Here is a 72089-nt window from a genome sequence, read left to right on the forward strand (position 1 = left end):
AATTTCTTCCAGACTACCTATTCTACATTCTCTGAGATTAGCTGGGACCATGTAGATCCGTTCTAAGACAACGTGGGCAGAAGAAAAGTGCTCTTTTAGTCCTGTCCCAAAAATGATACTGAGGACACTGAGGTCCTAGGAGTTGATGGAAGGAGCCTAGATCTCTGAATGACGATATGAAGTAAAGTCTCCCACTGACCCACACTGGAGTATGATACAAGCAGGAAGAAAGTGTTTATTTGTGAAGCCACTGAAATTATGGAGGTAATTGGTTAAGAGTAGATAGCCTAATATGATTCAATAGGTTAGTCTAGTCTGTTTAATCTCCAACATGTCCCCAGTTTCTATAGAATAGAAACTGGATATTTTAGAATGATTCTCTAAGACATCCTTCCAACAAACTGTTCCCTTTCACAGACCTCATGCTTAAGATTAGGTTCAGAATTAACTGAGTTAAACAATTTACATGATCAGAATAACCTGAGACTATGTCCATCATTTTTCTCCAGTTAGAATTTCTTTTCTCAAACATCTGCCATGTGAAATCCCCCATATATATCCATTAAGCTGATGAAAGTGTCAGGAGTACTGTATTTTTTGTGAATGTGTGAGTGTGTGTGTGTGTGTGTGTGAGCACACACAAGTATGTGCATTTTAAAGGTTGTCATGACCATAAAATTAGGTCTGCCGGGTAAAGATAAAGGCATTATGTCACATAAAAATAGAAGCTCTCATCTGTGAACTATGGTGTGCAGCATTCTGATTTTTAAGTGATCTGTAGATGAGTTTCTTTTAAAGAAATGATTTTCAGGTTTCAGTTGAAAAGCCAAGCCTCACGTTATATTCCAGGCTCAGTACCACAGTATACTACACAAAATATTGGGCAAAACATTGAATGTCAATCTTATTTTTTTGAAAATGTCTGATTTTTCTTACCAACGCAGGTAACGTATTTTGGGAATGACATTTGTTTTGCAGTCTTGTCTTACCTCAAAAGAAGTAAGAACCATAAACAAAATAAAAGACAACCACTCTGAAACATTATTCTTTATTGTTTTTGTTTAGGCTCCTATGGCAAATCTATATGAATTCTCTTACACTGCTTGAGACAAGGTTAAACACGTAATCATTGCAAGATATTCTAAAATGTATGCATTTACCGATCAGTCAGCATTCTGAAGTGTGAAAGGCATCTCCTTTATAAGAGTTGGCTTCATACATGGGAAAGCATGGAGCCTGAAGGCTTAATTGACATTTGTAAGAAACAATCTGTCTGCACAGAGCACCATCTGTTTACAGTTATTGCCTATCAAAAGAATGTAAGAATCTTTGTCCTGTGAACAATCATTCTAGAAACCATTGTATCATTCTCACCTAGTAGCCGAGTAGCAGAAAAATATTTTGTTGGCAGGTAGGCTAATTTCCATTTAGGAAAAACTATGGAATACTGATTGTCCCTCCTTCAGAATTAATGTAATTTCTTGTCAATGCTTAAATTGTATATGGTAACCAAGAAGCCATGTTTATTTCCTTTTTTCTTGAGCAACTAGAAATATTCGAGATGACTAAAAATGGCTGGGGGGTAGGGTTGTGTCTTTATACCCCAGACAGTGTCTTTCAGAGTTTTTTTATACATAATAAGAAGGTAAACACTTGTTGAATTTAATTGAAGAAACTGATGTGGCATCTAAACACAAAAATTGAGTTTAAAAAAAAAACATAAATATATTTAGACTGAATGAACTACTTGCTTCCTATCTTGTTTTGGCATAAACACAGCACAATAAAAGTTAGCAAAGATGAAAATCTAGTACCTATTATTTTGGATAAGGACAAAAGCAATATAAGCCCTGCTGTTTGTGAACATAAAAGAAAATTGCTTATCTGATTCAGAAAGGAGTTGGACCAATTCTAAAAACATCATTCCTTTTATACTTTTTTTTTTTCTTTTCACCAGTCCCGATGTTTTTCTAATTCATTAAGCTGAGATCATCTATGTGCAGGCTTGACAATATGGTTAAGTAGGAACAAGGCTCAATAAATCTAATGAATTTTTACTTACAATTTGAATGTCAATGATGCACAGTTTTTCAGAGACAATGGCTATAATTAAGTCCATTCCCCATTTTTTTATCTGAAGTGATAGCATGGCAAAACTATAATTATGCAAAATGACACATTTCCCAAATTATGCATTATGAAGACATTAAAGATATTTAAAAAGTAATCACATGTATCTAAAAAAAGGCACAAGACTGTTATTTAAACCTTCAAGTAAAATTATTGACTATCAAACTTACACTTAAGAAAACTTAAATAGATGTTCATGGGTTATTTGCTCTATGGTTTTGATTTGCTTACATTCCTAAATTACTCCTTTCCTGTATCTACAAGATAGTAAGCACTCAGATAACTTTTAAATATGTACTTCACCAACAAGAAAAGAAAATCAAGAAAAGACAGAGTCAGAGACATTAACATAATAAACTAAGGAGAACATAGAAATTGATTAAAATGTTGATAAATGTAATTTATATTTAATAATTAATGTTATGTGTTAAAAATAAAAATTTGTGGCACCCAGCTAAAGCAAGGCTAAGAGAGAATTTTATATCACTGTGCATTTGCATTAGAAATAGTAAATTTTCAAATCAATAATCTACACTCTCACCTTACCTTTTATGAAGTTAGTGTTATCCTGATACCAAACCCAGACAAAAACAACACACATGCACACACGCATGCACACACACATGCACGTACACATGTAAAAACAGAATTTTACAGTATATAAAAAGAATTATGCACCATAATCAAATGGACAAGGTACAAGACTGGCTCAATATTTGGAAATCAAATAATGTAATTCACTGCATTAACAAACTGAAGAAGAAACTCACATGATCATATCAACTGATGCAGAAAACAGAGTTTACAAATTGAAATATCCATTCGTGACTTAAAAAAAAAAAAAAGAAGTCTCAGAAACCCGGGATGGGAGGAGAACTTCAAGTAAAAAGAACAGGTACAAATTAATTCGCTGCTAGAATCATACATAATAATGAAGACTTAATACTTACTCCCTCATATCAGAAAAAAGGCATGATAGCTACTCTCACCATTGCCACTAAACATAGTATGAGAAATTCAAGCCAGTGACAAAGTAAGAAAAAAATACAAGGCAAATAGATGGGAGAGGAAGAAATGAAACTGCCTCTATTCGCAGAAAACATGGTGGTGTATGTACAAGATTATGTTGAGTGACAAAAATTAATCTCAAAAAGTCTCATATTGTAGGTTGTTATTTTTATAACTTTCTCAACATATGAAAATTATACGGATGATTAATAGATTAGTAGTTGTCAGGGTTATGGGATGATGGAGAAGAAGAGGGAGGTGTGACTATAAAGAGATGGCATGATGGAGATGTTTGTGTGAACAGACTAGTTCTGCTTCTTGTTTGTGACAGTGGTTACACAAATCTACATGGCTCATAAATGGTATCAAACCACACATAACATTGTACCATTGTCACTTCCCAGGTTTTGATATTGTATTACAGTTATGTCAGGAAATTAAGTAAAGGGTACATGAGACGTCTCTATATTATTTTTGCAACTTCCTGTGAAACTACAATTATTTCAAAATAAATTTTAAAAAAATGAAAGAAAATCACAGACTAGGAGAATATATTTGCTATTACTATGAGTGACAAAGAATTGTTACATGAAATCTATGAAAAATCTGAAAATCAGTAATAAAAAGTAAATAAGCAATTATAAGAATGTGCAAAGGCTGGAAGGAAATTCTTAGAGAAAGAAAAGGCACTAGCAGACATCATTAATTCACCCTGTTCATTTTGCTATACTCTGTCTCCTTTATATTTGGAATATTCCATTAATAAAGACATGAATTTCCCCCTAGTTATAAATGGAAAACTGGACACATAGATTTGTCCATACAGTTACCTTTTTGAGTTTCTCATTTCTTATATTTTACAAAAGATTCAGGCTTAAGAATAAAAGCTACTTCCATCAGAAATTCTTTGAAGTAGTGAATGTTAATGTACAACACCATTCCTAAACTCTTTGTTTAGAAGTCAAGATCTCCCAATTTCTAACTAGTTAAAAATACTGCAAAATGAATAAGACCACTTTATTTAATTGTTGCATAAATTGTTTGTGTAGACAATGGAGTATGAATTAAGAGAAACAGGGACATGGGAATGCTTGTGGGTGGTAGGGAGAAGTGTAGTTTACAAAGCTAAACAAAACTGTAATCTAGCCGGGACATATAGAGTTTAGAAACTCAGACTGAGAGGGATTTTTTTTTTTTTTTATTGATTTCAGGTAGTCATTTTTGAACAACAATGCCATGATTTCTGCCTCAGTTCAACTAAATTACCATGTTCATCTAGTTCTATCCTGAAGAAAGTAAACCTTCTACTAAAGTGTCAAAGTTAGTTTCTACTATAACCAAATATCTCTGAGCTCAAGATTAATGAGAAAATAATCTCAGATAAAACCAAAAGGAAAAAAATACCATACAATAAACTAAATAAGTTTGATTTTTAGTCTATTTTTGTAACACAGCTGAAATAAATACATATTTGCTGTAGGAGTATACATTTCTAGGAAGAGAACATACTCAGAAAATAAAGATTTGAGGTGTTCCGGGGGAAAATTATCCTCAGGAACCTATGTCAGCAAAATCATTCTTTTTTAAATTTTTTTTAATATTTATTTTTGAGAGAGTGCAAATGGAGAAGGGCAGAGAGAAGGGGACAGAAGACCTGAAACGGACTGTATGCTGACAGTAGCAAGTCCAAAGTGGGGCTTGAACTCACGAACTGAACCCTGATATCATGACCTGAGCTGAAGTCGGATGGTCAACCAACTGAGCCACCCAGGTGCCCCAGCAAAATGATTCTTGAACTGCCCAGTCCCTAAGCAATTTCCTGAGTAGGAATAAGGGTGGAGATGGGGTTGGAGACCAATTCAACATGGTACTAGAGTCACGGCGTTTGCAGTAACAACAAATTTTTCAGTGTGGTAGTTCAGGTTTAAGTATTATTCATTAAAGAGATAATCTGAAAAAATGAAGTCATTAGAAGAAAAAATGTAATAAATCGCATCATTTGGAAAACAATAGCATTTGTCTTTTATGTTTTTATAAAATTTAAATTTGGGTTATACAAGTGTTTTATCAATAATAGGAAAGCTGGACATTTTGAAATAGGAATAGAAATAGACGTTTTGAAATTTACACATGTTGAATAAAGTAACTTTAGCTGAATACAGATTTATTGACGGTAGGAAATAAATGAATTTCTAGCACATTTTTAAAAATTAGATTTCCCAATATATTTTTAGATTTCCAGGGAAATTCTTCATTCCAGACTATATCTATCATAAATAAAATATTGTCCAGAAATAGTATAGCATTTGAATTTCACCACAATGAACTCCAAAGTATAGATCTTTCATCATCGATTACCTTATAATTTATTTATCATTTACTCAAAAAACTAAGTTGGAAAATCTGGTTGTTGAGAATGCTTTGAAAATATAAACTGATTTCAAAGGACCAATAGCGACCCCTTTCTTTTTTGTACTTAAATATCAAAGACTTAAATTCAATAGCTTACTTTCCTTTTGTTCACAAAAGTTATTAATGTATGTTAGTGAAAGATGACACTCAAGCAGAAGAATAATTTCAGGGTAATTAAGTAGTTTCTTATATTTAAGGTTATTAAGATACTTCTTGTTTATTTGCTTTTTTTACACACTTCTTTTGTCCGCATAAAAACAGAATATTGCAAAGGAAGATATATAGCTTAATAATCCACGTGAATTAGCATTACTAGACTAGTCAGAAGATACCAATGCATATAACAGCTTTTATGACAAATGAATACTTTTCATTTTTTTTTAAGTTTTTTAATTTATTTTGAGAGAGAGAGAGAGAGAGAGGGTGCAATCAGGGAAGGAGCAGAGATAGAGGAAGAGAGAGAGAATGCCAAGCAGGCTCTATGCCACCAGTACAAAGCACAACTTGGGGTGATCTCATGAACTCTGATATCATGACCTGAGCCAAAATCAAGAGTCGGAAGCTTAACTGACTGAGCCACCCAGGCACCCCAATACTTTCCAATGTTTAATTCTCTTAATATAAGTGTATTAATGCTAGCATGCTTTTTATATGCATATATTACTTTTTCCATATATAAGTGTGATACACATTTGTTATTTAGTTTTTCACTTTAGATTTATATATTAACTGAGATTTTTTTTAAAAAAATCTGTTTGGGGCACCCAGGGGACTTAGTTGGTTAAGCCTCCAACTTCGGCTCAGGTCATGATTTCACAGTTCATGAGTTCGAGCCCCCTGTGGGACTCTGTGCTGACAGCTCAGAGCCTGGAGCCTGCTTCTAGTTTTGTGTCTCCATTTCTCTGCCCTCTCCTGCTCATGATCTCTCTTACTTTCTCTCTTTCTCTCTCTTTCTCAAAAATAAATAAATATTAAAAAAATTGTTTTTGAATCTGCTTGATTTGGATACAAGGAAACACTATTATTTACTGCAACCTCAACTATTATAACTAAAGTATTTTAAAGGCAGCTAAATAAAAAGAATGGGTGTGATATTCCCAAGCAACAGCAAAGCAATCAATGAATTTCATAGCTGTAGCAAAACTTTTCTCTTAAAATAGGAAAAAGATATTTATATAAAACTTCATCATCATAATCAAATATAGCACTACTATACTGTATATTGACTTTATACATCATACAAGACTTCACTAGGACTGAAATGCATTATTAAAAGTAGAGTGACAGGTGTGACAAAATCTACTGCTTGTGTGCCTTCAGCTACATTAAGTCTCATCACAAACTGAAAGAAAAATGTATCACATGGGATAAAGAATGAAAAGAACAACTCCAAGGGTTATTATCTTGTCACTTCCTATATACCTAGACTTACTCTATAGCCCTTCTTTTAAGTGAATGAAGAGCTAGAATACATTACAGGCTATAACATGCTTCTTTCTAAGACCTCTCTTTCAATTTACTCTTCTGACCTTAAGTGATCACCTCTAAGCCCATGGCCTCAAATCAACTCTAAATTGATGATGCTCCAAATTAGTTTTACCTCAGAATTCTTCTCTGAGGTCCATATCCACTATGGGCAATGTTTACTCAATTTCTCTATTTGGGTGTCTCAAGAGTGCTTCAATTTCAATATATCCAAAACTGAACCAAAATTTGTCAGTTTCCATTTTTGCCTTCTAAGTATTGTTCTCTTATTCATTTATCTTTATCTCCATTGAGAGTATCCCAGTCCAATCTACTATTATATGTCATCAAATTCTGCTATCACTAACAGCCTTCCCACTGGTCTCCCAGAATTCATTTTTGCCCTATCCAAGTCATTCTTCACTCAATAGCCAGTAACATTATTTTTAAGACCAAAAAAAAAAAAAAAAAAAAAAAAAAAAATCTTGGGACAAAGGGAAAGATAAAATGTATCTTGTACTATTTTCTTTTTGAAAAAAAAAAAGTTTATTTTGAGAGAGAGTGTGCTCATGTGAGTGGGGGGAGGGGCAGAGAGAGAGGAAGGAGACAATCCCAAGTAAGATCCATGCTGTCAGCACAGAGCCCAATATGGGGCTCCATCTCATGTACTGCAAGATCATGACCTAAGCTGAAACCAGGAGCTGGTTGCTTAACCAACTGAGCCATTGATCTTGAACTACTTTCAAATAAAATGATAAATGACCAGAGGAAAATGAACAGAGGAATAAACAAAGTGTAGGACACTGGTGATGCTGACAAGAAAGATCAGATTCAGTGGGGTGGTAGAGATGAAGCCAGACTGGAGTGAGATGCAACACATGTGACAGGAGGAAGTAGAGAAACTGTGTGAAGACAAAGATTTGAAGGAATTTATGGACTGAAGCAGAGAAAGAGGGCAGTTGTAACATTGGAATATTGAATCAAAGGAGGAATTCCCTAGAAAGCAAGGTAATAGAAAATATTTGAATGCTGATTGATCCCTCATACCCCAATAGGACAAAACCAGGAAGAACAAGAAAGGCAGGTTTCTGTTTTTTGAGGAGAAAACATTTTTAGATAAAATCCGTAGCTCACGGAACATTTCTTCATCGAAAAACTTTGGCCCAATGGACATTTCTGCATCGAAAAACTTTGGCCCAATGGACAAGACTGTGATCAAAAAGGCAATGGAGTAACTGGAGTGGTGACCCAACCCCCACCCCTCCCTGCACCCTAAGGCTGATGAATGTGAGGTACCTAGCTGTAAGAGGTGGATCTTCACTAAGAACTCTAAATGACAGGCATTAGAGAGTGGTCATTGTAGAACTCTGCCAGATTGTGGACTCCTGCCACTTCTCATTCATGTATCAGCGGAGTGCTAATAATACCCAAGGGTATTGATCTTTACTCACTATATAAATAACATATTAAAGTGAGAGACAATTCGTGTTAGCCTAATGGAGTGTCCAGCGGCCAAATTTTCTCAGATTTCTGGGCAAAAGAATTGTATTCCTAATACCCACAAGTTTCTGACATAAAATTATACCGGAATGTGAACGTGAAAGCAGTGGAGTCCTTGAATCAGCACCAAAGGGTGGATAAAGGGATAAAGTGAAATTATTACAATAAAACAATGAAAGGAGTACTAACACTTCTCTACATAGAGAATTGCAAGTTCCATAGGTTTTTATGTAAAAGCCCAGGCTCTGGAGTTAAACTGGGTTCAAAACTCCTGCAGACTCTGCCACTTACTAGCAGGGTAATTTTAAGCAGTCAGTGATCTGGAAAGGTCAGTTTTCTTTGAACAATGGAAACTTTTTTTTTCTCAATTTCACAGTGATATTTTTATTAACACCAACTGTTTTGTAATTATTATTTTTAATGTTTATTTATTTTTGAGAGACAGAGACAGAGAGACAGAGCATGAGCGAAGGAGAGGCAGAGAGGGAAGGAGACACAGAATCCCAAGCAGGCTCCACACTGTCAGTGAAGAGCCCTATGCAGGGCTCAAATTCACAAACCATGAGACTGTGATCTGAGCAGAAGTCAGCCGCTTAACTGACTGAACCACCCAGACTTACTTTTTAAAAACTTTTTAATGTTTGTTTATTACTGAGAGAGAGAAAGAGAGCACGAGCTCTGGGATGGGGCAGAGAGAGAGGGAAATAGAGAAGCAGACTCCACACTGTCAGCACAAAGCCCGACATGGGGCTTGAAATCACAAACCATCAGATCATGACCTGATCCCAAGTCCAACCCTCAACTGAGTGAGCCACCCAGGAGCCCCTGTTGCTGTTTTTTTTGTTGTTGTTGTTTTTTATATTTTTTTTAAGAACAGTTACCACTAATATACAAGCTCTGCATCAGTTACCCTTGACTTCTCACATGTCTGAAATGACCAAGGAATAGCCAGTGTTGATACTATCATAAAAAAGTTTAATGGCCTAACAGAAAAGTGAAACCATTTTTAGCAGAATAACTTATTCAGGAAAGCCTAGCTGAAAATCTTTTCATTTCTATTTTCTCACCTACATGCATTTCAAGGTTCTTAAAAGTCTTCTTAAAAAAGAAAGAAAAAGAGCACCTGGGTGGCTCAGTTGGTTAAGTGTCCAACCTCATCTCAGGTCATGATTTTGCAGTCTGTGAGTTCGAGCCCCACGTCTGGCTTTGTGCTGACAGCTCAGAGACCAGAGCCTGCTTCAGATTCTGTATCTCCCTCTCTCTCTGCCTCTCCTGCTCTCTCTCTCTCTCTCTCTCTCTCAAGAATAAATAAACATTAAAAATAATTTTTAAAAAGAAAAAAATGATGTGTATCAGTTTCTCTTATTTAATGTGGCTATAGAAAATACTTGACCAAAAGCATTGACTAAACCCTATTCTAAATAGATTCAGAAAGAAAAAGCTAAGACTCCCATTAAACAATTTGATATTTGTTTCAACCTTACTATTTTATTCTGTAAATATAAGGCATGGGTATAGTAAGACAAATTTACTAATGTTACTCTTTATCTTATAATATTATGGATAAAAGAAATTGGATGAACTGGTGAAATACCATGTCTCCATTTGTATTAATAATATGAATGCAGGGACGCCTGGTTCACTTAGTTTATAGAGCATACAACTCTTGATCTCAGCATTGTGAGTTCAAGCCCCATGTTGGGTATAGAGATTACTTAAAAATAAAATATTAAAATAATAATAATAATATGAATGGATATAAACCTTTGATGGACAAATATAAAAGTAAAGCATTTTACCTGTGAAAATTACAATTTTAAGGATAATAATATTAAAACAAATCCATCAAAATTCAGTGTGGATTCTTATGTCAGTCTTTGAAGGTTGGCATCTTCCCTCACATTTCCTGCACTGTCAGTGGAAATAGAGTGTTTTATCAACTTCCAGAGAAAAGGCAGTATTCTAAACAGGAACAGTTGACACACTTTTTTTCTTTTAAATAATGAGCAGTTTATTGCCATTAAGACAAGAAAATGCAGACAGTCACTTGTAACTCTAATTGCAGGCATTCTAAAATGTCTGTTTGGAAAATTACCTCTGGTATACTTATGAACTACTTTGAGATATAGAAATTACAAATTTTTTTCCAGGAAACTAATCAAATTGTAGATAAATATAGCTCAATCATCAATTTAAGATACAAAGTTGCAACACTAACTTTAAAGACAGCAAGTATACTTTATTCCCTTACTTATACTTAATGTTTGTTTTAAAACAGCTCAGGCCTATGTCTGATATAAAAAAACTTTGTGCCTCATTCCAGAAATAACTGTCAAATTTAATGAATGAATGAATGATTCAATGAGTGAATTAGCAAAATAGTTAACCAACTAGTAGAGAACATTTATAGAGACAAAAATAGGTACTTTATTAAAGGATTGATTTAGAACTGTTTTTTGTATTGAAAATGTTAATCTTGATTGTGTCAAAATCTTTCCAACTAGGATCATTCCTTTCATCTCATCCATTGCCTGAGCTTGGTGTTCTTTCTTTCAGTGATACTGGAAGGATGTTATGTTTACTTTATCACTTATTGAACATTGTTATAATCATCTATATTTTGTGTCCCCTACTAGACTCTAACCTACCTTAGGGCCGAGGTCTGTATTCCTGGTAATTGAGCACTCTACCCAATATCTAGCATTGTACCAACATTACATGAGTTAAAATGTTTTGAATATATTAATAAACAAGCTCATCTGGAATGAAATGAGTGACTTGGTATAGAGACTGAGAGGACCAAGGAAGGCTCTCTCAGGATACCACAGTATTTCTTGAGGATAAGGAAACTTTCACCAAGCAGTGGATGCAAGGGACATGGTTTAGGCAACCATATGCAAAGCATGAAAATTGGTAATGTTAGCCATTTCCCTTCCTTCTTTTACGTTTATTAGTTCTGACATGTTCTGTGTACTATACCATATAAAATAGGCATTTTATTTCAAATGGCTAAACGTATTGACATTGATTAGTAAAAATGTTCCAAAACATCCTCTTCTATCTTCTGGCTGCAAAAGAATAAACTTCAGAGAAGCAGTTAAATCACCTCTCTGTTCTTCCTATGTGCCTAAAAACAGTACACATTTATAAATATAATGAAATTGATTTTTTAAATTACACAATTTGGTAATTTTTTTCTGTAGTCCATTCATATTTTAATTACTTAATCCATTTTCCCTTTAAAAACAAAAGTTACACATACTTGAGTAATGAAATGTTTGTTTTAAGTAAATAAAATAGGAGACTAAATTAGATAATAAAATTTCGTACTCTGTTCTTTTTGTTTCACTACTGAAGCACCTGTCAGCCTATCTTATTTTTAAGTACACAAAACACATTACAGATTTTGCCAATAAAACCCAAGAAGGAGCAAACAAGATTAAGCAACATCATCCTTTTTTTCTTATCAACTGAAAATCAATGAACTTAGAAACTGTAGTTTTGGTCTTCTACAGACCAACTGTTATTCAGAGAAAAACTATACACTGTTACAAAATTTTAGGTAATGCTAGCAACCTTCTATATACTCCCATTTTACTATTAGCTAGTAATTAGTAACTATCTAAAACTATTGTATCCTATTTAAGAAAAATTAACTGTTTCTTATTGTTTGATCACTTCCCCTTTCAAAATAAATTTTAGATTTAATTTATTAAATTCTTCACTATGCACCAAAGTGAAGTGAAATGGAGCATTAAGGCTTGTGCCACAGTCTGTTTCCTTGACTCAGTTATCTATATATTTCACAAGGAAAGATTTGACCTAAATACTTTATTTCATTGTTGTTACTTTTTGATATTTGAAAAATTTTCCACTATTTCCTTAAAATCATATTGAATACTATAAGCAAATCTTAATACACTACCCATTATTAAAGACATGAGATAGCATTTTCTTGAAAAATTGATTGTGAATTTTTTGCATTTGTTTTTTCTGGGCTATCCAAATTTTCCTTACATTATTTATAATTTTAATTGCCTCATTAATAAGGTCACATGCCATTAGACTACTGTATGTAACATTATGTGTACTACATGCACAAAGAGAATCACTTGTACAAAAAAAAGCTAAAATTGTAAAATTTTAGCATGGAAGCCTTAAATTACTCTGTAAAATTATATTTACACAGTAATATGTTTGAAAGGGATAAAAATAATTTATTGCCAGAAACAATAAAATTTTGTGAAAAAGTAATAAAATGTATCATGTTTTCTTGTATTTTCAATTTGACCATACCTTTCTAGCCAATATGGAAGAAGTGAAACTGTTGTTTAAAAATTATTATTGAATATGCTAATTTCACATAACTAAAAAAGATGTAATCTAAAATATAATATATAAATTTTATAGTTGCACATATGCCCAGGAAAGAAACTTTTTGTCTAGAAACTTCCATGACTTCATAAAATGTACATGGTACAGAAATCACCTGAATATTTTAAATTTTGTCCAGAACAGTCTGTCCTAATTAAACAGAACAAACACAGAGAATCTTCCTCCTTCATTTGTCGGAAATTATCTGTAAAAGCATCATTTCTTTTACTTAAACTTTGATTCTTACTACTTTGGAAAGTTTTCAGAGAACATTAGCACTCCAATATAATGCTAACTCTTATATATTAAAAAGATACTAATTTTAGATCTCATAAAAGGCTATATTTCCCAGAAAGAGTGTGTTTCTTGAGCCTTGGAAAGGAATGTGCAGAAGAGAAAAGTCACAGCATGGCATGAACTGGAGTAGAAATCAAAAACAGAAATACTAAGGATGCCATTTTTCTACTTATGGGGCGTGTTTAATGTAGGTACTGTGCTCATACACAACCAGGTGTGACCTTGAAATGAGAAGCTAGGAAATCAAGTGTAAAGTTTTTAGTTTTCTTAGAGCAATATAGAGGGAATATTTTCCTTTCATCCTTTCACTTGGACTCAGAAATAACCAGCTATTGTCTGCCCTGAGATACCCACTTAAAATGGTCAGCACTGCAACACTGAGCAGCTCTGTGTGCATGAGGAAGAGTATTCAGCCTTGTGTCTAGACCCCTCCTCTTTCTAGATATTTAAAACATTCTATGCTTTTTGTTTTCTTTCCATCCTTCTCCATTAAATGATGAGTACCTTGAAAAGAGAGACAGAGAAAAAAAAAAAAAAAAGAAGTTCAAATACAATTTTCATATTCTACATTGGGATGACCAGAGAGTGGAAATGACACCCATGAAAAGAAAATTGGGAGGAAGAGTAGATTGGTGGTACAGGCTGGAGTTTCACCAACATAACACATTTGGTTTTACACAGACTGTCTGTGGCGCTATTATGACTTCATGGGGCAGGGCAAGGGGCTGTATTAAAATCCTCCAATGATGGCAGCATTGAGAAAAGTCAGGTTAAGTATAGCAGGTTTAGGGCATTGCTTTCAAAAAGATGACCAGTTTGGTATCTAAGAGATACCAAATGGAGAACATTTTCTCCATTATCATTATTAAACCACCTTGTCAGTCCTCTTTAATCTTTATGATTTAAACTTTGGAATCCAGCATATTATTTTCCTGATATACATTAATTTGGCATCCTTAATCTTTAACTCCTGTATCTGTCATTCCTTTCCTGGAATTCCAAGTTATTTAAAGTTGCGAAGTAATCACATCGAATCTGTATATTTTCCACCAAGTTTCCATGACTCACATGAGAGAGACAGCAAGAGAGAGAGAGAAATCTTATCCTGAACAAAATTATGCAGTTATGTATATATTATCATTTTTCATCTTGCATGTTGCTCTAACCAATCTCTAATTCTTTCCTGCTTCCAGGAATCAATCCCCGCCACACACACACCTTTCCCTAGAAATGTTGTCTTCTGGAAAGGTCTTGGATTGTGAATTTAAGTCAAATTCTTACTTCTGTTCTTAATGTGTATCTAAGCCTTTGTCTCTAATTTTAGAATCAAAGACTTTGCTTTCCTTTTGAGAATGATCAGAAAGTACTGGGATTTTTTTTATTTCCCTGTAGTCGGGTTTTGTCTAACTTCCCAATATATGCACAAGACTGCTCTGAGAGGTGGATATAATTCAAATCAGTTATTTTACTTCAGATAGTAAAAACCTGTGTCCTCGGAAAATAACGTTTAATTCATCACCTGTTTTTTATTAACCATAAATTACCTCTAGCTCTACCCTCTCCTACCATTTCCTCCCTTCAGGATAGAATTTCTACAGCAGGAATGCAAAGAAAAAGCCGGGGCGGGGGGGGGGGGGGGGGGGAACCTCCAATTTCAGCTTTTGAGTTACTGAAAAGACTTTGGAAAATACAGGTGACACAACAGGTTGAGTAATTAGGGATTTGGGATCTTGCATCCCTGGATACTAAGCGTCAAAAGTCTTATTAATGCTGATGGCTGTGCTATAAGAATACCAAATTCAGACTTCTTCAGCAATGACTTGGAATATATAAATTTAAATATAATTTATATATATAATAAATGTACATATAATTTATTTATATAGATATAAAGATATATGTAAAATTTATATATAAATATATAAATTTAAATATAAACTTGGAAAAGTTTATTATAACCTATACATATGCAAATAATACAGAATATAATAATAACAACTTACACTTCTTTGATAGTCCTCACATTCAAGATTTCTTGTGTGGTTCGGGTTCTCACAATAAAATGAACAATATTCTGAGCTAATCCGGTAAGGGAGGTGTTTTGTCTCACATTTTAAGTTTATATTCTCTTCTTAACAATTAAGCTATTTATCTTTAATAAACTGTATATATATACTTTTAATGTTTATTTATTTTTGAGAGAGAGAGAATGTGAGCTGGGGAGGGGCAGAGAGAGAGGGAAACACAGAATCTGAGGCAGGCTCCAGGCTCTGAGCTGTCAGCACAGAGCCCGACGCGGGGCTCGAACCCAAGAACCAGGAGACCATGACCTGAGCCAAAGTCAGAGGCTTAGCTGATTGAGCCACCCAGGCGCCCCTGTAGAACGTGTTTTTAATCCAATCCTGTGTCTTCCTTTGTTAGTCAAAAAGTGCTCAGTACTAGTACTGAGCTCCATAGCTTTTCCAGACAAGCTCAGTAAGAAAAATAGGAGACTGTAAGAAATAGAATGTCTGGGGTTTTTCCTTCATAGGATGGTCTTTCTAGTGACATTAGTCAGAAAAGAAGTTCCTTTCCAGTCAAAAGGTGATGGAATTTCCTAAGGAACTGATTTTTTAAAATCTTGCATGAAAAGCTGAGAAATGTGTGACCAGTGACTCAAGAGGCCAGGAGGGTAGGGGTGCCGTGGTGGCCTAGGCAGCTTGAGAAGGTATCTTTGGGGCATGTGAGCACAAATTTTGTGGCCTTAATACAAAAGCTGATGATACAAGCAGAGAAAGTGCAGTAACTATGAGGAGGGTAGGATTGATCTCAGCATGAAGACAAGAGGGAAAAATAACAGCAGCACAAACAGCGGTGTGGAAGTTATAATAATAGCTGCTATGTATTGAGCATTGCTATTGCCAGATACAGCGCTAAGCACACGTGTTCACGTAATTAAAAACTAATTGTCTATTTTAAAGGTGGAACTAAGGATAGGTTCATTACCTTCTAAATGAGTGGCTACCAGAGAACACAGATTCATAAGATAGGAATAAAACAGAAGCAAGTTTTAATATCACTTCCCATCTGCCCTTGATGCATTGTGGAACAGAGGGGAGGATCAATGGAAGCTTATAAATGTTCAACACTACGCGCAGTGGATAGCAAACACTGATGATGGAAAAGGGAGCGGGCACTCTGCCAGCAGACTGCAGGACACTAAGGCAGTTGGCCCTTCCCTTGTTGAGAAGGGTGAGTCATTGCAATTCTCCAGATGGATCCCAGCAAGTGCAGAAACATTGGCTCAGACTAGGTGTATGTTCTGTTGACTCAAGTTGCTGTGAAGAGATGGAATAGGGCAGTGGTTTTCAATCCAGAACAACTGTTGTCAACAGAGAGGACATTTGGTAACATCTGGAGACAAATTTGGTTGTCATAACTTGGGTAGTGCTACTAGCATCTAGTGGGTAGATGCCCAAAATGTAGCCAAGCATTCTATAATGTTCAGGACATTACTTCAACAAAGAATTATCTAGCCCAGACTGTAAATGGTCCCCTGTTGAAAAACTTTGCAATAGAACACAATTTGGCTTTAATTAAGAATACCCAGGCATCCAAGTTTAAGGTGCTCAGAGGCAATTAACAAATCAATCCTTTTGAAAGTAATATTTTATTGCTAAAAGGAAATTATGAGTGATTGAAATATTCTATATCTTTTTTTTTTTGTTGTTCACTATATGAAGTTTATTGTCAAATTGGTTTCCATACAACACCCAGTGCTCATCCCAAAAGGTGCCCTCCTCAATACCCATCACCCACCCTGCCCTCCCTCCCACCCCCCATCAACCCTCAGTTTGTTCTCAGTTTTTAACAGTCTCTTATGCTTTGGCTCTCTCCCACTCTAACCTTTTTTTTTTTTTTCCTTCCCCTCCCCCATGGTCTTCTGTTAAGTTTCTCAGGATCCACATAAGAGTGAAAACATATGGTATTTGTCTTTCTCTGTATGGCTTATTTCACTTAGCATCACACTCTCCAGTTCCATCCACGTTGCTAAAATGCCATATTTCATTCTTTCTCATTGCCACATAGTATTCCATTGTGTATATAAACCACAATTTCTTTATCCATTCATCAGTTGATGGACATTTAGGCTCTTTCCATAATTTGGCTATTGTTGACAGTGCTGCTATAAACATTGGGGTACAAGTGCCCCTATGCATCAGTACTCCTGTATCCCTTGGGTAAATTCCTAGCAGTGCTATTGCTGGGTCATAGGGTAGGTCTATTTTTAATTTTCTGAGGAACCTCCACACTGCTTTCCAGAGCGGCTGCACCAATTTGCATTCCCACCAACAGTGCAAGAGGGTTCCCGTTTCTCCACATCCTCTCCAGCATCTAGAGTCTCCTGATTTGTTCATTTTGGCCACTCTGACTGGCGTGAGGTGATATCTGAGTGTGGTTTTGACTTGTATTTCCCTGATAAGGAGCGACGTTGAACATCTTTTCATGTGCCTGTTGGCCATCTGGATGTCTTCTTTAGAGAAGTGTCTATTCATGTTTTCTGCCCATTTCTTCACTGGGTTATTTGTTTTTCGGGTGTGGAGTTTGGTGAGCTCTTTATAGATTTTGGATACTAGCCCTTTGTCCGATATGTCATTTGCAAATCTCTTTTCCCATTCCGTTGGTTGCCTTTTAGTTTTGTCGGTTGTTTCCTTTGCTGTGCAGAAGCTTTTTATCTTCATAAGGTCCCAGTAATTCATTTTTGCTTTTAATTCCCTTGCCTTTGGGGATGTGTCGAATAAGAGATTGCTACAGCTGAGGTCAGAGAGGTCTTTTCCTGCTTTCTCCTCTAGGGTTTTGATGGTTTCCTGTCTCACATTCAGGTCCTTTATCCATTTTGAGTTTGTTTTTGTGAATGGTGTGAGAAAGTGGTCTAGTTTCAACCTTCTGCATGTTGCTGTCCAGTTCTCCCAGCACCATTTGTTAAAGAGACTGTCTTTTTTCCATTGGATGTTCTTTCCTGCTTTGTCAAAGATGAGTTGGCCATACGTTTGTGGGTCTAGTTCTGGGATTTCTATTCTATGAAATATTCTATATCTTAATTATGGCATTGGTTAACAAGTATATACAGTTGTCAAATTCATTGAACAGTACACTCTAAATAGATATGTTTTATTGCACATAATTAGTGGCTCAATAAAGTGGATTTTAAAAGCTAAATCATAATCTCACCCTCAAAATATAGTATTTGTATTTAAATTCAAAAACTGCTACATAATTTATTCATTGGTTTCAGCAAACATTTCAAGGAGTGTCTCTATGGAGACATAGACACATGGGTGATCAGAAGAAAACAAAACTTGGTGCCCTGAGAGCTTACATGCAAGTAGAGCATTAAACTTCTTTATATTTCAGAACTACTTACTTCAATGGTCAATCCACTGAGAAAGACAGAAAATTAATTAAAAAGTGACATATGGAGGGGATCCCAAAAGGGAGTTGTTATGGGGAATATAACACTTCGAAGCAGCAAATATGTCCATTAACCCTTCCAGTAACCGTATAAAGTAAGGAACATTATCGTCCCCATTTGAAAGATACGGGAAGGTCATGCAACTTGCCCAAAGCTAAATAGTTAGGGTAGATTGTGCATTTGAATCCATGTCAGTCTGATTCCAGGTTATAATACATTGCCTGGAGTGTGCAACTCTGGGGAAATGTGCAAGACCAAGAAATTATACAAGAATTATGACAATTCGGAACCACTTTAGCAAAGTTCCGAGAGTATATATAACAAGTGGAAATTGAATTCTTATAGAGGCACTGTGTAAGATTTCAGCAAGAAACTAGGTCTCTGTGGAGGAGATGCTATCTGTTCAACCAAACCGTTTCCAATTTCCTCTAGGACACACAAAAGTCTCAATTCCTCAGACTCTCTGCATCTGGATGGTAGTATATGACTGATTCAGATAATAGAATTTGGCACAAGTGGTGCACGCTTGAGCTGGTCCCTCACAACCCTGTGTGAGTCACTACTTTCTCTTTCTTAGCATGGTGGCAAGCAGGGTCAACCCAGAGGACTGAGTGGAGGCACAAGAGGATGATGACACTTGAATCACCACGTGGAAGATGGCATGCTGACCATCTGATTCTGACTGTGACATAGTGAGAAATAAATCTTCACTGTATTAAGCCATTAAAATCGGGGTATCATTTGGTATATTAGCTAGCTTTAATTACCTTACTTAGCCCAGGCTCCATAAAGCAAAAAAGAGAAAACTGATTAAGTAATACTGCAACAACTCGCTATGTGAGAAAAAATTTATGATGTTTTAGTTTATTTACATGCTAATATTGTTCCAGAAAACATCTGAGGTACAGAACAAAGACACATACCATATAACAAGATAAAATAAATTTAAAATTGGGGAGGAAAGTGAAACAAAGGTAAATAAATTTAGAAAAGTAGATGGAGCCGGGAGTGAGATACGTGAAATAGATCCATCGTCTCCACTAAAGATAGGTCACACTTTTGGCTCTAACATTCTAGGAACCAGTACAAGGAGGAAATTACAATCAAGTTTGTTATTCACAGTGCTCATAAGGCAGAAGCAAATCAGCTACCCAGGAGAGGCATGTTTATTCTAGTTTTCAGACCAGAGAAAAATTTGTCCTATGGGGCCTTAAAAATGACAATGTGAAATGTATTGAAACACATCCTACAAGGAGGGGGTGGGGAGAGAAACAACCTCCACAGTAAACCCAGCAATAAGATTCATAAGTCTGATATTTATAAAATCTCTTAGTACAAAGTGGTAAGAAGATGCTGAGCACAACTCACGTTCGATGAAGCAGTTTTAGAATGCTGTTCGGTGAGGGTCTAGTTTAATTGACAGATATGGAGAGAACTGCAAATTAAACCTAACCTACCCTATGGAATAATTTTATAATTAGTTGAAATGATTAAAATAATGTTTGGTGAGTCCAGTAATAATTTTCTCAAACTGCATAAATATTCTCAAGAAATTCCCAGTTTTCTTAATTGTTAGTTCAAAGTGAAAAGCCAAATACAGAAACTGTTATAGCATAAATAAGCACATCTTGATGGACTGTATTAACCATATAGTTGCCAATCCATGGTCCAGAGAAAAAGGGGTGCCTTTGATCTAATTTCTGGTCAAAATATAGCAGCAGCTTAACATGCATTGACCAGCAGTAATGGACCTGGTTATAAATAAAGATTTCCATAAATCTTTAAAAAAAAAAACGGTTGGGGGGCACCTAGGTGGCTCAGTTGGTTAAGTATCCAACTTCAGCTCAGGTCATGATCTCACGGTTAGTGCGTTCAAGCCCCACATAGGGCTCAGTGCTGTCAGTGGTGTGTCTGCTTTGGATTCTCTCTCTCTCCCTCTCTCTCTGCCCCTCCTCCACTCGTGCTTTCTCCCTCTCTCAAAAATAAATAAATCTGAAAAAAAAAAAAAAAGATGGGATCCTTATTGGCACAATCCTTCACAATCATCACATGTAATGCACCAAAGTTCATTCTATTCCCATTTATTTCCTGTTTTTCTTCTACTCTAACAAAAAAAAGCATTTCCTTTTAGAATGATGCATCAAATTGATTTTCAAAATTCCCTTCCTCACTTAAATTATGTGTGTCTCTAAACTAAATAAATAAACCATTTAATCACTTAGTATCCCAGTTATGGAGACAACGGGGAAACGCCATGGTAAATTTAAAGAAACCTGTTCAAAACAATGATAAATACCACTGCAAGTTAAGTCAAGATGGAGATGGGACATAAATATAGTTAGAATCAGTGACTTTCAAATTGAGAAGTGTTAGTTTCTGTATTCATCTTATAGAAATGTATCTACCTCTACCTGCCAACACTGAATGACAAATAATTATATTAGGAGTTGATCTGTCAAAAAAGTGAATCGTCCTTAAACCTACATTGAGATTAAGAAATAACATTGGAATAAGAAACATGAAATGCTTTTAAGGAAATAATGGTATTCAAAAGTAATGAAACAAGAGGAAGAGTAAAATACACAGCTTGATCAAGTAAGCATTTTTTTGGCATAACTTTTTCTTCCAGTTGGTCATCACTAAATCATTCAAAAGGCTGGCAGAATATTTTCCAACCCTGATTGCTACAGTGGAATTACATTTTGTCTTTTCCTAAAACCAGGTGTTATTTTCCCCTACAAATGTAAAATTTCAAATACAAGTTAACACAGAGTTCTGATTTTAATTCTGTAGTATGAGATATTCTAAAAATTTAAGACCAAAAGAAACATGTTAACTTGAGTTTTTCAATGTAGGATAGAAACATAATTTCTTTACTAAAGAATCCCTTTCTAAATAAACTCTAACCTAGTTCTTAAAAATCTTATATAGTAGCTGTTGAGAGAAATGACAAATATTGTACTTTAATTTTTAGAAATACTGTTCTATATAATGTAACTTCAGTCTCCAAAGACTCCTCTGGGTCTAGAAAGTACACTGCTTACTCTATGATATACACCCTACTCAGTACTTAAAATAATTGGATTTTATTTTTAAAATATAACTTTGGAGTAAACTTCATGTCCCTAAAGATGTTTTCTATTTTGTACCAATATGTGAAATGTCTCATTTCTCTTGAAATTCATTTTATAGCAAGAGTATCATACTGAATCAAAAGTTTCTCTAAGATAATTCACATTTTTCTTGCCAACTATAATGACTAAATTTAGATTGTTAGACCAATAAATAGTGCATGATACCTGTTCCAGGTTTTGTACTCCTATATAACAAACTACCCCAAACTTAGCAGCTTAAAACAATATTTTATTTTTTTCTCTTCAGTTCTGGAGGTTGATGGGCTCAGCTGGGCAGTTCTTGTTTAACATAGCTCATAAAATCATAGGCAAATCATAACTGTGGCTGGAGTCACCTGAAGGCTTCTTCACTCATATATCTGGTGCCCAGGCTAGGATATGGCAGGAACAGCTGGAAGCTGATCTGGCCTATTTTCCCCCCTCATTTCCTCCCCCTGCCCCCAGGAGGCTTCTCCAAAGGGTTCGCTTGGGTTCCCTTACAGTCCTGGTACACTCAGGGTAGCTAGACTTCTTACATGGTGGCTGTCTCCTCTCAAGAAAACATTCCAAGTTGCCTGAATGGAAACTTCAAAGCTTTTGATAAGTCAGCTTCAGAAATATCTGAATGTTACTCTATTGCATTCTATTGGTCAAGCAGGTCACTAAGGTCAAGAGGTGGGGGGAGTTAGAACCCACCTCTCAAAGGTAAGAGTTACAAAGAAATTGTGGCCATCTTTAATTTACCACAATGCCTATTCAAAAAAGAAGACTAACAAATTTCTTAAAACTTTTTCTTCCCTCCGTAGCGAATTTTAAGAGATTGAGATTAGCTTAAAACCCCGAAACTCAGAGTATCTTAGCTATTTAACTAATTTATTAATTGGTCACTAATTAGCAATGAAGAAAAATGATATGGAAACTAATAAGAAACTTTCCCTAGAGTTCAGTTTGGCTTTATGACAAAAACATTCTTTAGAAAATATTTTTAAATAACTATCAAGAATGTGTTCTGTGGGTAATATCTAGCCATTAACAAAAAGGTGAGTAATCATGCAAGGAATACGTGATCTCATCAACTTTCAATCCCATTCCATTTACCTTCTAGTTACCAAGAGCATCAAAAAGCTGCACCGTGACTTTCTGAGGGTATTTAGCACTCCCTTCAGGGGAGCCACTGCTGTATCAGTGCTGTATACACAGCTGTATTATGCCAGCTGCTATATCACCATCAAATGGAGCCACTCTGCTTCCCAGACGTTCCATGTTTTGATATGTTCAGCACAGTCATTTCCGTTACCCCTAGAGAATTATCATAGAAGCATCATCTGACAGAAAGGTATGTATTAAGCAAAGATAAATGTTTTATGTAACATAACTGATTCCTAAATATAGATTGATGATAAGAAAGTGTGTTCTTCCAATGGCAGGTGATTTCCTTAAATAAAATGGCTGTCTTACTTCTAGGTGTCTGTCCTGGTAATTCACTATTGCTTAACAAACTATTTAAATTTAAATTTAACTTAACAAATTTAAATTTTTCTAATATTTATTTATTTTGAGAGTGAGAGAGAGAGCACGCACACACGCATGAGCAGGGGAAAGGCAGAGAGAGATGGGGAGAGAGAGAGAAGCCCAAGCAGACTCTGCACTGTCAGCACAGAGCCTGACATGGGGCTCAATCCCACAAATGGTGAGATCATGACCTGAGCCAAAATCAAGAGTCAGAAGTTTAACTGACTGAGCCACCCAGGTACCTCCAAACTATCACAAATTTAATGGCTTGGAAGAACAATCATTTTATTTTATCTCACAAATTTGTAGATCAGCATTTTGGGCACAGCTCTACTGGGCAACTCTTCCTCAAATCGCATTGACTGGGGACACTCACTGATGATATTCAGCAGGCAGCTGGACTGAGCTGGAGGATCCAGGATAACTCACTCCCATGCCTGACACCTGAGCTGACCCCTTTCACCTACTTTTGGTCGACTTCTGGGGACTCTCCAGGAGGCCTCTCCATAAAAGTAGTCAAACTTCTTACACGAATGTTCAGAGTTCCCAGGGCAAGTGTTCCAAAAGACAGGAAAGGACACTGTCAATATCATAAGACCTGGGCAGGACACTGGTACAGTATCACTTATAACAAATTCTCTTGGTCAAAATAGTCAGAGTCCACCCAGATTTGGGATGAGAAGGCAGGCTCTATATCTTGATGAAAGGATTTGCAGCTATCTTTATTTTGGCACAGGACCCATGAGGAGGCTGACAGTTCTGAGGCCATTTGCTAGAATCTATCCTGGAGTTCCCTTTGGAGTTAGACGAAAGCCAGATATGCAGGGGAGACTCAAACAGTGAGAATTAGAACTAACAGTGAACCAAATATACAGGGGATATTACATTCATTAGACTGAAAGGGACAATTCAGAAATACTAAATGTGAAAACATTTCCCAATTATAGTCAGATAAGAATCCTTTAATATATAAAAGCCCTGAACAGGACATTTAAAAAATGTTAATGTCTTACATCCTCTATTAGGAGGAGAACACCAGTTATAATGCATTACATGCGTCTCTACTTAATCAGAAGTTACTTGTAGAAATAAACTTATTAATTTTTTAAAGTGGAGTTTTTTTTGTGGGGGCAGGGGGCGGTTGGAGGTGGGGAAGCAACACTTTTCTCTTACAGAAGATAAGTAAAGTATATGTTAATGTATATATTTTATACCCAGTTTTCAAAGCAAGACTTTATTTACTGCTGCTGTATTAATGAGCCATCTAGGGCAATATATGCTCTCCCACAGATGAATAACATAAAACTTAGGTTAGCAGGGCTCTTCACAATTTAACCTAATACCACTTTCCCAGCCTTATATATCACTTCCCAATCCCACTAGTCAAAGACCACCAGAAACACACTTACAATTGAACAAGCTGGGTTATTACTCACTGCATCAAGGGAAACCAAATACCATGAAGAGCTATTGGCATCTCGGTAAAAAGATGTCAAGACTTAACAAGATTTGGGCTTGTTTTCTGCGACTACGTCTATCTTACCAAATCTCACTTAGCAAAAAGAAAGACTAATCCAAGGTTAAGGTGGTAATTGGTGAAGAGACAGAACTCATCATGTTAGACTGGATATGGTGATGTTTGGTCATTTTTGTTACTTGGACAATATTATGTTTTGTCTATGTTCAGATATGAAAATGGAGTGATCTTACTCTTTCCTTGATCCATCACTGACACAGAGTAACTTTGTCTGATGCTGATGTTCTGTGAAATTGTTTATGTTCAGCAGAACACCAATCCTCAGGCCAGGCTAACTCCAGATAGAAGAAGCTGCTTTTCTCTTTCACTCTCTGAACATGCCATACTCACATCGGCCTTGAGTTTGCTCTGCCCTGTCTCTAATTCTGTTCTATTTAATAACCTATATTTTTCAGGAATCCTTCCCTTAGCAATTCATCTCAATTTTCTCTTCGACATATTTCGTACTACATAGTGTTTCGTTACTTCAGTTTATGCTTTGTTTCCTCGTATAAGATCACGGTATACACCTCTCTCAGCGCTGGCAGAGTACTGCAAATCACAGGCTCCTAGCATTAAAAGAAAACAAACAAAAATCCCCAAAAAAGAAGAGGTAAAGGTTTATTTTTGTGTTCCATAAACTCGGTGAGACTGCGTCACTCAATTCAGTACAATTGTTCTGGAATCCGGCCCCCAAAATCCTGATCAGAACTCGACAAGAAATCAGGTTTGACTAAATTGCACGTAGAAACGCCTTGGGCTCTTACCCTCCCGGCCTCCCTAACACACACAGCCAGTACCTCTACCCGACCCCCACAAGCAATCCGGCTCTCGCGTCGGACTACGTTTCCCATAGTCCTTCAGAGCCGACAAGGCGATGCCGCATTCTGAACTACAATTCCCACAATCCTCAGACCCCACCATCTTGTCTCATTTTCTGTGGCCTCTCCCCATTTCCCATCTTCCCTTCCGGGTCTTACACACCGGAGAACAAGGTCGTGAAAAGAAGAGGACTTGGTTTGCTGCTGTCGTTTCTATCGTGTAGGGGCTCTGCGCTTTTCGCAGAACTTCCAACAGCGCTATGTTGGGACAGAGCATCCGGAGGTTCACAACCTCTGTGGTCCGTAGAAGCCATTATGAGGAGGGCCCAGGGAAGGTTAGTGTGTTAGGGGCCCCGTTTCGTTGGGGGAGGGGGCACTTAGCTGCGATTTGCTGAACTCCAAGGCCTCCCAAGGACCGTGGAGAGGGAGACGGTAAGCAGGAGAGGTGAGCTGGGACGTCGGGTAGCGTTCCACTTCCCCCAGGAACCAGGGGCAAAGCGCAGGACCCCGGTTGCACGCCTTCGGCGGGTAAAGGAATGAATAGGAAGAGCCTTAGGCCCCACTTGGCCCTAGCGCTCCCCTCCGCGCCCTCCGAGATCTGGAGGGTCCCTGAGGCCAATGCTGCAGATATTTGTGGCTTAAAGCCGAACTAGAGGTCACCGGACTCGGAGTGAAGGTCGTCGGAAACAAAGGAGGATATGGGGGCCTGTGGTTGTGGGTCGAGTCTAAGCTAGTTAACTAAATTAGAAGTATTAAATCTCTTTAGTTGAAGTTGGGTTTAGCGTCAAGTATCAATAGCCTAAGTCGAGTAGTTAGCAGTAACTACCTCCAGTGATCGAGGCCTAGTAGGAAAGGGCGGAAGAAGGGTTTTCGATGGTAGCGCCGCTTGGTTATGAAAAAGTCGATCTTCGTAATTCAGTTAACTTTGCCGTGTGCCTTTACAAGGTGACTAGTTTCTAACAAATAGCAAACCAGAACAGTGCATTCTTTTTCTAAAACAGGTCCCCTGAAGAATAAGTTTTTCGGCTTTTCTAAAGTAAAAGGGAAAACTTAACCAGTGTGATACACCAGAGTTATTAAGACCACTGCCTGTGCTCAGTAAAGCCAGTGCTTTTTTTTTTTTTTTTTTTAAACCTTACAGTGTTGTCCTACATGAAGGTCATAGGATGTAAAACATAATGTTTGAAATACGATATGATATATGGCATACATAACCTGATTATGTAAAAACATATACCTAGCATCCCCTGTGTACTTCTATAATCTATAAAATCAGATGATTCAGTTTCATTTTTGTTGGTTGTTCTCTTTTTTCCCCAACAGAATTTGCCATTTTCAGTGGAAAACAAGTGGCGGTTACTTGTTATGATGACTATGTACTTTGGTTCTGGATTTGCTGCACCTTTTTTTATAGTAAGACACCAGCTGCTTAAGAAATAAGGATGTTTTAATTAATCCATTAAACAGGTAATTAATGGATTTCTAATCTTAAAACATTGTTTTTCCTTATTCCCCCCTCCCCCCTCCCCCCCCCCCCCCCATCACACCCACACAGTGTGTAGGGCCGATTTCTGAAGTTAGTGTAGATGTGGCCTTGGTGGAGACACGTTGGTGAAGCAATAAATGTTTCTTTGCCTGAAAGCCAATGTGTATTGGATACTACTGTTTGTCAGGCACACTTTACATTAATGTCATCTAGTTACACCTAGCAAGCCTGTGAGGTTGGGTGACTTCACCTGGCCTAAGACACAAAGATGTTAAGTTGCCTCATATCCATTAACTGGTGATGGTGAACCAGGATTTTTAGCTAGTCTTGTTTCAGTTCACACACTTAACCAGGTAGAGTTCTGATAGACTAATTAACGTTAGGGCAACATCTGTTTGTGCATACCCCAATCAGTCTTACGTGCTAGAAGATTAACAGATTCTTTGCGTGAGAAGAAAAGATTTATTTAGCATAATTGTAATCAGAATTTGCCTCAAAGCAACATTTTGGGAAGATCTGTGGAATGATTGGAATAAATTCCAAAACTATCCTTTGGAAAGAAAAGACTCTATTCTTCATTATATACAAGGGAAGTTCTTTATCCAAGTGATGCATAATGGAAAGATTTTGGTGCATATGATGAAGCAAATCAGTATGAATAAAGTCATGATACTGTAAACGCTTTCTGATGTACCAAACTGATGGACAGACAATATGTGTATGAAAGTACATGGTTTCTGTTTTAATAGGTGAGACGTTTTAAATACCAATATATATATTTTTTATTTGCAGGTGTGAAAAGGAGCATTTTAAGAGGTGCAGTCTCTTTGAAAAATGGATCAAACTCTTGAATTCAACATACTCAATATGTTTGTAAATAAACTTATGGCATGAATCCTTAATGCCTCTTCTCTGAAACCTGGAATGTAATAATTGTGCTGACGTTTTATTTAGGAAATGTACTAGTATTTGTTTGCTCAAAATATGTGTAAATTTAGCCTCTTTCTTGGTTTTAAATTTTGAGATTTAATTTTTGATTACTAGGTCAGGACCTTGTTGGTAATTTATGTTATATAAAATGCAAACTTGACTTTGTTGTCCCAGAATAATTTTTTTTAATTGAAAAAGAGGAAGAAGTGTACATTTAGTCTTTACTTGAAGCAGTAAAGTTTTTCTTCATGAGTGACAATTACTTAATCATGAGGAAAACCAATAGTGTATAGAGTGAAGTCCAAGAGCTTTTTTCCCTCCAGACTTGTGATCTAAAACTAAATTTTTTGCCTTGATAAATTTGCTATTGACCAATACTAGTTTTGTTTAGACTGAATAAAAGTAGAATATTTGAAATGAAATGTAATAGCATGCAAGATAAAACATAGAAATACTCCCAAGTTTATTCTTGAACTTTAGTAGACATGGACTAAAAGATGCCTCTGAAGAGTAATTGTATCCGTGAATCAAATTTATGTTATGGATGGTAAAATGCTGTTAGCTACTTAAAATATAATGACGTAGTTCCTAGAGCTTTGAACTGGGGCAGGAAAAAGGTAGTTGCTGAATGTTTTAATCCTAGTTTGGTCACTTTTGGAATACCACTTGTATTAGAATGCCATAAAATAGAGGTTGTAAACTAGTGGTGTATTTGAGCTCTAGACTTTTTGGTGATTGGGGGGCTATGTTTGTTTTTTTGTTGTTTTTTTGGTTTTTTTTTTTTTTAACGTTTACTTATTATTGAGAGAGAGACACAGAGCATGAGCAGGGGAGGGGTAGAGAGAGGGCAAGACACAGAATCTGATGTAGGCTCCAGGCTGGGAGCTGTCAGCACAGAGCCCAATACGGGGCTCGAACTCACAAACTGTGAGATCATGACCTGAGCTGAAGGCGGTCGCCTAACCAACTGAGCCACCCAGGTTGGGAGGCTATAGGTTTTAAAGCAGTGTTTAAAAACTAGAATAATTACAAGAAAGTCTCTGTGGATTCTTAAAAAATTGCTGTGGGTGGTTCTACATTTCTTCATGGAACAAGAGAGCTGCCTCACCGTAACATTAGAGTTCCTATATACCCCTAATGTTAAACTACTAATTTGCTGGAGCTCTAAAAACACGCTTCTCAGTTTATGTGACAGGGCCTATCTTTACACCCTTCAATAGCTACATAACAACCATTTAAATATAGATACAATTAAATCTTTATGACTTTGCCTGGCTTATTCCCTGTACTTGCATGTCATTGTCCTTTTGTTTTTTTTTGATTATCCATTAATGAATCAGATGTCTTCCTGCGTTTCTGTAACATTACGGCTTTCTATCTTTGGGAAAGTAGGAAGTTTAAGGTTCATAAAATGATTTCAAATTCTTGGTTCAGATCTGCGCCATTAAATTACAAATTTAGCTGTCTTCATTTTTTTGGAGGATCTAGGAATAGTGTATATCTTGTATTTTGAGATTCAATAACTATATAAAAACATTTTAATTTCTGGCAAGTCCTAAATGATTTTTTTCTGATGTAAAATATAAATCAGACTTTACTTACTATTGATTGGACAGCAAAGTCTAGGTAGATAACATCTGATTTATTATATTTGTCTTCCTAAGTTACAGTATTTGAGGATTTTACATGAATGAGGGAAAAACCTACTTTGCCCATCCTAGGAGAGGAGCACAGATTGCCCCGTCATAAAAAGGCTTCATTCAGCAGCTATACTGAGTAGTAGTATACTCAGAAAACACCAAATGGCATATGTATGTAGAAAGATTTTTTTTAAGAAACTGGGTCATGTGATTGTGGAGGCTTGACAGGTCCAAACTCTGGTGGGTAGCGCTGAAGGCTGGAGATCCAGAGAAAAGTTACTTTTCCAGTCCAAATGTATCTTGGCAGAATTTCCTCTTCCAGGGGGTAGCTGGCTGGCTCAGGGCAGGAGACTCTTGATCTTAGGGTTGTAAGTTGGAGCCCCACAAGATGTGAAGCAGGCTCTGCACTGATAGCAACAAGCCTGATGCAGGGCTTACACTCAAGAACTGTGAGATCACGACCTAAGCCAAAGTCAGATGATCAACCAACTGAGCCACCCAGGTACCCCTGTCTTTTTTTTTTTTTTTTTTTTTTTTTTTTTTTATTAAGGTCTCCTACTGATTGGATGAGGCTAACCCACATTATGGAGAATAATCAAGCTTTAATGAAACTTCTTCAATTTAAATGTTAATCTCCAAAAACACCACACATATCCAGAATAATGTTTGACCAAATACCTGGACACATGGCTCAGTCAAGTTGACACATAACCATGACCATTTCATATAAGAATATGCTTCCATCTACCATATTTTAAAGTACTGGCTTGGCTTTTTTTTTGAAAAACCACCACAGAATGTTTTTGGTTTTTTTCTTCTTTTTCCCCTATACTGGCTTTTCAAAATTCACGCCAACACTTAAAACTACAAGATTCTCATAAAAATCCAGATTCTTTTGGAAAACTTAAACTGGAAGGACTCATACACGCATGTCTGAAACTAAGCTAGGCAAAGTAAAGTACCCCACAGGGATGCTTCCTTGACTCCAGAATACCTGATTAGGGATTTTGCAAGGGGCCAGAACCCAGCCATTTGCTTTTAAGAAAACTATTATTGCTTCCATAATTAAGCTTTGGCCACCCCAAAGCAGAAAAAAAAAAAAAAAAAACTTTTGCTACAGAGGCAGAACAAACGCAGTTAATACAGGTTTAGGACTTAAGATGCTTGGATTCAAAACCAGACTTGATTGTATATTTTCTTCAAGAGACTGCCTCACTTCCTGTTACATCTATTTAGTTTCAAAGATTAGAAATGGAAATCGGTCTTATTTAGGCAAATTTCTCTAAGTGCCTAATGTGGACTGTTTAACTGAAAAATGGGTGAGGTAGAGGAAACACATTATTTAAGTTGTTCTAGTTGATCCCACAGCCTTTCTGCAGTTGCGGTTGGTATTTTCAGTTACTCCAGCTACAGTTCTCACTAAGTATCCAGCTGATAGTTTAATCTTACCGTGTCCAAAAATGCCTGAGAGCATGTTAGTAAAATGCAAGTCTGATCTTACAGTAAGCTGTCACCATCAGTAAAATGCCAGCTCCTTGGTATGTCATTCAGTCATTTCCCTACAGTTTCATTATCATCGTAGCTATACAGCTCCAGTTTTATGTACCTCCTCCAAATCTTGTTAGCTCAGGTGCCACATTTTCTGTAAAGCTTTATCCTGATGATTCCTCCCCAATATCCCAAACACATTACACATAAGTCTCCAACACTTCGTAAACAGCTTTCCAATCAGCTCAGCATGTAGTGTAATTACTGATTTCCTTCCCTGTCTCTCATACCAGCGTATATTTATGAGACCAGGGAGACATTTATTCATGTATCCTGCATGTATAATTTAGTGAGTGGTCAATGAACATTTATTGAGTAGAAACCAAGAATGATAAAACTACTTAAAAAGAGCAAATCCCAGGCCTAATCTGCACGCCAAAATAGTGTATGTCTCCATGTTTTCTGGATGAAAAAGTTTTTCCCCAAAGACTTGCTGAATTGGTTTCTCCAACCAAATGTATATTGAAGTAATCCAGTTACTGCAGACTCAATGAAAGGAGTTTGTGCCAAAATGTAACTGAGCTACGTCACTGCCCACACTGTTTAGTCCATCTGATACTCTTTGTAGACAAACTTTGATGAAAAGGCAAAAGCTGTGGATCTTGTTTGAGACTAGTATTTTGAGAAACACTGATGTAACGAATTAGGGAATGCATAGTTTTACCTAACAAAGAATAGAGCCCAGTGGACTTAAAGGCCTTCTATCTTACTCAACCTGTTGTTCGTAACGTCTTGCTTTGTTTGTCATATGATGGCTGCCATAGTTCTAAGCATCCCACATAGATTTGGCAATATCCAGCAAGAAAAATTACTGTTTCAAGTTTTTAATTTCAAGTGGGAGAGAGCGAGCACAAGCAGGGCAGGGGCAGAGAGAGAGAGAGAAAGAATCCCAAGCAGGCTCCATGCTGTCAGTGCTGAGCCCAGAATGTGGCTGGATTCCAGGAAGTGAACCATAAGATCATGACCTGAGGCGAAATCAAGAGTCAGTTGTTTAACTCATGGAGCCACCCAGGCACCCCTGTTTGAACTTATTTTTAAGTGTGAAGAAAAATTGCCTAGAAATCCACTCCTCATTGGTCACAAGGGTCATATATTCATTTCTAAATACTACACTAGCAAGGGGAATGGCTGGTACCACAGTGATTAGATTTGAGCAATTAAGATTTCTCCCAGGTCTTCTTGGGAAGAGTGGGCACTGAAACAAATCTGTTTTCTACTGGAAAGGGAAAAGAAAGTGGCTTTTGGTGTGTGAAAGACAGTGCCTGCTGCAGCTAGTCTGTGTAGTACAGACAGCTCTCAACTTATGATGGTTTGACTTAAGGTGTTCTAACTGTAATGGTGAAAGCTGATATAAATTCAGTAGAAACTAGAATACTTGAGTTTTGAATTTTGATCTTTTCCCAGGCTAGCATTAAGCAGTAGGATCCTCTCCTGTGATGCTGCACAGCAGCAGAGAGCCACTATTTCCTGTCAGCCACAGGATCACCAGGGTAAACAACAGGGTTAACAAATATTCTGTTTTTCACTTTCAATACAGTTTTCAATAAACTACCTGAGATATTCATTTTATTTATTTATTAGAAAAAAAGGCTTTGTGCTAAATGATTCTGCCCAGTGTAGGCTAATGCAAGCGTACCTTGTTTAAGGTAGGCTAGGCTAAGCTATTTATGCAAGTTAGGTTTATTAAATGCATTTTCAACTAAATGATATTTTCTACTTAGGTTGGGTTTAGCAAGATGTAACCACGTCATAAGTCAAGGAAGGTCTGTGTACTGAAAAGAGGAAACCAAATGTCAAAAAGTAATAAGCCTTTTATTTTAGTGTATCCAATAAACGAAGGTCTTTAGATTATAACCAGAATAAACTGTTATGGAAAGAGGAGAAATAGTGTTGTGGGTTATTTTTTTTTTCTTCTTTTGAATAGAAAATAAATAATTTTTCTATAGTAAATAGTGGAATATTTTACATGATTTATACTCTATCAAAATTTTTTTAAAAAATTATCCATTATGAAATAATATTTTGTTCTTCCAGCTATTAAAATGTTATACAGCAAAAGGAAGATAGCCTCTTTCTATGTATTTAACATTGATACCGTGAAGATTTTTTAGTGAACATATAATTCAAATAATTTATACTTGATTTTGGACAGACTTCCTGAACTCATATTTGAATATGGGTACAAACTGTTTGGGTCTTTTCCTAACCTGGTGTAATAGGCAATAGGGTTTTTCACAAGTCTGCCAGTTCTTCTATGTGCATGCCAGGATCGAACTCTGTCTCCTTTGCTTTGACAAATGAAAATATGATCAGAAGTGATGTGTTACTTCTTCATGGAAGCTTACAGAAGACATTGTACCCCTTCCTTGTACTGCAGGAATACAGCCTCTATCAGCCTGGATCCCTGAGAGACTAGTGAGTACAGCCACTTGTCCAATGTATAGATTGAGCAAGAAATTTTCATTATTTTAAAGCTCTGGGATTAGGATTATTACTACAGAAAAACTTAGCCTGCCCTCAATGAAATACTTGTATACTCCATAGGATCTTGAAAAAGATTACTTCCCTATATCTCTGTCCCATTGTAGAATTCCATGTCAACTTGATGACTTTCTAAGGACTCTTCTAATTTAAAATGAATTGTGTCTACAATTACAAATATGGGTACCACTCAAAAACTGAAATAATAAGTAAAAATCTCTTCTGCATCCCCGAATGTGGACTTGGGCCAGAATGATGGAGGTAAATAGCTTTTGGCTTTTAAAATAATTTTTTGAGATGCAGTTTTGAGTAACTACCAACTAGGCATTTCCACCTTATCTCTCATTTTGTTGGACCTCACTTACCCATTGGACACCTATGTAAAAATTAGAAAATTGAATCTCTTCTAAATGGACACAGCATCATACCAGAGCACTTTTGCTCCCTTGTCTAGTCGTCTTCATTCTACTTTGTACATTGGAAAACAGTACAACTCTACGTAGTATTCCTTGCAAAGTCATCTCAAATTTGAATTTTTCAGATTATTCCTACTAAAATTTACTGCCCTATCCCGAATTTATCAGATATGACAAAAGGCAGATACCTGATAACTGTTGAGTAATTATTCAGTATCTTAATAGAGCTCTATATCCTTTAGAATAACCTTTGTGTGTTTTCTTTGGTGGATTTCAAAACTTATACTATGCTTGGTAAATATTAAGCTTTTAACAGATATATTTAGATATATGGAGATAGGATGAATACTAATTGGATTTAATAGCATTTCCAAGTATATGAGGAGCCAGTCTAGGAAATTGTCTCCTGATGCCTAGTAACAGAAGATGATCTGTTAAATATCTTAACCCTGATTTGTTCTAATTAATATTATCAAAAAAATTTCCCATACCTTACCTTCTAAGAGCTTTTCTCACTATCCATAAACTTAGTGAGAAATCTCTATCCATGCTCAAGCTCTCATGCTAACTACCAAAACCCATCTCATGTTCCCCAGACAGTATACATTAAGTTGAACCATATAAAATTACCAATTTTTCCAGATTTTGATCTAGAAGATGGCAATTTCTGATGGTTCAATGGGCATAGTTTCCCTTTTCAGCTACAAGAACACTCATGGAGTTTCTTCCCTCCATATATGTAATGGAAACCATAGATTTTCCCACCACTACAAATTAAATGCGTTGTATGCATGCAGTGTAGCAGAACTGAAACTGTTTAACCTGGGTATCATTATTTTATTACCAATTAAAAAAATAAGATAATCTAGAATTCTCAAATGTTTTTACCCTAACAGCCTGAGCTTTGGGGGACATTGCTCTCATTTACACTACAAAAAATACTTTCTCATGCACCCAGTAGTGATGTGTTGTGGGCCAGGAGCGAATGGTCAAGAACGAATTCTTGAGACATTTTGCGTGCAAGAAAGGAAATTTTTATTAAAGCACAGGGACAGGAACCATGGGTAGAAAGAGCTGTTCTGTGATTGTGAGGAGTGATTGATTATATACTCTTAAATGGAGAGGTAGAGATAAAGGGAGTTTCTAAAGGGCTTTTCATATGTTAAAGAAGATTTACAGGATCCTAGAGATTTGGCTGTTGTCAAGCTAAGGTTGTTTTTTGCCTCTAGCAAAGCATTAATGTTAAGGCAGTTGTGAGTTCCTGAGGAATGTCACTCTGCTTGTCTCAGGTGTTTATCAGTGGGCTGCAAGTTGTAAGAAAATTTAATTTTATCTACATTTTTTTTGCCTTTATTCTCCTCATCTGTAGGATGAGTTTATAGCAAGAATCTGGCTTGCAATTTTTTCCCTTATGGGATTTAATGTGAATTGTCTGAAAAAATTCTGTGGATTTTAGAAAGGGAATTATAAATATTTCTGTTACCACAGGAAAAAAAAAAAAAAAGTACTTCCAGCTATAGACTGAATGTGTGTGTCCCCCCCCAAAATTTGTGTTGAAACCTAATCTCCAGTGATGGTATTTTCAGGTGGGACCTATGGGATGTGATTAGATCATGATATTGGAGCATTCCTGAATGAGGTTATTTCCCTTTTAAAAGAGGCCCCAAAGAGCTCTCTTGCCCCTTTGTGCCATGTGAGGACACAGCAAAACAGCCATCTGTAAACAGGCCTTCACCAGACACTATCTACCAGCACCTTGATCTTGGACTTCCTAGCTAACGAAACTGTGAGAAATAAGTCTCTATTATTTATAAACCACCGGGTCTATGGTACTCTGTTATAGTAGCTTAAAAGGGACTAAGACACCTTCTAAATCTAATTCCCGCCCCCCCCCCCCCCCCCCCCCGGCATGTCCTCCAAAAAAACCTTTCTGATCATCAGAGAAAGTAAATTATAAATATTTGGTCATTCAGATAGCCACAGTATGTTCCTTCTACATATTTGGCCTTCATCCACAGTTCCTGGCTCACAGCTCCCCAAACCCTTAGACTTTCCTGATAAGAGCAATGGAGCATCTTTTGTTATAATATTTGGTCTCTTGCCCTCAGTTCCAGAAAATGCTGGAGCCATAGAAATGGGTGTGTTGTTATTCATAACAAGTCCCTTTCCATCACAACTGGGTTTATGTTAAAGAAGGTGACTTTTGGAAAGCACCTAAGAATGCAATCTGGTTGCCAGGAGAAACAACCTTAAATGAGAGGGTTGGAATTTTCAGTCCTATTCCCTGCTTTCTTGAGAGAGGAGAGGGCTAGAGGTTGAATCAATCACTCTAGCTAATGAGTTAATCAATCATACCTGTGTAATGAAGCCTGTATAAGAACCCAAAAAGAGAGGCTTCAGCGAGCTTCATCAGAATGCTTCCGTGGGGCGCCTGGGTGGCGCAGTCGGTTAAGCGTCGGACTTCAGCCAGGTCACGATCTCGCGGTCCGTGAGTTCGAGCCCCGCGTCAGGCTCTGGGCTGATGGCTCGGAGCCTGGAGCCTGTTTCCGATTCTGTGTCTCCCTCTCTCTCTGCCCCTCCCCCATTCATGCTCTGTCTCTCTCTGTCCCAAAAATAAATTAAAAACGTTGAAAAAAAAAATTTAAAAAAAAAAAAAAAGAATGCTTCCGTGTACCACTGTGCTTGCCCCCAAGTTCCAAGAGGACAGAACCTCCTTTGTTCAGGACTTCACCCTATGAAGGAAAGGCATAAAACTGCTAAGAAATAAATACAAAACAAAGACATAAAAAAGTAAAATTTATATACAGCAAAAAGGACAAAATCTTAGTGGCTACTTTATGAATTTAGATGAATATATACTCCTGTGTAATGCAAACTTTAAGCACAGAAAGTTCCATTTGTTGTGCCCCCTCCCTGTCAATCACTGTCCCCATTATCTCAGAAGCAACAACTCTTCTGATTTTTTTTACTATAGATTAGTCTCTTCCAGAACTCCGCAGGGTATAAAGTTTTTATATGTAAAAGTTTCAGAGCATAAAGATGCTTTAAATATACCTATTAAGTGACCTATTAAATAATATAGGAAATATGAATGTAATGCCCCCGATTTCAAATCTGAGAGACCACCAAGGAGCCAATACCATGCAAACGCACGAGGGTTTATTTGCAAGCTCGAGCTTGGGCCCAAGTATACCCGACACAGCGGAACAGGGACTTGGACCCCTAGGTTAAGAGGCGTAGCAGTTTTATAGGGGCTAGTGGTCAATAAGATTGTAACACACACAGAAAGTTGCACAGTCATGCCGGTCTACACGCAGGTGGCCAATTGAATTACAATTTACCCTATAGTTTGAACTAGCCTATCACTCTGGTCGGAATTGGCGCACAAGTTTGGCCGGCAAAAGACAGGGTTTACATTCTTTGGCGGTTAGGGGTTCCGCATTCCTATATGAGCCGGTTTCCAGTAAGGGTGTGCTCAGCGGCTTGACTAGGGTGGGGGAGTGTCTTAAGCAATAAGGAGGTCATGTGGGGGTTATACATGAGATGGTGGGTGTAGCACAAAATGGAGTTAGTCTTGCTCTGCTTGTCAAGGGGTAGGGGATTTTTGTTAAATTCCTTGGATCCCACATGAATATTATTACAAGTTCTAGAATTTTAAAAGCATTTCCCAGAGAAAAACCTGGGAAGTTACAGATGACATAACACAACTGAAGAAGAACTATGGAATATGGAGTAAGAGAATATATGGAGTAAAAGAATGAGCAGCATCAGGTCAGTTAAATCAGAAATTTTTTTCTCAGAAGTATTGTAAGTAGCATGTACAGGAAAGACCAAAGTATTGACAAAGAGAGATTAAAAGAATGAACTATCCTTAAAGGCAACTGCTCCATATTTACATTTTTGTGTCCCTAGGACATAGCACAGTCTCTGGTAAACATTAGGTAGGTACTCAGTTAATGTTTGTGGAAGTGAATTAAACTGAAGAACGTTCCAAGTATACAGAAAAATATGAACATAGTTGAAGATATGAAAATAAGTAAGACTTCTTCTGCAAGTGTGAAGAGCCCCTCGCCTGAGTACCCTAAGATGAGACTAGACAGATACTTGTGGTAGAGGAAAGGTCATGGTCGGGCAGGATAGGTGGGGAGGGTTGATGTGACAACTGAAAGTCTAGGAATGATGGTGGGCCGCAATACTTTACAATTCTGAACCTGTAGGTGACAAGACTAATATTAATTTGTAACTACCTTCCTGACAGCCTAGTAAGAAAAGAAATGGGGAAAGAAGAATAACCAGGAAGCAGTAATGTGAGAATAGGAATATGAGAGTCAGTCAGAGTTAGAACATTAAAAATGGAAGGACAGAATATTCACTATACGAGATACTTGGAAATGAAATGCAGGAAAATAATGTTTCTTGTTGCCCCCTAATTTTCTTATTTCCATAATAGATTTGTACTATCTATGCACTTTATTAAATTATTTAGCAATTCTATTATATTGTACAAAATACAAAAACTGGATCTTTACATTGTGGCTCGAAAAAGAATGAAAATAGAAAATTCTTCACGAGGCCAGCCAATGTGAAAAGTATTTTGGCTTCTCTATCTCAACAGTTAATTTAATTCTGGTTTTAAGATCTTAAGGCCTCTACATTCTAAGACCCGTGCTAAAGTCTTTTGATGTCTTGAATACTTAGCACTTTCTCTGGCATTATAAAATAACTTTATAGTGCAGTTAATCAAGTGACAGTAAGAGGTAGTACTCTACAGAGAGCTCATTTTAATATTTAATAAGATGAATGTGAACTCTAAAGTTGAAGGCAGTGCTATTTGCATATGTACATAGAATCTCAGTACTCCATCAAGCAGAACTCTATGTGCCCTGCCCAAAGAGTTGCTTGACAAAGACATATATTTTGCTCAATATCTATTTAATTCCTACATTTTAAGTTACTGTAGTGGTCTTTGAGAGAAACATGGCAAGAAGTAAGATGGTATTTCCTATCTTTCAGGAGTGCAGAAACCCAGAGATAAAGATGATAGATGCTTACAGGGGTGCCTGGGTGGCTCAGTCAATTAAATGTCTGACTTCAGCTAAGGTTGTGATCTTGTGGTTCACGAGTTTAAGCCCCACGTCAGGCTGTGTGCTGACAGCTCAGAGCCTGGAGACCCCTGGGATTCTCTGTCTCCCTTTCTCTCTGCTCTTTGCCTGCTTGCACTCTGTCTCCCTCTCACACTCAAAAATAAATAAACATTAAAAAAATTAAAAAAGATAGATGCTTACATAGTTTAATTGAGTACAATTAGGATAGGATAAGTGTAGGACCAGAGGTTCAAAAGGGCTATGAGAGAATGGGAAAGCTGAATACCTGGTGTATCTGAGACAATTTTGTGGAGTTTGAGTCTTGAAGGGTGAGCAGAATTTGAGGTCATAGATATGTGGGGAAGAGGATGGGTCACACAAAGCATATATTTACATACGTATTATAGATAAAACACATATACACACACATACATTTATATAGAGACATACATTTGCAAATTGCACAGAAACATTTATTTATAGGAAATTCCTTAAGCATTTCTTTTTAATGCTCCTGGTAAACATTTCATTTATTTTACAAGTGGTCTAAAGCACTGCAGAGAGATGATATTACTTAAGTATGAAAAACAAATCTGAAAATCTGGAACACTGAGCTACTAAGCTCTGGTTGCTATGACAACCTCTTTTGTAAAGTTTGTAAGTAATCATGATAGACTCCAAAATATCACATTGTTAAGAATATTCTTCACTAAGACAAAACTTCGGACCTCAACACCCTGGAGTCAAATTGAGGAGAAAGCATAAGGCAAGCTGAGGGCAAAGTACAGGCTAATAGCACCAGCCCCACAACCCAGGTAGAATATGTGTGATATTCCTTGGATACTCCTGCCTACCCAAAAACCAAGGAAAGGGGTTTAGGTGCTTGCCATGGTGGTATGGAAAACAAAGGCAAATGAAAAACTAAATTCCCTTACTGCCTATAGCCCATTGACAAGTCCTTGAAACAGGCAGAGTGACCTCCCTCTAGGAGCTCAGCTGCCTCGATGTTGACACTTTGCTAGGGGCAAAAGGGAACCTTGGCTTAACATTATCCTGACCACCCCCTCCCCAATCCTGTAAATCTTCTTTAACATATAAAAATTCCTTCTGGAAACTTCCTTTATCTCAACTCCCCCAGGATATATGCTGGTAATCATACCCCAAGTTTATGGCCCCCTTATATACATCTGAAGGGTCTCATGACTGAGTTTTTACTAAACAGTAATAAATGCCATTTTCCCAACAAAAGCTAGCCCCTCAAAAGTCCTGGAAACCTTGCTTCCAAAATTCTTTAGGGACTTATGCTCTCCCTAATCCCCTCCCAACCTGGGGGCATATAATCAGTTACCTGTCACAACCCCAGTGTATTTCTTTCTGCCTATGGGTTCTGTCCCCATGCTTTAATAAAATCACCTTTTTGCACCAAAGACGTCTTCAAGAATTCTTTTTTGGCCATCGGCTCCAAACCCCTCATTACCCCAAAACCCCATCAAAATCAATCATCAATTTGAAAACGTGAAAAACTTCCCAAGCAGCAAACCAAAATAACATGTTAAGAGAATTTAAAAAGGCTAAAATTTAGCTGTTAAAATGTAGCCTATGAGTCACAAAAATGACTGTTAAAAGGATGGAAGCAAGAGTTGGCAGATTTAGAAACAATTTTTGGCAACATTTGTTCAAGGTTTCATTTAATTTCTATGTTCATAGAACTCAATATATATCCATTTAAATATATCTTTGAGTTGCCCTCAAGGATAATTTAGGCAGTTACTTCAGACTTTTAGCCTATACACACACATATATAACAATCATTTCAAGAGAGTAAGAAAATTAATCAATTTTTTATCTCATCAGTATATTGAGAGTTTCCTAGAGAAGAGAGACTATGTCCTGAAACTTACTGAAAGATTGTAATTACACTTAGTATATGGTAGAGACAATTAGGGGGCCGTTTCAGACTGTGTTTCATGAGGGGTCTACACCAACATGATGACTGTCTGGGTTCAGAGACTAGACATTAGGTTTAAACATTCAATTTTGTCTCTTTATTTGTGTGAATCAGAGAATCACAGAAGACTGAGTTATAAATGAGAATGACAAAATATTGGCCTATGCATAATAATCTGCACAGACCTTCTCAAGAGGGAAATTTATTGGAGAGATTAACTTAATGTAAAAAGTGTGCTTTGCTTGTTATAATCTGAGAAAATCAAATTTAAAAACATGAAAGAGTTTGACACCACACTATAAAGTGCAGTACCCCTGGTTTTGATATTCAAAATCAACTGTTTGTTGAGGAATAGGTGCTTCACACATTATATGATGTATGTTTCACCACAGCACGAGGTATTGATAGTCCTTTTTTTTTTTTCCTGCTCATCATGCAGTTAACTAAGCAGGTACTGTGTTAACTGCAGTGGAAACATTAATTAGATCTCAGTATATTTTTGTCACCTCTTAGTGTTATTGTTGATCTTCATTCACTTGATTTTAAAACTGACTATTGTTTTTGACTGTGTGTGTGTGTGTGTGTGTGTATTTACTGTTTCCACAGAAGCTTAATCTTTTCAAGATGTTCTATTAGCCTAGCCGTAGGATTAGCTAAGCTACATCTAATAACACTATGAATGTGTCAGTGGCATAGGGCTCTAGGCCTCAAAGCAAACAAATATATTAATGAATAAAAAATGTATAGCTCATTGTAATCTTTTTAAAACTGTTGTTACATGGTGTTTTTTTAATGTTTATTTCTTATCCAATTGAGAATATGGGGATAACTGATGGCATTTTATAAACAGAAAAGTTTAGAAATATCTCGGCAAGAATATAGAAGGACTATCAAACCATTTAATCTTCAAAACAACACTTATTGGCATAGACACTTATTCATTCATTCATTTAACAAATATTCATTGAGCACCTACCAGCTTCAACACACTGTTCTAGGAGCTTGATATACATCAGTGAACAAAGCAGCAAAATCCCTCCTTTGTTAAGTTTACATCCTAAAGAGGGAAGAAAGATGGTAAGCAATAAGCATAATAAGCAAATGTTATAGTATGTTAGAAGGTGGAGTGCCATTGGAAAAATTAAAGTGAGAAAGAGTGAAAGTGAGTAGGGCAGGGAGGGGTAAGTGGTAATTTTAAAATGGTCAAAGAAAGCCTCACTGATGAGTTAATATTTAAGCAAAAACATGAGGTATCTGGGGGAAGAGTATTCTTAAGGCAGGTGCCTGTTGGATTCAAAGAATAGCAAAAAAAGAGTGGCAGGAGCATAGCAGTGAGAGAGCCTAGTTAGAGAGAGGTCACTGCGGAGCAGAGCAGGTCAGATCTTGTAAGCCTTTGTAAGAACCTTGGCTTTTACTCTGAATGAGAAGGGGAGTCACTGGAATGTTTAGAGGAGCAAAATGATACAATCTGACCTAAATTTTCACAGGTTCACGGTGGCTTCTGCATTAAGGACAGAAAGAGCGGGATTGGAAGCAGGAGACAAAGGAGAAGCATATTACAATAATCAGATGAGGTATAATGAGGATTTGGAGCAACAAGGATATATTTGAAGGTAGATCCCGTGCAATTTAACAAAGATTTCCTAGCAAGTTAATGGTTAAGGAGTGAGACAGAGAAGATTTTTTTACATATTAAAAAACTGTGGCTAAGAGAGAATGCAAGTGTGTCCAAGGACATGTACCTATAAAGTGACAGACCTACGGACATTTAAATTCAGGTCTAGTTCATGCCACAGAAACTCTAAGTCACTAAACAGGGTTGGGGAGGAGTGGAAGAATGCTGTAGAAGCACTTATTTTCCCCTCCAAAATAAGTATTTCTTTTGTAATTAATTTTTTGTGTCCCTGTACCCTCCAACTCTTACTCATCTCTCTGTTTTTGTCTTCTAAAGTATTTAAGTTTGTCTTTAATTCAATTTCCAACATGTCATGTAGCATTTGGATCCTTATCAAGGCTAAAATAAATTCTCTAATTTTGAGCCAAAACTACTCAATAACATAATTATGAGAAAAAAATAAGTTAAACCATTGAAAAAGTCTCTGTCAAAAGAATTACAAGGAAAAAAGTTTCACACTTACTTTCGATGTTTGATATGAAAATTATGTGCTTATCATCTATAAACATATTTTTACATGTCAATTAAATTCACAATGCCTATAAACACTTTAATTATATGGTATTAAGAGCTAGAGAATTATAACTAGGAATGCTTCAGATATTGACTCCCAGATGTCAAACTAAATTACAGGTGAATTACAACTAAAAACAAATATCATGTGAACGCCATAGTCATATGAACAACTAATGTAACAAATACAGTCACGATTTATTTACTTCTATTTTTTACTGGGGTAAAATTGGTATATAACATTATATTAATTTCAGTTATATGATATAATAATTTGATATTTGTATACATATTTGATATTTGTGATCACCATAGTAAGTCTAGTTACCATCCATCACCATACAATTTACCTCTTCACCCTTTCTTTCACTCCCCAATTTCTTTCCCCTCTGATAACCAAACCAATCTGTTCTCTGTCTATAAATTTTGTTTTCTTTGTTTGCTGTTTTTATTAGATTCCATTGAAAAGTGAAATCATACAGTATTTGCCTTTCTCTGACTTAATTCACTTAGCATAATACTCTCAAGGTCCAACCATGTTGTCACAAATGGCAAAATTTTCTTCTTTTACATGGCTAAATAGTATTCCTGTGTGTGTGTGTGTATGTGTGTGTGTGTGTGTGTGTGTGTGTGTGTGTGTGTATGGGTGTGTGTGATATCTTCTTTATCCACTCATCCATTGATGGACACTTAGGTTCTTTCAGAATCTTGGCTATTGTAAATAGTGCTGCGATTAACATAGGGGTGCATATATCTTTTCAAGTTAGTGTTCTCGTTTCATTCTGGTAAATACTGAAAAGTAACAAAGCTGAATCATTTGATACTTTTACTTTTAATTTTTTAAAGAACTTTCATGCTGTTTATCATGGTAGCTGCAGCAATTTACATTAACCAACAGTGTACAAGGATTTCCTTTGCTCCACTTCCTAATACTTGTGATTTCTTGTCTTTTTGATAATAACCATTCTAACTGATGTGAGGTAATATCTCATTGTGGTTTTGATTTGCCTATCTCTACATGTGCTTGTTGACCATCTGTATGTCTTTGGGGAAAAAAAAAAAATGTCTGTTTAGATCCTCTACCCATTTTTAAATCAGATTGCTTGTTTGCTTGCTGTTATTAAGTTGTTTGAATTCTTTATGTGTTTTGGGTATTAACCTTTTATCAGATATATGATTTGGAAATATTTTCTCTTATTCAGTAGGTTGCCTTTTTATTTTGTTGATGGTTTCCTTCGCTCTTTCTGCTGCTTTTTAGTTTCACGTATTCCCACTTGTTTATTTTTGCTTTTGTTGCCTCCGCTTTTAGACTCAAATCCAAAAATTAAAAGGCTATGTCCAGGAGCTTACTGCCAAAGTTTTCTTCTAGGAGTATAATGGTTTCAGTTCTTATAGTCATGCCTTTAATTCATTTTGTGTTGATTTTTGTGTATGGTATAAGATCATGGATTAGTTTCATTTTTTTTTTATATGGTTGTCCAGTTTTCTCAGAACCATTTGAAAAGACTGTCCTTTCCCCATTGCATAGTTTTGGCTCCTTTGTTGTAAATTAATTGGCCATATATGTATTTTTTTCTCCCCCTGGGTTCTTTATTCTGTTCCACCGATCTGTGTGTCTGCTTTAATGCAATGTAATACTATTTTGATTAGTATAGCTTTGTATGATAGTTTGAAATCAGGGAGCATGATATCTCCAACTTTGTTCTTCTTTCTCAGGATTGCATTAACTATTTCATGTCTTTTGCAGTTCCATAAAAATTTTAGAATTATTTGATCTAGTTCTGTAAAAAATACCATGGAATTTTGACAGGGATTGCATTTAATCTATAGATTGATTTGGGTAGTATGGACATTTTTATTTATTTATTATTTTTTTTTAAATTTTTTTTAATGCTTATTTTATTATTTTTGAGACAGAGAGAGACAGAGCATGAACGGGGGAGGGGCAGAGAGAGAGGGAGACACAGAATCGGAAGCAGGCTCCAGGCTCTGAGCCATCAGCCCAGAGCCCTACGCGGGACTTGAACTCACGGACCGAGAGATCGTGACCTGAGCCGAAGTCGGACGCTTAACGGACTGAGCCACCCAGGCGCCCCGGGTAGTATGGAATTTTTAAGTATGGTAATTCTTCCAGTGTATAAATATAGAATATCTTTCCATTTATTTTGTGTCTTCTTCAATTTTTAATCAATGTAGAGTGTTCATTTTAGGTCTTTCACCTCCTTGGTTAAATTTGTTCCTAGGCATTTTATTGGATGCGATCGTAAACAGGATTGTTTTCATAATTTCTTTCTGATAGTTTACTATTAGTGGATCAGTAGACAACAGATTTCTGTATATTGGTTTTGAATCCTGAAACTTTACTGAATTTATTTATTAGTTCTAATATACATACATACACACACACACACACACACACACACACACACATATATATATATATTGTTTGAAGTCTTTAGGGCTTTCTATATATAGTATCATGCCATTTGCAAATAGTGACACTTTTACTTCTTCCTTTCCAATTTGGATGCCTTTTATTTCCTTTTCTTACCTAATTGCTCTGGCTTCTAACAGTATGGTGAATCAAAATGGTAAAAGTGGTCATCCTTCTTTTGTTCCTGATCTTAAAGGAAAAGCTTTCAGCATTCCACTCTTGAGTATGATGTTACCCAGGAGTTTCTCAGTATGGCCTTATTATGCTGAGTCAAGTTTCCTCTATAGTATTTTGTTTGAGAGTTTTATTATAAATGGATGTTGAATTTTGTTAAATGCCTTTTCTGCATCTACTAAGATAATATGATTTTTATCTTTCAGTTTGTTAATGTGGTATATCACAATGATTTATCTGCAAATGTTGAAGTATCTTTGCATCCCTGGAATAAACTCTGCTTGATCATGGTGTATAATCCTTTTAATGTATTATTGAATTTGGTTTGCTTGTATTTTGTTGACTTTTTGCATCTATGTTGTATGAATATAGGCCTGTGTGTGTGTGTGTGTGTGTGTGTGTGTGTGTGTAGTGTCCTTGTCTGGTTTTAGTATCAGGGTTATGTTGGCCCCATAAAATGAAGTTAGCAGAATTCTCTCTTCTTCAGTGTTTTGGGAGAGTTGGAAAAGGATAGTTATTAAATCTTTGAAATATTTGATAGAATTCATCAGTGAATCTATCTGGTCCTAGACTTTTGATTCTTGGGAGGTTTTTGAATACTGATTCAATGTCCTTAGTAGTAATCTGTATATTCAGATTGTTTATTTCTTAATGATTCAGTCTTGGAAAATAGCATCTTTCTAGGAATTTCTTCTATGTTTTTTCATTTGTTAGTATATAATTGTTCACAGTAGTCTCATGATCCTTTGTATTTTTGTCATATCATTTGTGACTTATTCATTTTCATTTCTGATTTCATTTTTTTAATGTTTATTTATTTTTGAAGGCCAGAGAGAGAGGGAGAAAGAGGGAGAGAGAAACAGAGAGGGAGAGAGAGAATCCCAAGCAGGCTCCACACTGTCAGCACAGAGCCAGATGAGGGGCTTGATCTCACGAACCGTGAGATCATGACCTAAGCTAAAATCAAGAGTCAGATGTTTAACTGACTCAGCCATCCAGGCACCCCTCATTTCTGATTTTATTTATTTGAGCCTTCTTTTTTTCCCCTTGTATAGCCTAGCAAAAGGTTTTTCAATTTTGTTTATCTTTTCAAAACACCAGCTCTTTAGTTTCATTGATCTTGTCTATTTTTTTTTAGTTTCTATTTCATTTATTTATGCTCTGATCCTTATTATTTCCCATAATTTCCTATTATTTCTTTATTGACTCTTGGTTGCTCAGTAGGTGTTGTGTAATTGCCACATATTTGTGATTGTTCCAGTTTTCTTGTAATTGATTTCTAGTTATATACCATTGTTGTCAGGAAAGATACTTAATATGATTTCAGTGTTCTTAAATTTATTGAATCTTGTTTTGTGAATGACGATGTGATCTATCCTGGAGGATGTTCCATATACACTTGCAAAGAATGTGTATTCTATCTAGTGCTTTGGGATGGAATGTTCTACATATATCTATTAAGTCCACCTAGTCTTATGTGTTGTTTAAGGCTGATGTTTCCTTATTGATTTTCTATCTAGATGATCTATCCATTGATGTAAATTGAGTATTAAACTACATTACTATTATTGTATTGCTCTTTATTTCTCCCTTTAGAAATGTTAATATGCTTTATGTATTTAGGTGCTTGTATGTTGGGTGCATAAACATTTACAAATGTTATATCATATATATCCTCTTGTTGGATTAACCTTTTTAACACTATGTAATGCCTTTCTTTGTCTTTTATTAAAGTCTTTGTTTTAAAGTCTGTTTTGTCTGATATGATAACACCAGCTTTTTTCTTTTTATTTCCACCTGCATGGAATATATCTGCATGGAATATATCTTTTTCTCTCCCTTCACTGTCAGTCTATATGTGTTTTTAGATGTGAACTAAGTCTATTATAGACAGTATATAGATGGGTCTTTTTTTTTTTTTTAATCCATTCAGCCTTCTATGTCTTTTGATTGGAGAGTTTAGTTTATTTACACTTAAAATAATTATTTATTGTTTTTATTATGGCATGTATTTATTGCCATCTCGTTAATTATTTTCTGGTTGTTTTTGTAGTCCCCTTTGTTCCTTTCTTCTTCTGCTCTCTTGTGGTTTGATGATTTTCTTAGTGCTGTGTTTAGATTCCTTTATCCTTATCTTTTGGATATCTACTGTAAGTTTTTGTTTTGTGGTTCACATATAAGAACATATGTGCATAGGCATCCATTTTAAGTTGTAGCAAGTTAAATTTCAACAGATTCTAAAACCCCACTTTTTTATCCCCCTTAACATGTTTTATGTGTTACATATTTTACATCTTTTACTACTTATTCTAATTATAGTTATTTTTACTACTTCAGTCTTTTAAACTTCATATTCACTTTATAATTGATTAATCCATTACCTTTACAATACATGTACCTTTTCCAGTGAGATTTTTACTTTCTTATGCTTTCTTGTTATTAATTAGTGCCGTTTTTTTTTTTTTTCAGCTTAAAGAAGTCCCTTTAATATTTCTTGTAAGGCCAGTTTAATAGTGATGAACTCATTTAGCTTTTACTTGTCTGGAAAACTCTTTATCTATTTCAAATCTGAACGATAGACTTGCTTAGTAGAGTATTCTTGGTTGAAAGGTTTTCCCTTTAAGCACTTTGAATTGTCATGCCATTCCTTTCTGGCTTGAGAAATTTCGGCTGAGAAATCTGCTCAGAGCCCCATGGTGTTTCCTTTGTACACAACAATTTGTTTTTTCTCTTGCTGCTCTTGAGATGCTCTCTTTATTTTTAACTTGTGACATTTTAATTATAATATGTCTTCTCATGACTCCTTGGATTCATCTTATTTGCAGCTCTCTGGACTTCTAAGATCTGGTTGTGTTTCCTACCCTACATTAGGGAAGTTTTCAGCCATTGCTTCTTTGAATAAGTTTTCAGCCATTTTTTCTCTCTCTCCTCTCTTTCTCAACCTCTATAATACAACTATTATTCTGCTTAATGTTGTCTAGAGGTACCTTATCTTCATTTTTAAAATTCTTTTTGATGGTCTTTTGAATGGGTAAGTTCCATTACTTTACCTTCTAGATGATGATCTGTTCTTCTGCTTTTCCAGTCTGCTGTTGAACCCTTGTGGTATACTTTTCGGTCCAATTATTGTATCCTTAATCTCTGTGACTTCTGTTTGGTACTCTCTTACATTTCCTATCTCTTTGTTGATATTCTCACTGTGTTGATCCATTTTTCTCCCAATTTCAGTGAGCTTTCTTTATAAGCATTCCTTTGAATTCTTTCAAAGTATCTTTGATTTCCTTCAAAGTATCCCATCTGGCTGACCGGATCCAGCTCCTCAGGCAGCAGCTTTTAAAGTCCGCAAATATATACAGTCTTGTGGGTTAACAATTGTAAACTTGCTGACCTCCAGACCAGGAGATCTTGAGGTGTCCCTGGGTGACAGTTGCAAAACTTGGAGCTTCAGACAAGTATACATGTTTATTTCTGGGAGATATTAGTGAGGTGTGGTGAGGCCAAGGGAGGGCATCTCTCCCAGCCTATGTTCCTGGAGTGTCTCTATGCCTATAGATATGTGACATATCTAAAGCCTGCCCCTCAGGTTGAAGTTACAGAATAAGCAAATGGGCCTTTATTACAGACAGACTGGGGATGTGTTTCACTGTGCTGTCCGTGTACTGCCCTGGGTATGGTCACCTGCCCAGAACTATCTTTCCACTTGTTCCAGATGCAAACATCTCTGTCCACCAAAGCCAGGAGATCAAACGGTGTTCCCTTGTGGACAGCTTATCTGCCAGCTCTAGCAAGGCTGCAAGAGAATGTTGAGAGTGAGGCATGTCCACAGTTGTAGAGAGGCAGGGGAAGAGCACTATGGACTGATCGCACCCAGTTTAATGATTGAAAAGAAGAGTACTTAGGCAGGTCACTTCCATGGTTTTAGCAAGGCCTAGAAAGGGCACAGGGCACTGGCGGCAAGGCCCACTCATGGCTTTACTGTGGCTGTGTCCATGTGTGCTTGCCTGAGCCAGCACACCTCTGTCACACCTCTGTCCCTAAAAAAAGCTCCTCAGCAAATGACCTAAGGGTAGCAAATGAATCTCCTCTACATATAATCCAAACTACTGCCTTTGTGCTGGATCCCAGGATGAGTGAGTCCACTTGTAGGCCACTCAAAAGGAATCTCTCAGATTTCCACGGCCCCCTGGGTCCCCTGGATATAGGCCCTGTTGGTTTCTAAAGCCAGATATTTTTAGAGGCTCATCTCTCCAGGGCAGATCCCAAAGATTGGATTGCCTGATGTGGGGGACAAACCTCTCATTCCACAGAAAAAAGTGCTAGGACTGTGAGATCCCTCCCTGTTGTGGTTTGCTGCACTGGGGGGGTCAAGTTTTTGGTAAGAAAATGCCTCTGCCTCTCCTATTCATCCCACTGTGATTCTTTTATCCCTTTTTGTGGAAGGAGCTAGTCAACTAGTTTTGGCTTCTTTTTCAGCAGGAATTATTCCATATGTAGCTGTAGATTTAGTGTGTTCCTGGGAGGAGGTGAGTTCAGGCTCTTTCTCTACTACCATCTTGGATCACTTCCATTTTTACCTCAATATTTTGAGGATATGGATTTTATGAGAGAGAAACTTTCTTTTTTCATCAGCAAGTCTAATCTCAAGGCAGAATGTTAGATTTTCAAAGGCAGACCCCTGTGGCTCTGTGTTGATGAGCTAAATTCAAGAAGAAAATATTAACGCTATGGATAAAGTTCGTGTTATTTTATGTTGGGTTCCACTAGACTTTCTATTTACAGAAGGAGGAATCTGACACATGATATACCAAAGATTTATATTTGTAAAGCCCCCATCCCTCAAGAAAATCTCACATCCCTTTTGAAATTTGGATTACAATTTACATTGAGAAATATTTTAAAACTGATATTTAGATCTCCATTTAACTTCACCTAATAGAATAATAACATAGCCTCAGTTTGAACATTTTATTTCAACCTTTAAAGGAAAAAATTTGAAGTTTCTCTTGGTCCTTTTGGTACCAAGTCCAATTTATAGTCAGACACCTGCTGGAGATCATCATGAGAAAAAAGTAGGGTGGAGGTGACAGCAGAAGCCAAGCTTGGGGAAATGGTTGTCCCCTTTAGGCACATTCTGGGCCAGGTCCATTGGTTAAGTTACTTTAAGTTATTATACTAAATTCGTATCAGATTTCAAAGAGTCAGAGTCCCCAGCTTCTTCTAAAGACTATGGCTTTTTCAGAATTTATTCAAAGGAAGTTCCTTTTTTTTTTCTTTTTCCTATAGACTTACTACTGCTTTGAGTCTCCCTCACATTTGAATATATTGGATAATTGTTAGAAATATCCCGATGGATGTACAGATATCTTTGGATAACAAGGCCTTGAAAGTCATTATAATGCTTTTGGATGAATATAATACCAAATCCATGACTGACATTCTTAGTTCTCAAAAGTATATATGCAGGATTCCTCTTCAGGCTCATCTTTTCTATTTTCATTTATATAAACTGTTCTTTAGCCAAATTAGTCTAATGCTTTTTTTTAATTGAGAGAGAGAGAGCACGAGCTGGGGAGAGGGGCAGAGGAGGAGGAGGTGGTGGAGGAGGAGAGAGAGAGAGAGAAAAAGAGAGAGAGAGGGAGAGAGAGAGAGAGAGAGAGAGAGATTGAGAATCTCAAGCAGGCTCCATGCTCAGTTTGGAACTTGACTTGGCACTCCATCCCATGACCCCAGGATCATGACCAAAGCTGAAATCAAGAGTTGGATGCTTAACTGACTGAGCCACCCAGGTACCCCTAAATTTGTCTAACTTTTAACTCTTTTATTATTCAGGTGAGGCTAGACCATGATAAGTGTGGGGACAGAAAACTTCCCTGGAGTTCTCAATGTGCTGCCTCCTTTAGCTCTTGGACCACAGAAATTTAAAAATGATAAAATCAGAGAATGTTTGTTTTCACTTCTTTTAGAGTGTAGAAACCATCTTCACATACCATGAAAATTAGTTCTGTAGTCATTTGTCTAGTTAATTTTTCTAATTTGAAAGGATAATAAAACTTCTTCTATCTTCCAAGAAGACCAACCGATTAGAGCCTTGACTAGGTCCCTACTTTAAAACCCAGTGTCTAGTAAACTGGAGGGCTCTCTCAGTAGGGATTCACATGTCAGAAAGGGATGAAGCTCCAAACCTTACAGACTGCTCTAGGTAGATGTTCTTTCAAGTTGAAACATACAAGGGCTATCTGGCTCCTGGAGAGATTTATTTACAAAAGGGGAGGGGGGTAGTTGCCTTCTTCCTTTTTATAAGCAGAGAAAAATAAATTTTTCTCATCTCTCCTATGGATGTTTGTCCCCTCACGTAAGACAACTGGCATGTCTTTCATTGTACTACTCTAAAGGTAAGGAGTAGGGCAAGTACGGCCCAGTGAATTAGCATTTAATGTGAGGAATTTACGAAAAAATTTGTCTCTTACCCAGAATACTTCACGTGTACATTTAGGATAAAATGAATAAAGAGGAACTTTGAAAACAACAGTAATGTAATAAAGTAATCCCAAAGTCAAAATTGTTTAACAAAACATTTATTCCTCATGATGATTACTCATCAAGTTGGGTGGGAGAGGTCTGCTTCTTCTTCAGTGACCCAGGATAACAGAGATGCTGCCCTCTTGGGTCTGCTGTAGCAGGGGAAAAGAGTATGAAGGAAGTGGAGGGGAACAGACCTACTTCTAGGCTTCTACCAGAAGAGAATGTCACTTCTGTTCAAACATCATTGGCCAGAACTAGTTACATAACCTTGCTTCACTACAAGGAGGCTGGGAGATGTTAGGAAGTGTGAAAACTTAATGCATGGTAAATATCTCTGCTGTATCTTTGCTTCTCTTCTGACTATTCCATAGCCTCATGGCAAAGAAGAAAATAGACTATTAGTCTAAGTGAAGGCTAATCCAAAAGTTTTAATTCTCCTCCTTAATGCAACTCTCTGACTTCTATACCACCAACACCTTAACTAATCTTTTCATTCTCAGTCAAGACCTGCTCACACATTTGAAATACTGAAAGTTGCCAAGGGTATTTCTGAAAAACTGCCATGGAATTCTAATGCTAGAAAAACATTAGGAATTGTGAATTTCCTGGAAGATTTAAAAGTTTTCTTCCTATCACACTTCTTTATCATGTTACTATTCATTTTCTACCCAGGGTTAATATGGTTTTGCTGTTTCTTGTTCACTTGTGTGGGGGGGGTGATTTGAAATTCACTTCATTGGATTATAATTTATGGCTATTTTTGCAAAAGAGAATTCTTGACAGAAAAAAAAAACACAATGGAAGTCTTGTTGATAGGCATAATAATCATAGTTAATATGATTTGTAATTATTTACCTTTTTTGTCATTAGAAATTAAAAATGACACCATAAAATGCATTCCTTCTACAGTGAGAAAGATGTGAAGTTCAAAATTGTCATTTGAGACTGCTAAGATACATAAAGGAAAGGAAAGTTCAGTACTCACTCCTGTATTGGGCATTTGTGGTATGCTTGTTTGTGCAGCCAATTCTCATGATTCACAATAGTTATGTTCTATAACGTTGCCACAAAATCTGAATATTGAATATTGAATCTTTGCTACCGTGAGAAATACAGGGTTAGGTTCCTATAAGCCCTTGTTTACAACTTTTAGCCAAACAATCAATACATAACTTTGTTTTATGTATGTTTCTGTTTAAAGGTACCTTATTTAGTATATATTGTTAAGTCATTAACATTGAATTCATAGCCAGCAGCACTCTAACTCTTGCCTAAACAAAGCTTACCTAACAGTTGTATTTTCTCCTGTAAGGAACAATACAGTCTTCCTGTGCTTATGAATACCAGACAGCACTTCATTAAGCTAGGGGTATTTTAAGCAAATCATCAACAACAACAACAAAAAAACCCCACAGAAATACAGAAACTACCCCCCCACACACACACACATGGCATTATGTTTGGAGGCTATTTTAAACAAAATCACTAACAAAAAAAACCCCACAAAAATGCAGAAAAAACATGCCCTCAAACATGGCACTAAATAGATCCCCAAAAGAACATTTGTTTACAGAATGAGATTTCAAACAAGTCAGAGTGTCATTTTGCTCCTCAGCTGGGAAGGAGCATGTCCTGTAATTAAGAAATGTTTGCCACTTTGTGGCATGCATGGCTGTGAAAAAGCTATGAGTATTGATTTTGAGGTTACAAATAAATTTTTGTGCATAGCCAAATTTTAAAGTACTGAATCCACAAATAATGAGAATTGACTATATTTTCAGAGACTGAAAGTGAAGTAAGCACCGTATTGCTGGATATAGGCATCCATATTTTGAATTTTTACTGGACTTGTTGAAGCGGAATCTGGACAACCTTAGTGAAACATTTTGTGGAATGGATCAAAATATGGGAGTTTGGGGACTGCATGGTTTTTTAAGTGTCTATAACACTGAGATTTTTAAGACTTGTTTTGTATAGATTATACTCCAGAATGTGAAAAGATGCCCATGACCTTAGATTTAAAAAATATATTTTTAACAATTAGCTAAATATTTAAGTTGTCATATAATTATAACTTTTTTTCATGCAATAAATACCTTCTTCTAGCCATGTGTTAGACATTGTTTTGATCTTCAAAAAACATGTCCTAGGATTAGTGGGATGCTTATACACACACACACACACACACACACACACACACACAATCCCTACAGGTTATACACTAAAACACTTAGACTATGTTTAAATTCACATAATCAAATTAATATGTTCTTTCCAAGAAGTTTCCTTGGGGAAATGAGCTAAGTTTCCTTTTTGTATTGTTGCCATGGTGTAAAAACTTTTTTTTTCCTTTTTAGAACTGCCCTGAAGGACCGCTGTAGCTGGAGCAAGTGCAGGCTGGGAGAGTCCCAGTGTGTGCCACACTGGGCCTGCCCTGGAGGGATGGCTGGAGCTAAAGTGGGCATGGGCCAGAGGGTCCCCTGGTACCATTCACTATGGTTGCCTTGGCTGATCAGTTGGATCCAGTGCAGGCATGATCCGGGGGTCCTAAGATGTGCTGTGCCAGGACCATCTTGGCAGGATTGTTGGAACTGGAGTGGGTGTGGGCCAGGGATTCCTGTGGTACTCCACACCAGGATCTCCCTAGCAGATGGCTGGAGCTCACACGGGCTTGATCTGGGGGATTCCAGAGTGTTCTGTGTCAGGGTCACCCTGGTAGCATGGCTGGAGCTGGAGTGGGCATAGGCTGGGGGGTGGTTCTCATGGGGCATGCCATGACAGTGCTGCCTTGTGTATGGACAGTGGGGGACTGGAGCTAGCCAAGCCAGGACAACCTTGGTGGGATGGCTGGAGCTGGTGTCGGTCAGAGGCCTAGCGTGCACTGATAACAGTCTTAAAAGGGTGGCTAGAGCCCCTGGACCCTGTTCCTATGTATCCCACCAAGGTGGAAGGGGAAATTTAAAAAATGGCACTCTCCAGTGCCTCCAACCCTGGAAAGAGTTCCAGCAGTTCCCCACCCATTCAGCAGATGATCTATGGTTAGTAAATGCATTTCCTTCACTTATATTTTAGTTGCCCTTTACAGTGCTGTTTTTTCCTTGTTCCCCAGAGTGTATGAGTCTTATGCAAGCCCCTCAGTGATATCCCTTCTTACTGAAAGGTGTCAGGTTGTATGTCTGGGAGGGGATTTCCATTATTATGTCTCCATCTCCATTATGTCCCTTCTCTGTGTGCTCCCTCTATCATTTGTTGTACAGGAAATGTTCAGTCAACCTTCAGTTCTTCTGCAGGAGAAACTCCTATATGTAGGTATAGATTCAGTGTGTCTGTGGGAGGAGGTGAGTTCAGGGTCTTCCAATGTCACTATCTTAGACCATCTTCCTCAATGAGTATCTTTCTAAGAATATAAATTTGGGGTACAGAAGTGCATGATATCTATAAGTTATAAGAAAAAGTTTCATGCTTTGATTAAAATCAGAGTTGTCTCTTTAATTTCTCAAGTATTTCAAAGAAGTCCATTTTTGCATCCTTGCTGTAGAGTGCACTTTGATGGAAGAGTTGGCTTTTTATTAAAAAAAAAAAAAAAAAATAGTTCAAATTAACAGTTATTTCTGTTTTGCATCAAATGGATACATTTTACCCAAGTCTTCTTAGCCCACATACTCCATCAACATTCTTTTATATTTTTTTCTAATGCTGTTTCTGATGGGTTATTATCTGAGAGTGGGTTGGGAAAGATTCAATTTAATACAGTTTCTTAACTCCAAAAATAATTTCTTTTCAAACTAAAAGAACTGCTTTTGTTGCTTTTAAGTTTGTTATGTCAAGATATGCTTTTTCAACCCCTAGTTTGCAAAGTCTATTTTTTAAACTATAATTATCAACCAAACTAATTTTGTCACTAATTTATGACCCTGAAAGGAAAAACAAACAAACAAACAAACATGAAACATAAAGACAGGGGCGCCTGGGTGGCGCAGTCGGTTAAGCGTCCGACTTCAGCCAGATCACGATCTCGCGGTCCGTGAGTTCGAGCCCCGCGTCAGGCTCTGGGCTGATGGCTCGGAGCCTGGAGCCTGTTTCCGATTCTGTGTCTCCCTCTCTCTCTGCCCCTCCCCCCTTCATGCTCTGTCTCTCTCTGTCCCAAAAATAAATAAAAAAAAAAAAGAAAGAAAAAAAAAAGAAACATAAAGACAAGGGACAGATTGAAATTTGAGATTGAGAGTTTAATGGCAAAAATGTTTGCTGCCCAGCAGGGAACCCAATTTGGCACTTAGTCTGGGCTCTGGGTTTCAGGGGAAGAGACATAGGGTAGGTCTTTTAAAGCCAAACTGTCTCCATCTCCTTTTAGGAAAACAACATCTCCAAGAGTTGCTGCCAGTGTCTGGATTTCTCAGTTAGGTAAATGTTGGCTTGATGGAAAGGTGGCTTCTGCTTTAAAGGTGTAGCACCCACCTAAGGACTGTGGAATCCAGCTGCCTCTACTGCATGTGTGGTGGCCAATTCAGAATCCTGATGCCAGTCCGGGCTACGTCACCGTCAGTAAGTAGGTCCGAGGTAATGGTTGAGCAGCTGTGTTAGAGGTTGGTTACTCTGGTGTAAAAGAAGAGCAGTATGTGGTCTGACAGATTTTACTGTTGTTGTTCACATGAGAACCATCCTTGGACCTAACATCGCAGCAGCTGTTGTTAAAACCTTTTGTTATTACCACATGTTTTTGCCCATTGGTTGCTCTGTGTATTCTAGAGTGTTAAATCCTGTTAGTAAGTCAATAATGATATATGTGAGTCACCACATAGGTAAAAAGTTAGAAATAGCTTAGCGTAATCGCACTCTGGTTCTATCCATGTTGTTGCAAATGGCAAGATTTCATTCTTTTTGATCACCAAGTCATATTCCATTGTATGTATATATAGCACATCTTTTTTCATTCATCAGTCGATGGATATTTTGGCTTTGCCATAATTTGGCTATTGTTGGTAGTGCTGCTATAAACATTGGGGTGTATGTGCCCCTTCAAATAAGCATTTTTGTATCCTTTGGATAATAAGTCAATCAGAGAAAGACAAATATCATATGATTTCACTCATATGTGAAATTTAAGAAACAACACAGATGAACATAGGAAAAGGGAAGGAAAAATAAGATACAAGCAGAGAGGGAGGCAAACCATAAGAGACTCTTAAATGCAGAGAACAAACTGGGGGTTGCTGGAGGGAAGGTGGGGGTGGGTGGGGAAAATGGGTGATGGGCATTAAGGAGGGCACTTGTTGGGATGAGCACTGGGTATTACATGTAAGTGATGAATCACTGGGTTCTACTCCTGAAACCAATATTACCCTGTAGGTTAACTAACTTGAATTTAAATAAATACATATTTTTTAAAAGTTACAAATAACCAAAACTGGATCTGATACTATGATAGAGTTGAATGGTACCAAAGGAGAATTTAACTAAAAAATTTAAAAAAATTAAGTAAGTGTCTTTGTTAAGAGGAGAGAGAAGGAATTGCTTCATTTAACTCCTTGCCTTCTACCAAGATACTGCCTCACTTCCTTCTTCCAACTGGACTTGGCCTGACTGCCAGGCTCACTAGGATCCATCTTTTCTTTCCCTTTTGAAGAAAAAATAAATTAGTTCTTAGTTTTGAGCTTCTGATGCCTAGCTTCTGGATATTTAAGGGCAATTTAAGAAATTCTTTGAAGAAATGTTTTAGGACCTAAGGAAGATTTTCCTGTTACCCATTAGAAGCAATATCTGTATTAAATGTAACTGTCAATTTTCAACTCTAAAATGTCATTTCAGGAATTTTTTCCTTGGTATGAATTTTCAAAAATATTTCTATTCCACCTTTCAAGGAAAATTTTACATATTAATTAATGTTCAGTGGTAATCTTAAAATTGGTTTTCCTTTTAGGAAACTTCAAGAAAAGTTTAGGCATTTCAATATATAGAGAGATACAAAAGGGACTCTAAGAATAGCTATAGAAAACAAATTTCAAAAAGTAGATTAATTAGAAAGTAGAAAAATATCAGTTATCAAAAAGAAGATTTAGCAGATGTATCAACAAAAGCCAAAATTCAGAACTGGTGACTGATAATTAAGACTAGCAATACTTCCTGCTTCCACTGCCTTACTTTCCTTCAGTTTAGGTCTAAAGTGATTCTGCTGATTAGGATTAAATCCAGAGGTGAATTAGGAGGACAACATAGACTCAGAGAAATAATTTAGGGAGCCCAGGAAAGTGAAATGTATGATCAGTGGTTACAGAATTATGTGGCAGATTTCTCAAAGTTAGAAGTTATCATTCATAAATAAGAAACATTTGGGGAAAAAATTCTAGTACAGTGGGCCTAAATTGAGGTTAAGCATCTTTTTTCTGTGACCTTCCTAATTCTTTTTTTTTTTTAATTTTTTTAGTATTTATTTTTGAGAGATAGTGAGACAGAGCATGATCATGGGAGGAGCAGAGAGAGAAGGAGACATAGAATCCAAAGCAGGCTCCACGCTCTGAGCTGTCAGCACAGAGCCCGATGCGGGGCTTGAACCCACAAACCCACGAACTGTGAGATCATGACCTGAGCCAAAGTTGGACACTTACCGACTGAGCCACCCAGGCGCCTTAATTCTATGCATAATTTTTGTTGTTGTTGGGATATGCATCATTATTTATTTACTTATTGATATATAAAGACCTTTTATATATTAGGGAATTAAGCCTCTGTCTTTTGTTCCATTTATGTAAAACATACTTAAGTGTTTATCTTAGAATCCTAACAAAAAGGGGGAAATAAGGGTGCAACTTGAAAATTCTATTATAACAGAGAAAGAACTTACTGCTAACAATAGAAGCTTATGTTTCCAGTTCCTGCAATCTTCTGTTTTCTTCATTAAAGGTAAACTTTAAACCAAGATTTTTCCTGCAACTCTGTTAGGTTTGGAATTAAAACAATTAATTAAATGGATTTAAAATTAAAGAATACTTTGTTCTTAATTGGAATCAATTGGCTTAGGATAGATCAGAAACTAAACAGTAATGGGATACAATCAAAATAAATTTAGATGATAAAACTTGTGTCTTCCCTTTCAGTCTGAGAAAGAAAACATTAAGTGAAGATATGCCTGGGAAATACTGCATGGTTATAAAATATCAACAGTGAAGTCTTAAATTAAGCTACAACTAAAACCATGTATTTTCAGAAGCACACTTCATAGCTTCTCTCATCATCTGTATCAGTTCATTAAATCAGCACAAAGAACTTCAAAATACCATAGCAAGTAATTTAATAAGAATTACTCAATGTACCTGATCCAATTTTTCTGCGGCTAGATAATAAAAAGGTGAATGTGGGAGCATTTAAGATTTTATCCAGTCCCATGGTTTTAAGTGTCATCTATAAGCTGAGGTGTCCCAAATCTCCATTTTCAACCTTGACATCTCCACTGAAATCCAACCACAAATACAGCTGAAGTGTTGCAAATTACCAACATGGCTATATATTAATTTATCACTGTGGATAAAACCATGTATTTGGCCACATCAATAACTAGGCATCCTTGCTCGTCTTTTTTCCTCATACCCCACATCCAATCCATTAACAACTCTTTTGTTTGCTTTCCCGTAAACATAGTTTTAGCTCTAATTTTTTCTCACCATTGGCTCACTGTGGAAGCCCTGGTCCATAGCACCTCCCTAATCCTTCTGCCTTACCTATTTCCACTCTTGCTTCCCTACAGTCCATTCCCCACATAGCTTCTCAGGTTTTAAAGCTTTGATTAGGTCACGTTCTAGCATCAAATTCTTCCATGGCTTCCTTTATCAGTAGTATTAAACTCAAATTCAAAATCTTTACCATAAACACTCCTCCCCAATGTCATTTCCTATTACTACCCCAGGTTTTATTGTGGCCTTTTTCCTGCCTTGGGGCTTTGCACTGCCTGTTTTCCCTACATTTCCCCCCACATTTTCATATGCCTCAGTTCAGCTTAAATGTTACCTTCCTTACTCCTAGTCACTCTTTTGGTGCCATTTATTTTCTACATAGCACTTATTATCTGAAATTATATTATTAATCACAAGTTCACTGCCTGTTTCTCCCTAATAGAAAGAAAGCAGGGACAGCCCATAATGCTCATAAAGTTCAGCTTCCTTGTATCATGTAAGAAGAAACTGAGGCCCACAGAAACTAAATGTTTTGCCCATGTACTTCCAATTAGTTGGGATGAGCCAGAAAGGAAAACTCTCTTAAGACAACAATAGAGCAGGATGCTTCCTGTTCTATTTCCGTAAATCACACTTCATTGATGTTTGTTTAATCTTTTTTTTTTTTTTTTTTTTTTTTTTAATTTTTTTTTTTAACGTTTATTTATTTTTGAGACAGAGAGAGACAGAGCATGAACAGGGGAGGGGCAGAGAGAGAGGGAGACACAGAATCTGATACAGGCTCCAGGCTCTGAGCTGTCAGCACAGAGCCTGACGCGGGGCTCGAACTCACGGACCGTGAGATCATGACCTGAGCCGAAGTCGGACGCTTAACCGACCAAGCCACCCAGGCGCCCCGATGTTTGTTTAATCTAATTACCCTTCCTTTCTCAAGATATCCAGTGGAGGAGAGAGAGCTCAACTTTCTCACCACAGACCTGCAATTTTACCTACCACAGCTTTATAATTGAGGTATGTTATTCTTTTTTTTTCTTTTAAAGTTTTATTTATTTTTGAGAGAGAGAAGACAAGTGGGGGAGGGGCAGAGAGGGAGGGTGACAGAGGATCCAAAGCTGGCTGGACACTGGTAGCAGCAAGCCCTATGTGGGGCTGGAACCCACAAACTATGAGATCATGACCTGAGCCAAAGTCAGACACTCAACCAACTGAGCCATCCAGGTGCCCCCATTATTTTGTTTTAAGTAGGCTGCACACCCAGTAGGGGGCCCCACATAGAGCTTGAACTCACCACCCTGAGATCAAGACCTGGGCTGAGATCAAAAGTTGGACATTTAACTGACTGAGCTACCCAGGTGCCCCTGCAGTATGTCTTGAGCACATCAAGAGTATTTATAGAACCATCACAAATAACTGAGATGCTTTCCCTGATAACTTTTATTCATTTGGTGGCACCAAACAACTATAGGGTTTGTTGTTGTTTGTTTGTTTGTTTTAATTTTCAAGGCTTCCTATCACTCCAACTCTCATTGGGATGGTGGGAAGCTATGAATTAGAGCTTGCTATTAAGTATTGAGTAAGTCATTGTAACTTGAAATCATAGAGATGATGTGTGATATCTACTTAACTCTATTATTCAGAAACAAGTTTAGTGTGAACTTCTGCCTTCTGAAAATCTAAAATATCTAAAGTAGGGGTGCCTGGCTGGCTCAGTTGGTAGAGCATGGAACTCTTGATCTTAGGGTCATGAGTTCAAGCCCCACATTGGGAGTAAAGTTTATTTAAAAATTAATAAAATAAAATTTCAAAAGTACTTATTTGCTTTATGAGTACAGTGGATAGAACATAGATTGGTTTTGATAAAGAGGGGTCTGGTAGTGCTGCAGGGGCAGTTATTATGCACAACAGTCCTCATGTGTAGCAGGATAACAGAAGACAAAGAAATAATAGACAGAAAAATATCAGAGATTTGGCTTTGTGTTTACTTACTACCAGGAAGTTATTTACAGCAATTTAATTGCTAAAATTAGCTTGTTTTGTTATAACTTTAGTGATTCTCCGTAGAGGATTGAAACCCAAATTTGGATATTTGAGGACTTTGATCAGTTTATTTAAAAATAATGAATCTTTTGTTATTATTTGAGAAATTTTGGAAACAAATACTATAGATTACATAAATTACTTTTTAAGAATGAATTAGTCACAGTATGATTAGCATTACATTAGCTTCTATGTGATGTGCATGAAGGAAGCAGAAAGCATGCTTCTTATCTTTTAATTTTTCATAGTCAACATCGCCATACATTTTAACTTTGGTGCCCTTCTCTGAGCCATTGCTGGGTAACACTTGGCTGATGTCAGCATGGTAGCCATATTAATATGGCTCTTTCTGTCAACACAGAAGTGGTAGGGCTAGTTTTTCGAAATTACTGCAAACACCTTTTAAAGTTCATTGAGCATATATTTATAAAGCTTTACAGTGTGCACAATATTATGCCATGTTTTGTGAGTTAGGAGAAAACAATGTGAATAGATTTAAAAAATTGTCTTCTTTCCTAAAGGGGGTATCCAATAACTATACAAATCATCACAATGTAAAGTCACAGGTGGTAATTGTTCTATGAGAAGAATTGACAAAGTATTGTGGACATTTAGAAAATAGAATGCAACATGATAAAACCATGAATAAGAAAGTGTCCTGGAGGGCTGGGGCATTTGTGCGGTGTCTTGAGGGTATTTTTATGGACAATTACAAGAAAAGGACTGTGGAATAGGGATATTCCAGATGGAGAGAAACATAATGAAAGAAACAGAGGCAGGTAATCCTAGAATTCATTTGGGAAGTAGGAAATAACTCAATCGGGCCGGACATTAGGGCATATGTTAAGGAAGATTCAGACAAAGGTCATATATGCCAAACAAAATAGTTTATATCAAATCCTCTAGGTAACAGAAAGCTGCTGGGTTTTGTGAGCAGCAAGGTGATGTACTTAGAGTTGTGCATTAGGAAGATTAATCTGTAGCAGGAGACAAAATTAGAGTAGAGAAAGACTGAAGACCAATTAAGAGGCTATTATGATAATTCAACTGAGAGGTAATGAGAGAAGGGACCATGGGAATGGAACAGAGGAGACCAATTGAAGAGATTAAGGAAGTCAAACCAATGGGATTTAGTGATTAATTGTAGGTGGATGGCAAATGTATTAAGGAGATAAGGGTGATAACAAGGTTTTAAGCTTGAGAGACTAAGAAAATGGTATCATTGGCAGAAATAGTAATTTCTATAGAATACCAGTAGAATTGTTTTGGAATTCTTATTTGGTACTTGGCTTTGGATGTGTTTGAATTCTTGTGTAACTGGAAATGCAGACCCAAAGCACAGGAAAATGGTCAGAACTGGTGATAGAGTTTGTGTGAGTGCATGTATGTTTGTGTGTGTCTATGAGAAAGAGAGAGAGAGAGAGAGAGAGAGAGAGAGAGAAAACTTTAACTCATTGTTGACACTGTAAAATTCAATGAATTCACTAAAGGATAAACAGTGATTATTATCCCTTACATACAAGAGGTGAAAAGAAGAGGCAAGTAAGAAGAGAAAGAAAGAGGTAACAGAGAAGCTGGAGGGGAATCAGTAGAACAGCATTTCTATATCAAGGGCATTTTTCTTTCTTTATAAAACACATGTGGCATCACTAGATTTTTTAAGATTGTGCTTTAGATTTCCTTTTAACTTCAGAAGGGACTTTTGAATATATTTACCCTTATCATAGTAATGGTATAATCAAGTAAAATAGCAAGAAATCTTAAGACACTCCTTTTCTATAGAGGAAACTTGGGTACATATTTTATCAGCAACTGCGGTAAATAAGTGAATTTTGTATTCATCCATTCGGTAAGTATTTGTTAAGAATGGAGGACACTTATTTTGAAATTGTGTCTGACTAGAAAAATAGGTCTAGAGGCTATTGATGGGAGAAATAAAAATTATGCTACTGATTCTTTGAGCCAGATGTGTTTGTGCTTTATTAGCAAGGGAAGTAAGTAAATAGTTTAAAGCCATTAAGTGTTGCATATGCTAGCACACACAGATTTCTAATATAAGTTCTTAACTCACAATGGTCAACTATTAACTGTTGCCCACAAATAACCAGAGTGGATTTTCCTCTTCATTCTATTCTCCTTTGATGTAATTACTTTTAACTACTCACTTTTTGAAATGATATCACTCATTAATTCAGTATGGATTCGGTAAATATTTACCAAGAGCCTATATTATCAAACATCTTTCTAGGTCTTGCAAATCCAGCCCTGAATGGAACAGACAAATATCTTTGTCTTCATGTAATTATATTCCAGTGGAAGTTTACATTAATGAAATTTAATCAAAATTTTAACAAACAAATTTTGTTTCAGTATCTAATATTGCATTATATCATTGTATTCTCGTGTAATTTTCTAATATTACACATTTTTGTACTTACATCCTAGGTGGTTATTCATCTTTTTGATAGTATAGTTATGTGCTCCAGGAAATGTAGTGGCTGTTGTTGTTGTTTTCCAGTAAAGACAACTAAAAGCCTGCATGTTTCCTTCTTGATTTCTACTACAAAATTATTGCCACTATTTTGAATAGTAGTCTTTTGTTTTCTGACAATGTAAAAATATAATAAAAGTATTTGAGAAAATAAGTGTTATATATTGATCATATTAATAGATATGTATAGAAGAAATATAATTAATAAATAGATAAGGGATAATAAAATTAGAAGATCTCCATTTTAAAAACCCTCATACGATAATTGATCTAGATAGCAATCATCAATGCCTGCTAAAACCATTTGGTAAATGATTGATGGCAACTTTATAATGGATGAAGCTGAAGTTTTTATCAATCTGAATATCATCAACAGTAGGAAAATCAGATATTATGTGTCTCCAATGTAATACAATAAGAAGCACATAGAAACATTTATGTGTTTTTACCAAAGAAAATAAAATAAAACCTGAATTTCTGAATCTAACCATATGGGACTTGTTGGGATTCATGTTCAAGTAAATCAACTATAAGAAGATGCTTTTGAGACAACTGGGAAGGTTGGAACATGGACTGGATAGTGGCTGATACAAAATAATTATTGCTAATTTTGTTAGGTATGATGATGGTACACCAATAATATTTTTAAAAATTCTCCATTAGAGAGACATATTAAAGTATTTATGAAAGAAATGATATGGTGTCTAGAATTTTATTTACAATATGCGAGCAACAAAAGAAAAGGAAAATAACAGATGAGAAATCAATGAAGATGTCCAAAGGCTACAATTGTGAAGCATTGGGGCTTCATTCTTTTATGTTATTTTTAAATCTTTCCATTATAATAAGACAGTTGTACATGTATTTTGTAATAAAAATGTTATTTTAACTTTTGTAATTGTCTTCTTAGGTTGATATTATGGAGCCCCCATTGGTGCTATTCATGGGTATAGGAACATGATGTCAAATAGGGCTTTCAGAATGCATGCGCTTTTCATTCTCATTACCGGCAGCTGACAAACAGAGACAAAAAGATTTCAAAATGAGGCAGGACATGATAAAGTGGATTTGAAAGAAATTGCAGAGATAAAATATCCTAAGCCATGTCCATATTACATGATACCCAAAGATTTCTGAAACACTCCCCTCTCCTTTTTCCTCTTTTCTCTCCTTGATTATAAGCTTCAGACTTATTTAACTCCCTTGTCTGAAACTGACAGTTGGTTTGGTGATGTCTGGACACTCTAAATCATTTTTACAATGCCAGTACACTATCAGTTAGCATGAGGTGACCTTTTTACCAGAACAAAATCTTCCTGCCTATGTCTTGGCAAATGTTGACAAAAGTATGTGAGAACAAGAGTGATAATAAGATTTATCATACTGAGGCACTGGGTAATAGGAATTCTTCTATAAATTAACAACCACGGTTGACATTATTTGTGCATTTGTGCAAATGCCAACACAGCCTAACATCTGTCCTGTCACACAAAAAAGACACAACTCATTTGATATTGTTAGTGCCCCCCTCATTCCTGAAAAGGTCACTTGCTCTTTAGCCTGCTATATAAGATTAAAGTAGCTTCCAGCAAATAACTATGCTAGAAACCAAGGCCTACTGTTCAGGTGATACTGATAGTGAAAGTACCATTTGCCTCATCTTCTAAATAAATTGTTTCAGAATGTGAAAGCCCTAAATGTTTACTACTACAATGTAAGAACTTTTGTTATTAGCTCTCTATACATACACACATGAATCAAGAACCTTCACACATTTAACATTTGTATGCTATTTTTTTCTATTCCCAAAAGGGTTTCACTTTCATTCGAAAATATTTCATATTTCTAAATAATTCCCATGAGTTTCTTCTAGCAAGCCCTGTTTTATTCCCTTCAGCAACATAGATCCTATGTGAATCTGGTGGCTCTGAGATTTGGCTCTCACAATATAGAATAAAACACTTTTTGTCTGATGTCTAATGATTTGAGTATCTTTACTTCATGTAAAGGGTAAGAATCCTTCTAGGAATAAAAGGGAAAATTTCTTGTTCTTTATTCCTTTCTAGTACCTTCAAATTCAACCTGATTTTTCAGGACAATAATTTATGCTTTGACTATATCCAGAGCATTATCATCTATTTTTCTATCAAAGTTGCTGACTTAAGTTTGTTCTCCAGCAAACAAAACTATGATGGTGGGTATATAGTAAAAAATGTGATTTGAAATCATATATTCAACATATCTTGATTATCCTGTTTGTATAAGCCTTTGGGTAAGCAATCTCAAAGATGCAAAGATGTATAAACATCCAGAACCTTCTTTTAGTTCCCAGTTTAGTAAAAGAGCCAAGAAGATGTAAAGATATGTAAAGATGTATCAGACTCAGAGTTTTCCTTCAGTTCATAATTTAGTAAAGGAGCAAAGACTGGAATATTAAGTAAATATGATGCTAGGTAGAAAATGACTTTTTTTTACAAAGCCATAAAGAGTTACCAAAAAAAAAAAAAAAAAAGCTATCACCTATAGATAGATCAATGGAATAAAATATATAGTCTAGAAATAGAACCATACATATATGGTCAGTTGACTTTCAACAAAGTCATCAAGACAATTCAATGAAAAAGGCCAGTCTTTCCAACCTTGGCTCATGCACAGAATTAACTCAAAATGGATCAATGACCCGAATGTAAAAACAAAAATTCTAAAACTAAAGGAAAACAGAGGAGAAAAGATTTATGGCCTTGCATGTAGCAAATATTCTTTAGATATGATACCAAAAGCATAGTACATAAAACTATATATAACCTGAACTTGATAAAAATTTAAAATCTTTTGCTCTGTGAAAAAACCTGTTAAATAAAGAAAAGCACAAGCCACAGACTTGAAAAAATATTTGCAAAACATGTATCTAGTTAAGGACTTATATCCAAAATATTTAAGGTAGTCTCAAAACTTAATAAGAAAATAAACAACCGATAAAAACTATGCATAAAGATTTGAATAGACACTAGACCACGGAAGATATATATATATATGACAAATAGATAAAAGAAAAGACATTCAGCACCATTAGCCATTAAGGAAATGCAAATTAAAATCACAATGAGATACCAACATACAGCTATCAGAATGCCTAAAATGAAAAAATAAAACCAGACAATTATAAGTGGTTGCAAAAATATAGAGCAACTGGAACCCTCAAACACTGATATAAGAATACAAAACAGTTTGAAAAATAATTTGGCAGCTTTTTTATAAAGTTAGAACTTATACTTGCCATACAACCCTTAAATCCCACTGCCAGGTATTTATCTAAGAGAAAGAAAAGCTTAAGTTTACACAAAAATCTTTATATCAATGTTTACATTTGGCTGTATTCATAACATCCAAAAGGTGGAAATAATCCCAACGACCTTCAATTGATGAATGTATTAAGAAATTGTATCTTCAGACAGTAGAATAATATTCAGCAAGCAAAAGTAATAAACTGGTCATTTACAATGTATATTACATGAAGAAATATCAAATGTATTATGTGAAGTATATGAAGCCAGACTCAAGACTAAATACTATGTGATTCCGTTTATGTAACTTCTGAACAGGCAAAACTATAGGGACAGAGAACTGATGAGCCAGGGTCTGGACAAGGGAGGAAGTGATTCCTGCAGAGGGGACTAAGGGTATTTCTGAGGGATGAAACTTCTATACCTTGATTGTGGTGGCTACGGACTACATGCATTTGTCGAAATTCATAGAACTAACACTGAAAAGGGTGTTGTGAGTTCAGAGGAAGGAGGAAATCTCAACTGATCACAAAAGTTATGTGGAGCATCCTGCAATGGCAGTGAGGGCAAATTACGGTTGGAAAAGCCCTGGGGAAGGAAGCTGCAAGGTACGTCCAGGGATCAAAGTGAAAATGGATAATAAGGAACTAAATGGGGAAGACTGGCCAGGATAAAACTGTAGGAAGCCTTGACTGGCATGCTAGAGAAGTCTATGATACCATGGTAAACACTGGAGAGTTTTAGCATAGAAATGACCTACATCTATACTCAGAAAGAAGGAATAAGTTTTCTCAAAATAACTTGCGCATCTGAAATTCTACTTCTGGTTTAGTTAATAGGAGTGATGGACCAGAAATATGCATTTTAAAAAACGTTTATTTATTATGAGAACAAAAGGGGGGGGGGGGCAAAGAGAGAGGCAGAGAGAATCCCAAGCAGGCTCCAGGCTGTCAGCCCACAGCCCTGTACGGGGCTCCATCCCACTAACCGTGAGATCATGACCTGAATGGAAATCAAGAGTTGGCTGCTCATCTGACTGAGCCACCTAGGCACCCCCAGAAATAAGCAATTTTGACAGAACCTTCAACCTCATCCTGGTGTGGTTTATTCATGAAGCTGAAAAAATAAAATAAAATCACTGTGACATTGTGTCATCCAGTCAAGTGGTTTCATCCATTGTTTGACCAAAAGTCCTAACATCTTCTCTTTGCCATGTGTGTCCTTATGGCCAGAGGTTCAGTAAATACACCTTCATCCCTCGAATGCTAACTGGCCCTTGGAGCCACTGGGCACTTGCATGTTGTTATTGGTGCCTAGTATATGTGTCTTTATAGCTTCCACTTTTTTCTTGAGGTATCGGATGTGGTGCAAAACATGCTGAAATCAGAGTTGTGAGACCTCAGTCAATATCTTGCCATTTACGTGTGGCTCTGAAGCAGCTACTCAACTTCTCAGAGCCTAAAGTTATCAACAGTGTGCATGCAAATTGAAACGCTTACCCTCTCAGCCTCAGGGTGACTTAGAGGTTCATAAGAAATCTTGTTTGTGAAAAGCTCTTTGAAATAATCTACCAAGTACTATACAAATGTAAGAAAGACATTTTAATCCCTTTGGGTTAAATCATTAAATCTCCAGACAACTCTCTTTAAATGCAAATATGTTGTATAAGAAGGTATAACATTAGCACATATATTAGAATTTTAGCTATGCATTAGGGTACATGGTTTTTTCACACAAATTTGACAATGAAGAAATGGGTGGTAAAGCCATTACATTTTGATAGGATAGGGGAAGAAACCGTACAGGAGGCAAAACTTCACTTCTATGCTCTTAGGTCCCGGGCTGGGCCTGAGAATTAAATTGACATAAGATAGATTAACAGGAGAAAAACATACAGAATTTTATATAAATTTAACATGACACAGAAGCCCTCACAAGGAAATCAAGAACTGAAGAATTGGCAAAATCTAAATATTTTTATCTAATGTTTTCTTCTTTTGAAGAAAGAGAGGCAATTGTAGAAAAGGAACTAAAATATATGGGGAGGCTAATGGGAGATGAGTATTTTAAGATTTGTTTATATAGAATTCTGTCAGCCTTGAGTCCGCATCTTTGATGATAAAGGATGTTTCTATCCTCCTAGTATAAAGAGGACATCTTGTACATGGGTGTTCTATCTCCTGCTCTTAGGAAGAAAAAAGCAGGTCTGAACACTCTTCTTATACTTGTGGGCTTTTTTAATAAAACATTTTTTTAAATGTTTATTTATTTTTGAGAGATAGGAAGACAGAGTGTGAGCAGGAGAGGGGCAGAGAGAGAGGGAGACAAAATCTGAAGCAGGCTCCAGTCTCTGAGCTGTCAGCACAGTCTGACACAGGGCTCAAAATCACGAACCATGAGATCATGACCTGAGTCGATGTCGGATGCTTAACCGACTATGCCACCCAGGCGCCCCATGCTTACATTTTTTACAGTGTTCAAAGTAATTCCTATGGCATGTTCTGGGGTGGCATATACTTCTGCTACCATTCAGAACCATAAAGAAAGGCGGGAGAAGAGAGTTGGGAAAAATTCAATGCATGGATCTGAAGGCAGTTTTTAGGAAAGTTACATAGCTTGAGGCCCAAAAGTGGACCTGAAAGGCTCTGAAAGCCAACAGGCATACTTTGAGCTATTGCCAAGGTGAGTCCTGATTCCTCCAGGGGAAAACATCTATGTCAAAAGACATACTGCATTCTTTTCCTAGAGGCAAACCATAAAGGGAGTAGTAGACATAGCTGAGTAACCTGTTGCAACCTTGTGCATTGCACATTGACATCTATCTGGCTCAAAGAATGGTTGTGTAGATATACCAAACTGTGTGAAACACAAATTAGCATCGCTGTTGAGTTGAAGAGACCACTGTGTGTATGAATTTGCCACTGCTTTACATCCTCTAGGGTCTTACATTTAGACCCTAGTATACTGAGGGGAGAAAAGAAATCTCCTGTTACACAGCTTCCACTTTAGACTCTCCCCATAAAATGAAGTGGGCTATGACATTGCCAGAAAAGAACCTGTAGGTACCAGCTTTCACAGACCATCAAAGACATTAAGACTTCAGAAAATGGGGAAAGGTCATAAGTCAAACTTGCCCGGCCCTGTAGCTCATTTGCACATATCAAATTTCATTCTCTCCTCTCTTGCCATTCAAGTTGAAGGCCCTTAGACACTAGGAGTGTTAGAGCCCTGGAAACCCCACATATCTACAGGGAGGGCAATGCTACAGTTAAAGGAAGAGGGTTCCTCTGTCATGCATTTAAATCACTTAGATGGCTTGGTAGGTCCTTGGCTGAAAGGCGATCAATTGTGATGACCCTTGGGGTTTATCTGAGCTTCTCAATTACAAACCAGCACTTTCACCTTTGGGATTCCCAGCCCTGAATATGCTGCAGGCTCTCAGATCTCCCATCACTTGTCCAAATAAGAGCCAGCTTGGCTGGCTTCCTCTGGGCATTTCTAGCCACCATCTATAAAGGCTGCTAAAGGAAAAAGAGTTGTGAGAGGAATACAAGGAAATCATAGGAAAAAAAAACTCTTGTTTCAACAACAAGTACCTATCTGGACTCTTATGCAATCTCTGTCAAACGAGAAATGAGTTCCAAATGTAGAATTAATTTTGCACAAAGCCTTTTGTACTTGTCTTCATATTCATATCTGACATTTGGCAGTAAGACACAAATTCATCTCCTTAGAACTCATTTTCTTTCTTTTAAACATTAAGTAATGAATGAAAAATTTCTGAAAAGTAGAGCGTCCCCATGACAGCAAATGCAAAATGTCCACAAGGGTATAGGGAAGAAAAAGAGTTCTCTTTCATCATACCCCCAGCCACCTGTTCCTTTTCTAGAGGCTAAATCCCACTAATTGCAGAGATAGTTTTCATATGCAAACATTTATTTGCATGTCATTTCTTATTCTTCAAGTAGTAGTGTATTATAGATTTTCTTTTGCACCTTGCTTCCTTGCTGTATCTTTATCTATCTGTATGTCTCTATATGATAACAATTTTTGTTTTCTATGTGAGTTACATATAAATTTCCCATATTATTTTTATTAGCTGCACAGTGTTTCTTTGTGTGGATATAACATAATTTATTTAACTGAGCCCTTATTCATAGCCA

The 72089-nt window shown here is 36.7% G+C and overlaps 1 protein-coding gene and 1 non-coding gene across 2 annotated transcripts; both read left to right on the top strand.

Annotated features, from left to right (window-relative positions):
• Positions 1-25680: 25680 nt before the first annotated feature.
• On the top strand, positions 25681-27980 carry LOC122200966 (cytochrome c oxidase subunit 7C, mitochondrial). Its single transcript, XM_042906771.1, has 3 exons — positions 25681-25934; positions 26923-27066; positions 27878-27980. The coding sequence occupies exons 1-2, from the start codon at positions 25860-25862 to the stop codon at positions 27037-27039; spliced, it is 192 nt and encodes a 63-aa protein (XP_042762705.1). The 5' UTR covers positions 25681-25859; the 3' UTR covers positions 27040-27066; positions 27878-27980.
• Positions 27716-27778, top strand: LOC122202975. Its single transcript, XR_006194999.1, has one exon. It is a non-coding gene; the product is annotated as a small nucleolar RNA Z39 (small nucleolar RNA).
• Positions 27981-72089: the final 44109 nt, after the last annotated feature.

The sequence above is a fragment of the Panthera leo genome, chromosome A1 (assembly GCF_018350215.1).
Source record: "Panthera leo isolate Ple1 chromosome A1, P.leo_Ple1_pat1.1, whole genome shotgun sequence".
In the NCBI taxonomy this organism is placed as follows: domain Eukaryota; kingdom Metazoa; phylum Chordata; class Mammalia; order Carnivora; family Felidae; genus Panthera; species Panthera leo.

What these genes read in the sequence shown, in the direction of transcription:
- LOC122200966 (XM_042906771.1), top strand. Translation starts at nt 25,860, where the DNA reads ATGTTGGGACAGAGCATCCGGAGGTTCACAACCTCTGTGGTCCGTAGA. An exon ending in ATGAGGAGGGCCCAGGGAAG is followed by an intron (nt 25,935 to 26,922) that starts GTTAGTGTGTTA and finishes TTTCCCCAACAG; the next exon opens with AATTTGCCATTTTCAGTGGA.